This window comes from Garra rufa, chromosome 5 (genome assembly GCF_049309525.1).
Source record: "Garra rufa chromosome 5, GarRuf1.0, whole genome shotgun sequence".
In the NCBI taxonomy this organism is placed as follows: domain Eukaryota; kingdom Metazoa; phylum Chordata; class Actinopteri; order Cypriniformes; family Cyprinidae; genus Garra; species Garra rufa.
In genome coordinates, this window is record NC_133365.1 from 47281927 (window position 1) to 47354015 (window position 72089).

The following is a 72089-nucleotide window of genomic DNA, read 5'->3' on the forward strand; positions in this document are numbered from 1 at the left end:
CAACGCCCTTCAGCCGTGATTTATTCATGATACAGCACGGCCTCTCGTACCTTATTGCTTAAGTATCATATGTGTGCTGTTCATATTTAAAATATCAACAATACTGGCATATTGCGAAACCCCTTATTAACACGATAACAATATTAAATTATCTCAAATGTATAGTGCATATTGTATATTGCATATTGCAATATGATATTTATGCAAAATAAGAAAAATGTACACATCTTCATTCTGTCCAAAAGTTTAGACCTCTGACTCTTAATGCATCGTGTTCTGAAGCATCAGTAAGCATTTGACTTTTTAATGTGAGCGTTAAACTTCAACTGTATGTATGATTTGTTTCTTTCAAACTTCTCACTTTTCTCTTTCTTACAGACATACATTTGTTACCTTTACACCCTCGAGTACAATTACAATTACAGTCCATTACTGACCTTCTTTAATAGTTTTACTGATTATTTTATGCTGCAACAAATGATAAGTTGATGAAAACAATAGGAGGATGATAAACAAATCACACAATACTTGAGAATCTCTGGGAACACATTCACATCTCATGTTATTTTCTGCTACTAATGGAATTAATGACTTCCAACCTCTCACAATCTCGATTTTGAACAACCTAATTCTGATGTTTCATCTGTATTTGCATTCTTGATTACACTTAAAGGGAGATTAAAATGAATTTGTGTGATTAATATAATTCATGTGTTTTGAAACGGAATTAATTGTTCATCGAAAGAAAGAGACGTTCAAATACTGCCATGCTTATGCATTTAAAATCAACAGTAGCTAACATCTATGGATCACACTTATTATTTTTTTTCCTGAGCTGTCAGTGAGGCTTTTAGACCAAGTGACTCAGAGCTCCTTACATTGTTCACATTTAAAAAAAGGTCACAAAAAACAGATCTCTTTCTCTTTGGACAAGGCAAGATGGAGTCAACTAAATCTTAATTTAATCTAAATTGCAATATTTGTTAAAATAAGACCAGATCAATTATATCAATTCAACTATGCTATTAAAAATCTCTAATTAACAGAGCATCTTCAGTGCATGCTGTGAGGATTTTTCATTAATTTGTTCTAAGTTTAGACAGAATACTGAAGCTTTAAACTGGGGGAGAAAGTTTGGCTATCTAGTCATTTACAGCGACCTTGCGGACAGTGTTTCCTTAATCACAGAGACAAGTCTTCAGTTTTATCTGAACACTGAGGGTATTTATTTTCTCATTTCTCAGCATGTCTCCCTCGATTGTTTTATGACTTGCAGCAAACTCAACAGTTTTGCACCACAGGACGCAACTCCAGCTCCAACAGGCTGTTTTCAGGACCTTAATAGTTGGAAAAATTGAGACCCTGTGGGTGGCAACATATCTGTTTTACCCCCAGCTGAACTCTAGAGTTTAATTACAGAACATACAAAACTTTACAGTGTGCTCATTAAGTCTTTAAGCTCTATTTTCATGTATTTCAGTATTAATAGCAGTTCTGTGGTTAGATAATCAAGTTGTATTGTAATGTTTAATTGTTTTGATCTATGCCCCAAGTATAGATTTAGCACTCCCATTAAAAATCAGTTTAAAAGCAATGGAAACAGAAGAACAATTAGTGCTGTAAGGTCATGGATTTCTGTTTCATCTCTCTAGTCAACCTTCCCTTAGAATGCGGTTCTTTGTGTTACATATATTACTGTCTGTAAATGTCTGTCCCTGGAGTACAAGTACACAAGCACAAAAGAAAAAAATTTTCTCCAACACAATTTATACACAAACTATTCCACTTCAATTAACTCTGTAGGCGTTCATATTTAAGACAGCATTGTAGTGATATTCTTCAAGCATTTTATCTAGAAACCACTATTATATAACTAAAGTATAACTACTGAATTACTGAAATTATTTCAGTCCAAGCCAGCAAACGTACATACAGACACTATCCCATTTTTTTTCAATCCCCTTTTTAAATGGGACACTGAATGCAAAATTCACCTTTACATTGTGTTTGCATTTATAATGCATCTTAGCAGTGTGTGAACACAACCACCCTACAATGATAAAAATCAATTCACTCTTTTTTTTAAATCCCCCAAAACCCAAATAATCTCAATTATCAAGCCGTTTTAATTTTCTGAGCAGACCACAACCACTGACAGACTGTCCTGTGTTAGCACTTTTCTGCATTCAGCCAGTTGTATGCTGTTCACCATTTTCTCTGCACTCAAACAGCTTTTGATGGTAATGCTCCCCTGAATAAACAAAACAAAACTAAACAAACAAACAAAAAAAGACAGAATAGAGGGGCTGGGGGAAGAGTAGCTCATTATCATTTAAAGACACTTGTACCAAAATGGGTCGTTGTGAACAGAGCTGTTTTTGACAAGGTAAAAACTGTGTTGTTTTACATGGCCATTGAGGAGATTTAACCAAAATATGTTGCAGACATTTCAAGAAGACAAATTACAAATGTAGGATTTAAGCATTAAAGGGATAGTTCACCCAAAAATTTTAAATTTGATGTTTATCTGCTTACCCCCAGGGCATCCAAGATGTAGGTGACTTTGTTTCCTCAGCAGAACACAAACGAAGATTTTTAACAAAAACCAGTGCAGTCTGCCAGCCAAATAATAGAGGTGGATGGGCACCAAACCTTGCGTATACTACGTCAGAGCGCGTTCACATGTAACGAGCCGAAAGCTAAACTCGTGCTCAGGAGAGACGAACGTGGCTGTGTATCAAAGGTAAAAAATGATATAAATACTGTTCAGTTTCTCGCAAAAACCGATCGTTTCGTGTCTTAGGACATCAGTGTATCGTCACGAGCCGCAGGGTGTAATTTGGATTTGTCTGAGTATGTTTTTCTTTCCTCTAAAGATTTGGTAACCATTCACTGTCATTATATGACTGACAGACTGCAACGGTTTTTGTTAAAAATCTTCGTTTGTGTTCTGCTGAGGAAACAAAGTCACCTACATCTTGGATGCCCTGGGGGTAAGCAGATAAACATCACATTTTCATTTTTGGGTGAACTATCCCTTTAATGCTTGTTACGTTAAATAATTACAGATCCAGATCCAATGTCTAATGCAATATATATATTTTTTTGTGATCATCAATCAATCCTTAAAAATAAGCACAATAGTCTTCATGTCTTATCATTTATGATTATTAGCAAGCCTATGTTTATTTTGTCTATGATCTGTTTATTTTATTTAGTTTTTGTGTATACTTAATTTATATTTTATTTATTTGACTTTTTTACTTTCTTGTATCTGTTTACTCAAGTTCACTTGCACTTCTATTTTTTTATTTCTATTTTTACATATTTTACATATGTTTGTTGAATATGTTACAATTAATACACTTTCACACTTAAATACTGAAATAGTCATTTTATGTGCTCTCAGTAGTCCCTCACTCGTTTCTCTGACAGTTTTTTAGACTAGTGGGGCCCATTTGCATTATCTTGCCTAGGGCCCCACCAACCTACAGGCCGGCACTGCCTGGGGGTAAGCAAATAAACATCAAATTATCATTTTTGGGTGAACTATCCCTTTAAAAACCATTTGCCAAGCCCTACAGAGTGGTTTAGTGAATTAATGAATGATATAATTATACTAGATTATTATTAATATTTTTAATTTAAATATATGTATCTAATATAGAAAACTAAACTTTCTCCAGTATAAAATCATTTATATTCACAAACAAATTTCAATTCATCTTGAGTTTCTTGCTTGAAAATGGATGGATATTATATTATTAATTATATTATACAAATTTTATTTATAGGATTAAAGATAAAAAATGAAAGCACATTTGATCAATTCCAAACCACACCAGACTTAATAATTACTATTTATTTTGTATTTAATCATTTAAACTGTATATAATTTTCCATGAAGACTGGAAGTGAAAAACGTCTTATATTTAGGTGTGCGTAATCATTAGGCATGTTTGTGTGCACAGATAAAATGCTAAAAAAAAAAAAAAAATGAAAAGAGATTTAACTCAGATTGGAAAGTCAAAAAATTATTAAATGCCCATGAGAAATATTCAAAACAAATGCAGTACAGAAATGGCAAAGTTAGGGCATGACCATTAAACAGCAAAATCTAGCAGTAAGTTAATTTTTAGTCCATCTCCTATCCTGAAAAGTCTTGCAGAGATGGACTAAAAATGAACTACCAAAACTTACTGCCAGATTCATGAAGATACATTTTTGAAAGAGTGGTACAAAAGGATGTGGTGCTAGTCCTTCAAGAGTCACTCTCAGTGGTGCTAAAAAAAATTCTGACTGTGCTCACCCAATGAGCATTTTGCTGTCCAGTGGCCATTGCCTAACTTTGTTATTTCTGTATTGCATTTGTTTCTCATGGACATTTAATAATTGTTGACTTGGGCATTTAATAAGTCTCTCTTTTTTTTGGCTCATTTTAACTGCAAAAGAAAATACTATTATGCGCACTTGAATATAATACGTTTTTCACTTCCAGCCTTCATGGACAATTATATATCAATCAATCATAAATACAAGATTAATCGTAGTTATTAAGATTGATGTGGTTTGGAATTGGTAAAAATGTGCTTGGAAAAAATACGACCAGTATTTCAACAAGCGTAATAATTATGCACGCTCTATATATAAAAAAGCAAAACTTCCTTTTGCAAATGAATTTCATTTCATCTTATCTCTCTTGTTTCGGACTAAAACAAGACATGTTGGTGAAACCAAAACCTAAACCAACCTTGCACATTGAATAAACATGCCTACAATGCAAATTGTCTTTTTTCCTTACTATTGATATTTTTAAGCATAATCCACTCCAAAACGTGTACGATTTATGCATTTAAAAGAAGAATACATTTTTATAAAATATATAGTATTTTTATATTCCTCTAACAGATGACAAGTCGAAAGAATAGATGAATGGATTATATCATTATTGTTTGTTTATATATTCAAAGATTATTAAAAACTGTTTTTTATTAAAATATGTAATCTTATAGGAGCCTTGCAAGCTCTGACGATTTCTTCTGGAAATGTATATGTAGTCGTTCATGTGTTCATTGTATTTCCAAAGCAATTTTGTCTGTACAGTACATACATTTTCACAACAGCATGAATTGTTTTATATTCACTCTGCAAAAAAATCACAGAAATTCTGAGCAATGAACAGTCTCTTTAGCACGCATCAGATGCATCCTGTTGAAATTGACTGCACATTCCCATTAGCCTGATGCACTCTGGTGCCCAAATTCTTTGCATGACTTCATTTTACACTGAAAAGTCGTCTTTGTCTCCATTTTGACAATATTGATTTGATTTAGCTTTTCTGTGGTGTGTGTGTGATTTGTGTTCACCATCAGGTGCGTAGCAAGAGGGATCCGGGACAAGTATGGCGGACGAGCCAGCAGAAATGGAGGTGTCACAGGAGCTTTCCTCACTCTATTTGAACAGCAGCCTCCAGAATGATTACGCAAACAACAGTAACATCACCAACCACACCAGTGTCACCTACTACCCTTACTACCAGCACTCTCTAACTGTGGCTGCCGCCCTGACCATTGCCTACCTCTTCATTTTCCTGCTGTGCATGGTGGGAAATGGCTTGGTGTGTCTGATTGTGCTGGAGAACCGACGGATGAGAACAGTCACGAACCTCTTCATCCTCAACCTGGCCGTGAGCGACCTTCTGGTGGGCGTTTTCTGTATCCCGACAACCCTTGTGGACAACCTCATTACAGGTAACACACACAAGAAATAAAAATGAATGAGAGCGGGAAAAAAACATCATAATTCTGTCCTTTGCCTTGACCACTTCTTTAGCTATAAACCTTCTTTACTGCTCATGGCAAAAAGCACACCTTTTGCGCATCTCTTCACAGAGCAGGTCTCTCTTATTACTCCGTTGAACCTCTTATCCACTGCATTACGGAGGCTCGTACATCATTCCCACAGTTCTAAATCTAGTGCTAATACTCATGCAGCATTGACCTATTCTGACATTCACTGGCTGCAGCACAGATGTCAATTCTTATGTTTGCTCTTGCTATTGGACTTTGGCTCTATAGAACAAAAAGGCTCTAATCAAATGCCGGATTCGAGTCAGAACAGCAAAAGCTTTCATCTCAATGTGTTTTGCTGGTTGGCGCATGTCCTTCCTTGCACATTCTAAGCAACAGGATTCACTTTGTCACACAATGAGGACAAAAACATACTTCTAGGACTTTTGCAAAAACAGATTTGTCTGTGTGCACTAGCCTGTTTTCTGGATCAGAGCCGAGAACAGTTCACTCCTTGATAGTTCACTCAAAAATTTTACATTTTACTCATGTCGTTCCAAACAAGTCTTTCTTCTGCAGAACAAAAAAGAAGATATTTTGAACAGTGTTTCTGCCAACCTAATCTCATGACATCACCTGTGAGAACTTTTTCACAAGATGCAAAATACTATGTTCCATGACATATTCGATGAATTCGGAACAGATGAACATGCATATGGTATGTTTTATATGATGTTGGTTTTGTACGTGTCACAGCAGTTCTGACTTGAAATGTCCGTTGAGTGGCATTGTAACTATTCCTAAATTATGTTTTAAAAGAACATACCATCTGCACCACAAATAAACCTCACTGATAGTATGAAGAAAAGCGAATGTGACTTAAAAACGCAATTGCAAGCATGGCGTTTTAGCTTGTTTTTTGATCTCATACTTCGGCTTTCATTTTGAGTAATTTCTTTTTTACAGGATTCGTAATTCCCAAGGATTCTGCATTCTTAGTCCAATTCTGTGCCGGCTCAGCCACCAAGCAAGCTTGTTATGTCTGGAAAGCGTAACATATAGTGTTCATTTCTATTGGAAACTACAGTGATATGTACTTATCGGTACATATTTTGCGTCTTGCGGAAAAGTTCTCACAAATGCATTTATGTCTTGATTTCAAGCTTCAGCTGCCTCACAATGAAAATCAATGGGCTCCAAAAGAACACTGGACCTTAAGGTGTTTTGTTGTTGTTGTTGTTATTATTAACTAAAACCATAATAAAAATAAATTAATGCTAAATAGGAAAATCTAATTTAAAAAAAAAATGACAAAACCACTTAAAGGCTTTCGCCGCTAGTGGGGGCATATTCAAAATAAACAAAGAAACAAAGGCATAGTTTGATGACGTCGTAATTGAATGTGGAATTATGGGAGATGCTGTCATCATCTCCACAGCCATCAAGACTGAACCAAACTAACCTAAACCAAAAGGGGGAGACATGAAACAAACCAAATACACTAGAAACACAGGGGGAAAACACTAGGAAAACATGACAAAACAGGACACCAGGGGCCTCATTTATAAAACTTTCTTACGCACTGATTTGATCTTAGAGTGTTCGTACGATCAAATCCACGTCAAAGTACAGACTTATAAAAACCGTCTTTGACGTGGAAAAGTACTTATCTTCACGTCAGATTCCAGCTTGGCGTACGACCGTTTCCTTGTGGTAATGCCTGGTATTGCAGATAGTTCAGCCTCACTATAATTTGATTTCTTGCGCTCCTTTTTACTAAGTTCTTAGATAAAATCAAGGATGTTTTTTACGCAAGTCTTTATAAATGAGGCCCCAGGGGCGGAGTGGGGCACTAAAATCCACCGGGAAAATTCTGACCGCACCGGCCCCATCCCCCCCAATTAGCCCAAAATTTCCCAAATTATCTTAAGAAGTACTAAATACTTTTTAGTATATTAAGTATAAAATTAGTGTGTGAAAACAGAGTGAGTATTATTTAAGTGCATTATGGAAGTGCACATTTTTCCATTTGGGGTAGTTGCTGTTACACTGTCTTTGGTTTTATGTTGATTACATTACTCAACCACCGCTGAAGCACCTTCACTGCCATTTTGCATTTTTATAGAAATAAAAATAATTTACTGCAGTTGGAAAATGTAAGCTACAATTCTAAACTGAAAGCATCTGACAACAGGGTTACCATGTCTGTATGACATAACTAGCCCAATGGCCAGTCAAGAAGAACCCAGAATAGTGCACTGACCATATCCCAAATATCAAAACTTATATACTTAATTTCCATATCTAAAATACACATTTTACAGTTGTGCACATTGATCATAAACACAGCTCAAAGGCTTCCTACCAGTAGCACTCCCAAAACCTAATATCCAGCATCGTTTTATCATAGGTAGAACGCAAAATATTTAAATACAGGCATTTTATTGAAATTTAATTTCTGCAATATTTAAAACCTTTAAATAACTGGGGGAATGCAACCCATGGCAACAGTTTAAAAGTAGACCAATTCCATGAGGAAAAAATGCAGACTTGGCAACCCTGCATCCAACACGAGCTGCTGGAGTTAATGTCATTGCACACATCAGTACGAAATTTTCGTCCGAGATTTTTGCACGTTAAAAAAATAAATACAGGTGAGGTTATGTTAATCGAGTTTAGACACTGCCTCTGAAACTTTCGTCATAAAAAAAAAAATCGGATCATGTTTGATTTTCTGCGTTTTTTCGCATCCATAATAAGCATTTGATAGGAAAGGATGGCGAATATGAGAAAACTAAAAAAAAAACGCATGCGTAAATCGGACTCAGTGTGCAATGACCTTTAGATTTAACTGATCATGGGTCGAAGTAAGGAGAGATGACTGAAAAATAGACCAGGCTGGAGGATTTGCTGCTCAATCTTGTGCTCACTGACAAATATTTATAATGTGCTGCTCCCTTTACACAGAGTGCGCGTTATCGCAAAATCGAAAGTAAAAGTAAACAGCGCGAGCACTGCATATTGAAAGTGCGAAAATTATTTACAATATTACAATGTTTGCGGGTGCGGCCAGTAAAAAAAAAAAAATATGGTGCTCAACTAAATATCCTACAAATTTTGTGATTGGCTATGTAGTGTGGGGCTCGGGTGGGCCAAGCTTCTGATTGGGTGGGCCAGGCCCACCCTGGTCCCCCCGTGGAGCCGGGCCTGATTCACGGAGAATTTAGTAACGTCAATGATTCTAATAAGCTCATGCCGGTTGCGTTCGCCTCGCGCCCGCCCAATTTGTGATCCGCTGTGTAAATCCTTCGGCTGATTGGCCGATTGCCACTCCGCCCCTGCAGGACACCATACTGACAGTAGTATATTTTTAGTGTTTTCTTGGCTCACATAAAACTTCAATGCAGTTGAATGGACTGTGAATAAAATCACATCTGATTATCCAATGAAACGCAGCAGCGAGGAAATCATCAAGTCTTTTTTAAACTTGTGCAGTGTTTGCTGTTAGCAGTCTGGAGAGATTTTCATGCCTCTTGCCAATTGTACATAAACAGGGAAAATGCAATTACCACAATAGCATTTTGCACATTATACCCTATACATGACCTTTAGCTGGAGACGCAGTTCAACAAGCTGATTAAGTAAACAGGCAGTGACATCACACCAACATTCAAAACAAAAAATGCTTGGCCATCTACTGTATGCTGGTCTTTTCAACAGGCCATGTGCCCTTACACTCCCCAGTTTATTTTCTCTCTGTACAGTATTTTGGTGTCTTTAAAAGCATATAAATATTTTTATAAGATTTTTTTAAACAAAGCAGGTGGCGATGATGTAATCATCAACATTTCTATTCTGTGCGCTGGAACAGTTGCAGCAGATTTTGCCCTTTGAATCTCCTCTAGTGCAGTGACTCAGAAAATTGCACTTAGGACTGCAAGACTATACATTTGCTTAGTGTGGAGTAAAGTTAGTCTGCCTTTTTCTGTCTTTTTATAACAACCCATTTAGTTTCCACAAAATGTTCTTGTTAAAATGTACTCACATGTTTTCTGATGAAACTATACTGTTTAGCCTGCTGAACATATTTAGTATTGACGTCCCCAGGCTCTGTGTGGCATCCTGGTTTTTTGCATTGTTTTGTTTGCCTGCTGTGCTCGGGAGGCAAATATTCTTCTTCTTCATGCTGGTACATTGTTTATAATATCCAAATGTAGTACGTTCCTGAATACTTCCAACTGGTCTGTTCAGCAGACCATTGTCTATGGCAGCGCTGTATAACTGGCTGTTCATCTAAAAATCAACATTTCCTGTCTCTTTGTGGTCCGTCCAAATCAGATTAAATGAATTAAACTCAAATGGATACTTCATGTCCAATTAGATACATATTCGTTAAATACCCATATAATAAGCAGGATAATGCACAGCAGAGAGTCATTACCACAAAATTGGTCAGGATAATACAAAATCCCAGTCTTTCTCTCTGGGTTTATTTTTTTGCGATAATGACTGCTCATTGTCCTTTACATTTACTTCATCAGCCCTCTGTTAAAGCTACACCTGTGTGCTTTTCTAGAGAACTAGGAGCATCATCTTTGTACGTGACTCACCAAAGTGTCCATAGTGATAAGCTCACATGTAGCATCTCTAATTCCCTTAGAGATGGTCACTTCCTCCATGAGATATAAAAAATAGCACTATAGCTATAACATTTTTCCTGAGCATATAAACGAAATTCTTGAATATTACACAATTACTCCCTTGCATATTGTGAAAGCGCATTAGTATAGCGCTTCAGGATGTACAGATGCTCCAAAGATAAAAGCTCTTTTTCACTACTCTGACTTTCTTTTTCTAGCTACATTTATATGTATGCATTTAGCTGGGGCTTTTATCCAAAGCGACTTGCATTGCATTGCATTCAAGGTACAAGGTACTTATCAGTGAATCATAATTTCTGGTTGAAAACATTGTGCATGCCTATTGTATGGTGGAAGATGGGCACAAGTGTTTATGCTGGACTATGATTGCATCCTTCTTTTCTCATGAATTGCCTCCAGGGAGAACAGAACTTGCTGTATTGATCGCTTTCTTTATAAGCACAGAATAACCGTGGGCTACTGACATTTGTCACTGGCCTCTCTTTTTCTCTGTCCTGTCCAGATGTCTTGATGTCTCTTTCAAACCGCCCGTCCTGGCTGTCCAAAACCTGTACATTATGGTGCTCCAATATAGGCCCACACAGAATCTTTCAACACAGTTGGAAGGAGTTGATCAAAAGTGACAGTAAAGACGTTTACATTGTTACAATTTTTTTTTTTTTCAAATAATGCTCTTTTAAACTTTATATTCAACAAAGAATTAAAGAATAAAAACAATGGTAGCACTTTATTTTACAGTCTTCGTCTGCATGTACATACTATGTACTTTTTATAGTTACTAACCCTGAACCTACCCCTAAACTTAAAGGGATAGTTCACCCAAAAATGAAAAGTTGATGTTTATCTGCTTACCCCCAGGGCATCCAAGATGTAGGTGACTTTGTTTCCTCAGCAGAACACAAACAAAGATTTTTAACGAAAACCGGTGCAGTCTGCCAGCCTTATCATGGATGTAGATGGGCACCAGACCTTTAAAAGTAAACAAAAACATGCACAGACAAATCCAAATTAAACCCTGTGGCTCGTGACGATACACTGATGTCTTAAGACACGAAACGATCGGTTTTTGCAAGAAACTGAACAGTATTTATATCATTTTTTTACCTTTGATGCACAACCACATCCATCTGTCACGAGCAGATAAACATCACATTTTCATTTTTGGGTGAACTATCCCTTTAACCTCAACCCTTGTAGTTACCTTTTATTAATAGCATGGGTGTCACTAGACCCTTTTTACTAGGGCATGTGCAAATCTCAAATTTGAGTTATAATTTACTTTTATAATCCCGAAATAAAGACATTAATCTATATGCAACAACTGAATTAATGCTTCTAAAAGCAACTCAGTTGCTGAAGACAAACTGGCCCATGCACGCAGATATCAATGCCCATATAATTATATTATTTTACATCTTAAAAATTGGATGCATTAAATTATGAAAGCCCATTTCCACCACTAAATAAAAAATAACAACAGGTTATTGTGACATTTTCATCTCACAATTCTGACTTTTCTCATAATATAAACTTGCAATTGCAAGTTATAATGTCAGAATTATGAGATATAAAGTCAGAATTGTTGAATTATGTCTCGCAACTCACTTTATAACTTGCAATTGTGAGTTTATATCTCCCAATTCTGAAAAAAGTGAGAATTATCTCAGAATTGTGAGTTATAAAAAGTCAGAAATGCAAGATATAAGAAATTAATAAATGTAGACTTTTTCCTCATAAAAAATTAATTTCTCAGAATTGTAACTATATTTTTCAAAATTGCGAGTTGCGAGTCTTTTAATTCTGACTTTATAACTGGCAATTGTGAGTTTATATCTCAATTCTGAGAAAAAAAAGTCAGAATTGCAAGTTTGCATCACAATTCTGAGAAAAAAGTCACAATTCTGACGTTTTGTTTTTCATAGAATAGCGTGATATAAACTTGCAGTTGTGAGTTATAAAGTCAGAAATGCAAGAAATAAAGTCAGAATTGCGAGAAATAAAAACAGAATTGCTGCATTTATAAATTCAGACTTTTTCAAATGCAAATTTAAAATCTCACAGTTCTGACTTTCTCAAAATTAAAACTTTATTTTTCAGAAATGCGAGTTTGTCTTGCAGTTCTGACTTTATAACTTGCAATTATATACAGACACAATTGCAAGATATAAAGTCACAACTGACCTTTCACAAAAACTTTGCAACTTTATTTCTCAGAATTACAACTTTATATCTCACAATTCTGTCTTTGTAACTCACAATTGCGAGCTGAATTCAGAATTGCAAGTTTGTATCATGTAAAGTCAGAATTGTGAGTGAAAAGTTGCAATAACCTTTATTTTTATTCAGTGGTGGAAATGGGTTTCCATATTAAATTGATCTGACAAGGCATCTGTAAAAATAATGCTAATGGTATATAATGGTACAAAATAGTTCTCTTTCAATACATGCTGTTCTTTTAAACTTCATATTCATGAAAGATTCCTGGAAAAATAATATCAGCTTCCACAGCACAACTGTTTCAACTCTGACAATAAAACACTGCTTCTTGGGCACTAAATCAGCATATTAGACTGATTTCTGAAGGCTTGCATGACACTGTAGACTGGAATAACGACTGCTGAAAATTCAGATTTATCATCATAATGTACTAAAATACATTGAAATAGTAAATAATAGTTTTAAATTGAAATAATATCTCATAATGTTGCTGTTTTTTAATAAATAAACAGCACAGGTAAGCATTCTTTTAAAAACATGAAAAATGGACTATGACATCAGACATAATCACTGACACAGTGTTGGATAATGGTCATGTGTCCTTGTGTAATTCCCATGAGTTCAACTGATGGCAGCTCTATTATACCTTAGTAAATTCCCAGTAAAAAACATCTGAACAGTGATTGAGTGTCAGTTTAGTCCTGTTCCATCTGACAGCATAGAAATTTGCATCAGTGGTTGTATAGTTCCCAAAGAATGCTGAGAAACTGAAAGAAAATGAGGAGCTTGAATTATTGGATAAAGCGTCTGATGAATGCATTACTGCTACAATAACTGCTGTCCTGATTAAAATCATATAAATGATCTTTACACACATCATTCTGGAAAAAAAATACCATCTGAATAGTGCTAAAACGTTTGTTTACTCCTCTCCTGTCCTGGTCTGCGTAGAGGATATGCATTAGTAATTGTATAGTTCTCGGAACATTTATTTACATTGTTTTACTTTGTGTATCTCACCTTTCAAAGAATTGCCTTTCATTGCTTGCTTATAATGTACTGGAAAGAAACAAAGCCAGATCTGTCAATGCAACCTGATTACATTCATAGCCAATTGCATTGTAATATTATTTCTTCTACTGCACTGTATTATTATTACAGGGCATTTCACAGAGTGTCTGAGTCATTACCTTTATAAGTGAGTCACTGCCCATTGAGTTATTAGCAATAGAAGTGAAAAGATCTTTTAATGTTAGTGGAAATTCAGTATTGTAACACAATGTTAACAAAAAATGGGGGCTGCTGAACCTTTTGTCCTTGGCCTGGGCTGTTGTGAGATAAAAAAAAAGAAAGAAAAAAACTACATCTTTAGAAACCCTACAAAACTTTGCAAGCATCCTGTGTATGTAGAAAAGATTTAAAAGAATCTTCTTTAACTCCTCTTATATTACAGTTGCAGCACTGAGCTCAGACGTCCAGCTGATAAAACCTGAAGAATCTTTCACTCTCTCCGTGTTCAGCAATCTCTCACCTAAAAAATGTGTGTGTGTGTGTGTGTGTGTGTGTGTGTGTGTGTGTGTGTGTGTGTGTGTGTGTGTGTGTGTGTGTGTGTGTGTGTGTGTGTGTGTGTGTGTGTGTGTGTGTGTGTGTGTGTGTGTGTGTGTGTGTGTGTTTTGTGTAGCACAATTTACCTTGTCAATCATTTCATATTTTTTTTCTTTTCCTCCAAGGTTGGCCATTTACAAACACAGTCTGTAAGATGAGTGGTCTGGTGCAGGGCATGTCCGTGTCTGCCTCTGTGTTCACGCTGGTGGCTATCGCAGTGGACAGGTCAGTGGTGTCATCACATGGTTGAATCTCACAAAGCTTGTCAAGAACATTTCAAAATCAAATTCAAAGAAATATTTTTCTACATTTTTGTATTGTGACATCATTTTCATGACAATTGGGTACATTTTATTTTCTACATTTTACATAGAAAATATATATTATTTCGTTTATAACAATATGACATATTCACCAAGGCTGCAATTATTTAATTAAAATACAAAAAAAAAAAGCTGGTATATATATATATATATATTAGTGGTGGGCCGTTATCGGCGTTAACGTGCTGCGTTAACGTGAGACTCTTATCGGGCGATAAAAAAAATATCGCCGTTAATCTATTCTCAAAGTTGGGTTGGGAGCTGGGTCTAAACTACGCAAGATATGATGACTTTCACCTTGATATTTTAGCACGGATGACGTATACCTAGTCGAATTGCACTGTAGGAGGCGAGAACGAGTCTTCAACTTCTGTGAAATTACCACATCAAATGAGACGTGCAAACATGGATGCAGCTATGAAGCCGCTTCAGGGCAGGTGCGTTGCTAGACCCTTTTTACTGGGGCACGTGCCCCAGTGAAAATCTGCTGTGCCCCAGTAAAATCTCAAGTTTGAGTTATAATTTACTTTGATAATCCCGAAATAAAGACATTAAACTATATGCAACAACTGAATTGACGCTTCTAAAAGCAACGCAGTTTAATGGAAGACAATGCACGCAGAAATCCATGCCCGTGCGTGTCTGTGTATTAAACGGCACCGCGCACGTCGTGCAGCCTTTTGCGGAGAAGTACTTGGTTACACAAGTTTGTAGAGGTAATTGTGTTGTAAATGCAATTGTCAAGCAGTTTGTGATGCATTTTGGAAACAGGAGATGAGCGCCTGGTCTAATGCGCCACCTGGCCCGTTCTCGAAGACTTACTTTTAGTCATTATTTGGGTAGCACACATATTCTGAAAATGCCTTCATCAGAATTCAAATTAGCCATTTTAATCTAGATTAATCTAGATTAATTCCAAGATTTAATCTAGATTAATCTAGATTAAAAAAATTAATCTATGCCCACCCCTAATATATATACACACACACACACACACACACACACACACACACACACACACCTTTTTCCTGAACTTGAAAGTGTCACAGACTGGAATAATGCTTTACATTTCCAGTCTCTGGTGTTTTTAGTCAAATGAACATATTTTCCAAGTCGATAATATACCATTAAACCTATGAAAATGGTTTTAAAAAGCACGTCACCATAGTTTCATCACTACAGTGCCGTAATGACCGTATTTTTATGCATAAACGTACCTCTCATAGTTCAATGTGCAGGAAGATGACATGAAGCACTGAGATTAGCTGCATTAAAAACAGATGAGCGCACATATATCCATATATTTTGCCAATTTTATGTGTCTGACTTCCAGGTCTCATCCGCATACAGGTGTTTTTAACTGTACAAAACAGCTAGTTTTGCTGCTTAATATTGTAAATTTGATGTTTTGTCATTTTTTTATGAACAGTTTTGAATTATGAACAGTTGAATTATGAACAGTTTTAATGTTTGGTGCACGTTGTTATTCTTGTTATTTCCCTATAGCGGCTAATAAACTGGAAGTCTCACCCCTAGGTTTACTTCCACATCAAAGTAAAAAGGTGGATGCAGTTTCCAATTGGGGTGCATTTTGCAGGATTTTGTCCACAAAATAATAAGAGCACACATTATTTTATTATTTCACACAGAGTGTTTTAACTTAAGTTGTTTAAGCCAAGCTTGTTACATCCAGAATTGAAACATATGGAGTTTTTTGTCATTTTTTTATGAACAGTTTTGAATTATGAACAGTTGAATTATGAACAGTTTTAATGTTTGGTGCACGTTGTTATTCTTGTTATTTCCCTATAGCGGCTAATAAACTGGAAGTCTCACCCCTAGGTTTACTTCCACATCAAAGTAAAAAGGTGGATGCAGTTTCCAATTGGGGTGCATTTTGCAGGATTTTGTCCACAAAATAATAAGAGCACACATTATTTTATTATTTCACACAGAGTGTTTTAACTTAAGTTGTTTAAGCCAAGCTTGTTACATCCAGAATTGAAACATATGGAGTTTTTTGTCATTTTTTTATGAACAGTTTTGAATTATGAACAGTTGAATTATGAACAGTTTTAATGTTTGGTGCACGTTGTTATTCTTGTTATTTCCCTATAGCGGCTAATAAACTGGAAGTCTCACCCCTAGGTTTACTTCCACATCAAAGTAAAAAGGTGGATGCAGTTTCCAATTGGGGTGCATTTTGCAGGATTTTGTCCACAAAATAATAAGAGCACACATTATTTTATTATTTCACACAGAGTGTTTTAACTTAAGTTGTTTAAGCCAAGCTTGTTACATCCAGAATTGAAACATATGGAGCTGTAAAGTGTACGAAAAGGATTACACATGCTCACTGTTTTACAGCCTTTTCGAGTTTAAGTTCATCAGTTTCAGTTTAAATTCATTCAGTCAACAGATTTCTGTTGCACACTGCTGTGATATGTACTTATTGGTACGTATTTCATGTCTTGCAGAAAAGTTCCCACAGATGTGTTTTGGTTATGAGATCAGGTAGACAAAACAAGCACTTCATAGGAATTCCTTAAGCTTACTGCTGCTACTATTGCAGTCAACAACAGCACAGCTTACACCAATGCACATTTTTGTATTTAGTTATACTGAAAATGTCTGTTTAAATTCATTCAGTCTATCTTTTTTACAATGTTAACATGGATTTCTATGAAGACCAAACAGAGAGTACCCAAATGGAGTCCAAATGGAGAAAGTGAATTCTGAAATAGAGTGGACAAAAATACTTCATTAAGAATCACTATTGAAATTATTGAGAATTTAAAAAAAGAATACTAAAAAACGATGCATTAAAGTCATGTCAATATGAGGGTTTAAAAAACCTTAATGGTCCCAGAAAGCCCTACTTTTCTTTATTCAAAGTATCTGATGTCATCATCATCCAGTCTGTCTGGAATGACATAAAGAAACAGAACAAACTAAACAGACAGACTAAATCCAGAAGAACTGTGGTAACGTCTACAAGATGCTTCAAGAAACCTACCTGCAAAGCTATAGTACTGTTTTAGGCACTTGTGTGAAAATGCTGTAAAATTAGGATTTTAACTATCAACATTTGGTGTGACCATCCTTTGCATTTGAAGTAGCGTTTGCACTAGATGCACTTGTGCATAGTTTTTCAGGTAGCTTTGCAGGTAGGTTTCTTGAAGCATTTGGAAGGAACATTAGGAATCGCTATTGAAATGATTGAGAATTTTAAAACAAATCTAATAAAAAACAATGCATTTAGGTCAATTTAGGGGCTAATGTGGTTAATTGCCATAGTCACAATATAACAATGCATCTTAATGAATCTTAATGGTCCTAAAGCAGCCTTACTTTTCTTTATTCAAAGTATGAAATCTTATTTTTTTTCCTTCATTTGATTTTGAACTGAAATTTGACCTGGACATTGTGAGATTCACCCAGTAAGTGGTTCAGTGTTTTAAAAAAGGACCACTGATTTAATATAAAATCAAATCCTGTCTGAGAAAGAGTTTTTTTCTGTTCAGAATACAGTGGTGGCTAAAATGATTAGAACATTAGTTTTTCACCAGCTAGAAAATGGTTTTAAGTCAGTTATTTCTATGTTTTGCTGTAGTGTGTCAGTAGGAAATATCAGTTTACATTTTCAAACATTCATTTTGCCAAGATTCAGTCTGTCTGGAATCGCATTAAGAAACAGAACAAACTAAGACAGACTAAATGCAGAAGATCTGTGGCACATCTTTAAAATGCTTCAAGAAACCTATCTGCAAAGTTACCGCTCTGTTAAAGGTCTTAGGCACTTGTGTAAAACATTGTAAGATGAGGATGCTGTTAAAAAACAATGTCATAAATAGATTTTTTTTAATCAATTAACACCTCTTTACTAAATTAAATGAACATTTTGCGTCACCATCCTTTGCCTTTAAAGCAGCTTTTGCCCTAGGTGCACTTACGCATAGTTTTACAGGTAACTTTACAGATAGGTCTCTTAGTCTGTCTGTTTGTTTTGTTTTTTCATGTCATTCCAGACAGACTGAATGATGATGAGATCAGATGTCTCTGTGGAGCACTGGCTGTCAGACTCCTTGACTTAAAAAACATTTTTAGCTGGTGAAAATACTAGTATTCTAATCATTTTGGCCACCACTGTATAGGTTTGCATAAATGCATATAGTTTATCTATTTATGATAAAACAGAGTGAATAATAAAAAGGGGAGTGAGACAAAGACAACATTTATAATGTAAGAGAAAGAAAATAATTACAGGATTAACTCACACTGGTATATATAGTTTATGCCTGCTGGATTTCTGTGATGAGCTCTGTTCCAATCTCTTCCAGGTTCCGTTGCATTGTGTACCCCTTCCAACCCAAACTCACCCTGCTGGTTGCCAAGGTGACCATAGTGATGATCTGGGTGCTTGCGGTGGTGATTATGTGTCCGTCGGCTGTGACGTTAACTGTGGAGAGAGTGGAGCATCATTACATGGTCCACAATGAAGACTACAACCACACATACCCACTGTTCTCCTGCTTTGAGAACTGGGCCAGCCCACAGATGAGAAAAGTCTACACCACCGTCCTGTTCGCACACATTTACCTCATTCCTCTCACCCTGATCACGCTTATGTACGGACGAATCGGGATCAAACTCTACACCACCTCTGTGATCTCCGGGAACGATCAGCACGAAAGCGGACACACTCACGCCTCGCCTCCAGCCCCTGGAGCCCATCAAGAAGGCAGGCCCCTCATTTCCCAAAAGAAGATCAAAGTGATTAAGATGTTGAGCATCGTTGCTTTGTTATTTACACTCTCCTGGCTGCCTCTATGGACCCTGATGCTCCTCACGGACTACGGAGGTCTGAATGAAGACGAGCTGGAGTTGCTGAGCGGCTATGTGTTCCCCTTCGCTCACTGGTTGGCTTTTTCGAACTCGAGTGTCAACCCTATTATCTACGGATATTACAATGAGAACTTCAAGAGAGGCTTTCAGGCGGTGTGCAGGACTCATTCGTGCTGCTGCGTTGGAATGACGGTGAGGAGTGGAATGCGACAGAAAACTCAAGGAGACGTGAGGGATCCTGTGGTGAACACCAATCCTTTGAATTTCACCGCAAGGAACAGGGTGTACACCGACGGCGATATGAAGTCCTCCAGGTCATGTCTGGAATTGGAGAACAGGAGAACTGGCCGGCTTTGTAATAACTCGGTCTGCTCGAATGACACAGGATCCAGTGCGGGATCTGGGATAAAAGGGGTCACAAACCAAAAAATCTTTCAGATGGAGGAGCCAGAGAAAATAAGTCCCGTCAGGGTGGGTAAAAACCAAGCCTGGGATCAATAGATGGATTATTCATGCCATTAACTGACTCAGGTTGTGGGCAATTAAGACTTCGCAGATCTTTAACTTGCATTAGATTAATCAACTGACGATTAGATGAAGTCAGTCCTAAAGTCTTAATCTGTTCTGTGAAAACACTGGAACATAATTTCCCTCTCGAAGTCTGAACGAACTACTTTTTCTACAAAGATAACATTTTGGACTCAAAATTCCCAATTTTTGTTTGCAACAAAGTGCAATGGCCGACGTTAAAAGAGGCTAAAGTCATATAAAACAAAAAATTGTATAGAAAATCATTTGTTTACAGAGATTATCACCTGCATTAAACTTTTCATATTTAATTTGATAACATTTCAAATACACTCTCTAAACAAAAAGGTACAAAAGCTCTCACTTGGGTGTTAGCTTTTCAAAAGGTACAACGTTTTTACCTTATTTACGCCTAAATGGTACATAATAATATCTTATAGGTACATATTACTACCTAAAGTGTACATTATAGTACCAGATTGGTACAAATTACTTCAGAAAGCTTTTGTACCTTTTTTCTGAGAATTCATGTAAAAAAAATGGAAACACCCTTGCAGCCTAAACATTCAACCAAACAATCTGTGGGCTAATTGGTGAAGGACTCAGTTTTAAACATTTCTGATATTTGAATCGGAGTCCCTGAAATGACGTTTAAGCCAAACAGTTTTTCTCAGATCAGGAGACAAGCTGCGCTCACCAAATGGGCCGTGTTTGCGCAGTTGCACAAATGTTTGCCTGAAATGTGCATTTTTATATTGTGTATATTGTATTTGTATTTGTCCACTGTATGTGAATGAGCACCGGTGTGAAAACCAATAGAGTTAACCGTTTAGGGTGAATACCAAAGGGGACAGATGCTATTATATTATAGCTACTGTAGAGTGAACAGAACAGCAGTGCGGTGAAGATGCAAGGTATGAGTGCAATCTGTGATTATGACTCAAATGTTTATATTTTAGTGTTCACTGTGTGTCCTAATTGGTCCGCGCCAAGTGGCTTACAGTATGTAAGACCTGGCTTTTGCTTTAGTGTGTTTTGGTGTCTTATTCTATTCTTAATGCTGTAATAGCAAGATGAATGTACTGTAAATGGACTGTAAATCAGTGAATGTGAATGTGATCAGTTTGTTTCATTATCTCTCTAAAAAGTGTAAATGAATAGCCATTACGTCTAACTGTGTTCTTGGGCTTTGCACCAGCTCTTTGAGAATGGTTATACACAACAGCTCTTTGTCACACCACTGAAGACAAGCTTAATCCAACAAAGACCAGAACACTTGGCGCAAACATGAGAGACAAACTTATACACATGCAGTGATGAGAAGAAATTTAAGAATGGGATTACCTTCGGTTCATGAGTTTGAAATTAATTGGCCAAGCCCCACAGGAATTTGGACTGGGTTTTGAACTGGAATGACACAAAGAGGAATTTATTCTGCAAACTGCATAACCTAATAGGAACTGCATAAACACAACAAAGCAATTTTTTATTAATTATGCCTGTTTATCCCCAGATAAGTAGAATACTTTTTCTATACTTACAGATAAGGCATGTTTCTAAAAGTTCAATTAACACGGTCAATAAGATTGTATTTGTGAAATAAATTAATGTTTTTAATCAGCAAGGATGCATTAAATTGATTTAAAGTGACATCATTTTAAATAAACTTTCTAGTTATCAAAGAATTCTGAAAAGTATGAGGGTTCCACAAACAGTTTTCAGCGTTGATAATAAAAATAAATGTTTCTTAAGCAACGAATCAGCATATTAGAAAGCTTTCTGAAGGATTGTGTGAAAAATAGAGTAATAGCTGCTGAAATAAATTGCATTTTACAATATATTCAGATATCAAATTGTAATAAAATGTTACAATATTGCTATTTAAGTGCATTTTAATCAATTAAAGGCAGTCATTAGCATGGGAGATTAAAAAAATGTACTGTCCCCAATCAACAGAGCAAAAAACAAAAACAGCTCATTAACAATTTAAAGAAAGAACCCATTTGTAACATCTAAATTACATCTAACTGTTCCTTGCCTGTAAAATGTGAGTACTATACTACAGCACAGTCTAAATGATTGACTTTCTCATCATCTTATTTTTTTTTTTTCAACCAGTTGGGTTCACCTTGGGCCTTTTAGATCTTTAAATGGCATTTATTGATTTCATGACATGGAAAAACTGGTAGCTGTGCTGCAGCAATGCTGAAATGTCTTTTTTAGAAATTTCTAGAAAGTGGTCAGGTTTGATTGATTCATTCCTTTCGGGTGTCAGGACATTAATGACAAAAATTAAAAAAAAAAAAAAAAAAAACATTTAAAAACATTTGCATTGCTAATGAAGCACATAATTCATTACAAATCGAGCTTTTTTTCATCAGAAACAATCATAGTCAATGTGGGCAGCACTAATAAATTACTTATCATTTTAAAAAGCAATTACTTGAAAGACATACACGTTCGCCAGTACGCACAGCTAGCTTACCATTACAAACAAAAGGGTTTCTAAAATAATGACCAATTATAAAAGGACTCATGGCAAGAAATTAAATTAAATATTATCCATATTTTAACACATTTGTTTTATGGCTTTATTACATGTCCTCTGTGAGTTCTGACATCTCTTGTCACCTCTCTGCTGCCTTGTATCTAGAACATTACACCACATAATTTAATAATAATTACACATGACCACTTGTCTAAATACTAGACTAGGAAACCTAATTCCTTACAGTTGAACTCATTAAACTGATTTCCCATTACAAAGTCACTCATATACTAAGACAAACAGAATAAAGAAGAATTAAGGTTTACTGTACACTCACTGTCAGTGCACAGTCCCTGTGACATGTTTTATATAAATATAAAATATAGGGCTCTCTACAATAACAACAAACACTGCAAATTACTTTGAAGCAAATTGCTTTTACTATTGAGAACTTTCATAACCAGATGTTGATTTTACAATACATACATTATATGTGACACTGGACATTTAAGTTACAATAGCCAAAAATACATTGTATGGCTCCAAATGATCTATTTTTCTTTGATGGCAAAAATAATTAGGATATTAAGTAAAGAGAATGTTCCATGAAGATGTTTTGTAAATTTGCAAGCATAAATATATCAAAACTTAATTAGTATTATGTATAAAGAACTTCATTTGGACAAGGTGATTTTATATCAATATTTAGATTTTTTTTTTTTTTTTTGCGCCCTCAGATTCCATATTTCCAAATATTGTCTTATCCTAACAAACCATGCATCTATGGAAAGCTTATTTATTCAGCTTTCAGATGACATATACATCTCAGTTTCAAAAAATGTACCCTTAAGACTGTTAGTTATCACAACAAAAACGAACATTTTGCTGAACTACTGCTAATTATGCTCAGTTGAGATTAACTATTTGTCAATTTATTATCTTTAGTGTTTTTCTTTTTTGTTAACATATTAATAATTTATCAGTGTTTGACACTGACAAGTTTTTTTTTAAATAATATTACACTGTGGATGTGAGTTTCTCCACCTCGCTGAAAATAACATTTTTGTTTTGCTAGAGAACTCACAAACATTCCTTAACAGATTATCAGATGAAAAATCCAATTATGTTTTATCCAACTTTAGTTGTTTGTACTGTAGTCTGAACAAATGGACCAATATTATCACTAATTTCAAAATGAAATTGGGTGCAGTGACCAAAGCAATGTCATGTAGCTTTTCTTTTTCTACGGCTATTATTCCTGCAGTATGTAAGCATTACTTATGTATCCATCATTTCAGGATGACGTAACAAAGTACAAAAAATATTTTTTTTTATTGATAACTGCATTGTAACAGTTGATAACTGGATGCCAGGGTTGTTCATTGAGAAATAAATTGCAATCTAAAATCCATTTCACTTTCTGAATTAGATGGACTCAGGCCATCCAAGATGAGAACAAATTTGTTTCATTATAACAGATTTGGGGAAATTTAGCATTACATCACTTGCTCACCAATGGATCCTCTGCACTGAATGGGTGCCATCAGAATGAGAATCCAAACGGCTGGCTAAAAACATCACAACAGCCCATTAGTAATCCACATGACTCCAGGCAAGCAATTAACTTGTCGAGCAAAAACTACATCAAGAAGTTATTAACTTCAAAGTGAATTATTATATTGGATATTGGATATTGGTGGATTTTGATGGAGGACAATGGGAGATGGAATTTTTTTTTACTGGAGGAAGCGTTATTACACACGTTTCAGATTTGTATTTTGGCCAGAAGCAACAGTTTAAAGTTAAAATGTAACATTTGTAAATTTTAACTTTAAGCTTTGCACTATTGCATTAACTGATGGACTAGAGTCATGTGAACACTTGTCGTGATGTTTTTATCGGCTGTATGGACTCATGGCACCCATTTACTGCAGAGAATCCACTGGTGAGCAAGTGACGCAATGCTAAATTACTCACAATCTGTTCAGATGAAGAAACAAACATCTTATGTGACCTGAGGGTTTTTCAGCAAATGTTCAGTTTAAAAAAACCACAATTTAAAGGTTGCAAATCTGTGATTTGAATTTGAATATAAAGATTTAAATGAATTGAAAACGTACTCGGTTACTTTCGTAACCTCGGTTCCCTGAGATACGGGAACGAGTACTGCGTCGTAAAGACGCTTATGGGAAAAGCTCCTTTTCTCCTGAGACTGAAGCATTTCAATAACGCAGTGTAACTGCACGACCATTGGTTCGTGCAGTGTTAAAGATACGAACCAATGGCTCGGCAGCGGAGATGCACAAACCTATGGTGATGATTCGCGCCCGATCGCGCCAAAAGGGGCGGAGGATCTGGCTATATAAGCGAGCATTTCGCCATAGGGAACTCAGGTACTTCGACTGAAGCGACGACTGAGTCGTGCAGCTACCTAGCACGGCCAGCAACGCAGTACTCGTTCCCGTATCTCAGGGAACCGAGGTTACGAAAGTAACCGAGTACGTTCCCTTTCGATACTTTCACTCGTACTGCGTCGTAAAGACGCTTATGGGGAACCAGTACAATCCCGCCGTTGCTAAGGTAGAGGAACGACTGACATGACCCTAGCACTAAAGGACTAATAAGGGCCAATTTGTTCCATCAGATAGCCTGATAAACGTCCGTTCCAAGGAATAAGTACAACTTGGAGCTCCAAAGAGGCCAAGGTGCACTATACATAACATACTGGTAACAGACATACCACTATGCGGAAAGGACCCGAGTCTGTAAGACTGGAACGTTCAGATTATAGAATCTAGCAAATGTGGACGGTGAGGCCCAGCCTGCCGCCGCACAAATTTCTGCAATAGAAACCCCACTAGACCACGCCCAGGACGAGGCGATGCCCCTCGTCGAATGGGCCCTTACTCCCATGGGACATTGTAGGCCCAAAGAAGAGTAAGCCAGCGTGATGGCTTCCACAATCCATTTGGATAATCTCTGTTTTGTGACCGAAAACCCCTTGGTGCGGCCACCAAAACACACAAACAGCTGTTCTGACTGCCTAAAAGGAGCAGAACGCTCTATATAACATCTCAGAGCCCTGACGGGGCAGAGAGGGTTAAATCCCTGGTCTTGCTCCGTAGGAGGAAGAGCCAAAAGGGAAATAATTTGGTCTCTAAAAGGTGTAGAGAGACTTTTGGGAACATACCCACATCTTGGCTTCAGGATGACCTTAGAGTCATTTGGCCCGAATTCCAAGCAAACGGAGCTCACAGAGAGCGCCTGTAAATCACCCATGCGTTTGACTGATGCTAATGCCAATAGCAGGGCAGTCTTCAACGTCAGGGGGCGAAGGCCTATGGACTGAAGCGGTTCAAAGGGAGGGTCTTTCAAGGCCCTCAACACTGTGGGTAAGTCCCAAGACGGAACCGTGACGGGGCGAGGAGGATTAAGCCGCCTTGACCCCTTTAAAAAACGAACGACCAAGTCGTTCCTTCCCACAGATTGACCGTTTACAAGGTCATGGAATACCGCTATAGCTGCAACATAGACCTTGAGCGTGGAAGGGGATCTCCCCTTATCCAACAGCTCTTGCAAGAAGGACAATATCGCAGATATGTCACATGAAATTGGGTCCGCACCGCGGGTGGAACACCAGGCGGAAAAGACAGACCACTTAAGATCGTAGAGCCGCCTCGTAGAGGGTGCTCTAGCTTGTGAAATAGTACTCAAAACCGACTCAGGGAGACTTAAAGGCTCCCGTTTAGAGCCCAAACGTGCAGCGCCCACAATTCCGGTTGGGGGTGCCATATCGTTCTGTTCGCCTGTGTTAAGAGATCTCGTCTCAGTGGCACGGGCCATGGTGCTTTTGAGAGCAGCCCGGGAAGATCTGGAAACCAATGCTGGTTCTGCCAGAATGGAGCCACTAACAGGACTTTGAGTTTCTGTTCCCGCACTCGCCTGATGACCTGTGGTAGCAGAGCGATCGGAGGGAACGCGTATAACAGGAGATTGGGCCATTCTTGGGTCAATGCATCCTGTTCCTTCGAAAAATAAATTGGGCAGTGATGATTGTCTTTTGAGGCGAAAAGATCTACTCGCGCCTTGCCGAAGACAGCCCATATTTGCTGAACCGTATGAGGGTGAAGCATCCATTCGTCTGAGGAGACGTTGCTCCGAGACAACATGTCTGCTCCCTGGTTCAGTTTGCCTGGCACATGCGTCGCTCTCAGAGAGCGGAAGTGCAGCTGAGCCCATTTCAGGAGACGTTCTACCATCGTAAATAGACGTCTCGACGAGAGGCCCCCTTGGTGATTTATGAAGGACACCACTGTCATGCTGTCCGAACGGACCAAGACATGGTGTCCTTTCAGGGCAGGTAGAAGGGTGTGAAGGCCTAAACATACTGCTAGCATCTCCAAGCAGTTGATGTGAAGGCGACTCTCCGCTTTCGACCATAGGCCGAAAGCAGGCTGGCCGTCGCACAGCGCCCCCCAACCTAAGTTGGAGGCGTCTGTCGAGACTGCCTTCCTTCTGACCACCAAGTCTAGGGGAACGCCCTGTTCCATCCATTGAGCGCACCTCCAAGGAGCTAGGGCTGCTATGCAGGCCCGATCTACCTTGATGCGCTGGCGTCCTAAACGCCAGGCTTGAGGAGGAACCTTTGGTTTCAGCCAGAACTGCAGGGGGCGCATTTGAAGCAGACCCAACTGAAGTACTGGAGATGCTGAGGCCATAAGGCCGAGCATCTTCTGAAAAATCTTGAGTGGGCGAAGGGCTCCGATTTTGAAGGAAGCCGCGAGCCTGCGAATGGCTTGGGCTCTCTGCGGTGCAACTGCTGCCTTCATTTGACATGAGTCGAAAACTGCTCCCAGGAACGCAATGCGTTGGCTGGGAGACAGTACGCTCTTGGCAAAATTGACCTTGAGTCCTAGGCACTCTAAGTGGCTGAGGATTAAGGATCTGTGGTGCGTTAGCTCGTTCTCTGACTGGGCTAGAATGAGCCAGTCGTCTAGATAGTTCAGGACGCGGATTCCCATCTGTCTCAGAGGGGAAAGTGCTGCGTCCATGCACTTTGTAAACGTGCGAGGAGCTAACGACAGTCCGAACGGAAGGACTGTATATTGATATGCCACTCCCTCGAAGGCGAATCTCAAGAATTGCCTGTGATGGGGGGCGATCTGAATATGGAAGTATGCATCCTTCATATCCAGTGAACAAAACCAGTCCCCTTTGCGTATCTGCGAGAGGATCTGTTTTAGTGTAAGCATTCTGAACGGCCGTCTCATGAGGGCGCGATTCAGCTGTCTGAGATCGAGGATGGGTCGTAGACCGCCATCCTTCTTTGGAACGAGGAAGTAACGGCTGTAGAAACCTGACTCGCTCTGTGTTGGGGGGACCGTTTCCACGGCGCCCTTGGCCAACAGATTCTTTACCTCTAATCGCAAGACGTCTGCGTCTTTGCTGCGAACCGAGGTGGTGATTACACCATGAAAGCGAGGAGGTCTTCGAGCGAACTGGAGTACATAGCCTCGTTCTATTATACCCAAAACCCATTTTGACACTCCGGGGATGGCTTGCCATGCCACGGATCGTGTCGCCAGGGGCTGTAATGGTTCGCACAGCTGTATGCTGTCTGAAAGCATTGGAAGAGGAAATTTGCTCTTTTCTTGAAAATGTTTGTTTTTTATTTTTTCCGCTATCACAGCGGTTTGCTGTAAGGGCGCTGATACAAAGGGCCCGTGAGTTACAGCTAAATTGTTTACAAACATGTGTCCCTTTACACTCGGAACAGAACGGGGTGTCAAAGGGTTCAAAAGAGGCACTTTGGGGGCTGGTCCGGCTGCTGCGAGACTTGGCCCCTCCCTCTTCCTGCTGCTGGGATCAGGAAGACGCTGGCGGCGCCTGGTCCAACACCACTCTTGGCCGAGGTCCCTGGTGCTTAGGGGAGGGGAAGCGCTTGGCAGAGCGTGAACGAGGACGGAGCTCCGTCTGAGGAGCTGGTTGCGCAGCTGGAGGCGTGGCTTTTGCAGGCTGCTGAGTCGGCGCCGGCTTGGGGCGACTAGGAGCCGTTGCAGAGCTAGAGCGTTTAGGCAGAAAGTGTCGCATGGCTTGGGACGATTTCTGTGCTGCAGTGAAGCGCTCTGCGAAACCCTCCACAGCTGGACCAAACAGGCCGGTCGGCGAGATGGGGGAGTCAAGGAAAGCGACCTTATCCGCGTCCTTGATTTCCGTTAAATTGAGCCATAAGTGGCGCTCCAGCACCACCAAACTGGCCATCGATCGTCCGATTGCCTGAGCCGTCATCTTCGTGGCGCGTAACGCCAAATCCGTAGCGCTGCGGATTTCTCTGAGCGGAGAATCATCCAGGCCCAACTCGTCCAGCCCGCGGAGGAGTTTCGCTTGGTACACCTGGAGTGCCGCCATTGAGTGAAGCGCTGAAGCTGCCTGTCCAGCAGACGAGTACGCTCGTCCAGCGAGGGTAGAGGTCGTCCTGCAGGGCTTGGACGGGTGTGACGCCCTCGCCTTCCAGCCGATAGCGGTGGGCGGGCAAAGGTGCGCAGCAACAGACTCGTCCAGCGGGGGCAGCTTCTCGTAGCCTTTTTCCTCGGCGCCATCAACCGTAGTGAGGGCAGCAGAAGAGGAAGTATGAAGGCGGGCGGAGTATGGAGCACGCCAGGACTTGGAAATTTCGTCGTGGACTTCGGGGAAGAATGGTGCAGCTCGCTGACGAGGGGCTTGGCGGCGCCCCGGCAGAAACCATTCGTCCAACCGGCTCCTAGAGGGCTCCTCGGGAGGAGACCACTGTAAATCCAGCTCTTCGACAGCTTTAGATAGGATGCGGAAGAGTTCGGCATCCATACCGGCGCTGGCGGCACTGGGTTGCGTAGACGGCAAGGGGGCGGGGTCGTGAGAAGAGCCCGACAACTCCTCCGCGTCAGATGCGGCCAATGACATACTGTCATCCTCACATTCGCTTCCTCCAAATGAAACCAGATCGCTCGCAGCCGCGGAGGGACGCTGGTCAGGATGAAGGAAGAGAACTGGCGATTCCTCTCCATGGGGTGAGGGCGAGGCACGCGGGGTCTGAGCCGGCGTGAGCTCGTCTGTCACCACTCTCTGAGCTCTCTTGCCCCGCTGCTTCTTCCTAGCAGGCTCTTGCGAGGAAGGAAGCGGGAGGGCGCGAGAAGCGGCATCGCTTTCTGAAAAGAAAGCTAGCCGCGAGCGGAGGGAAGTGAGACTCATATTCCCGCAATGGGAACATTCCGTCTCAGTGAGTGCAGACTCGGCGTGGGCGTGACCCAGACACGAGACGCACTCAGCGTGAGAGTCAGCGGCGTGCAGAGGGGCTCTGCACGAGCGACAATAACGCCGTGGCATTTGAAACAACGCCTGAAATTTGCTCTTTGAAATTTGCTCTTTATAAATGTCGCCGGATAGCAGCAGGGGATCAGCTCCGTAGCGTCAATCCGCCGAGCAGTGAGAATCCGCTGCGAGGCTCGTCCACGGCGAAGAAGAGGCTTTCTTGAGCGAAGTCTGCGTAGTCAGTCTCTGCGAAGATCAGAAGTCGTCGCTGAAGAAGAAGGATCTGAGTTCCCTATGGCGAAATGCTCGCTTATATAGCCAGATCCTCCGCCCCTTTTGGCGCGATCGGGCGCGAATCATCACCATAGGTTTGTGCATCTCCGCTGCCGAGCCATTGGTTCGTTTCTTTAACACTGCACGAACCAATGGCCGTGCAGTTACACTGCGTTATTGAAATGCTTCAGTCTCAGGAGAAAAGGAGCTTTTCCCATAAGCGTCTTTACGACGCAGTACGAGTGAAAGTATCGAAAGGGAATCTATTTTTTGCTCAACCATGCTAATGTAGCATATATTATTGTGTAAAATGTTTATTGTGGAACAATGGCTAATGTTCCACTTACTTTTGTTAAAAACAGAAGGCGACATACATTGTTTACCATTCATTATTCAAAAAGACAAAAACAGCATTCTGTATTGAACAAAGCTGTGCTCTTTAGCACAACGTGAACAAGTATCATTTGTTCCTTGCAAAAGTGGTCAACATTAAATGCAAATGAAAAAAAAAATGCAAATATTGTTTATGTTAATTGCTATTCTATAATTTATTCGCTTGTGGCTAATTTGCCTGATGTTGTGCTGTAAAGCTAAAAATTGTCTAGTGGCTATTCAATCAGTTTTCTTTGTGAGCATTGACTGAGCCGAATTTCAGCTGTGCTGCACTAAAAATATGTGATCCTATTTGTTTAGTGTTTATATCATTCATTTGTGGTGGAAAGTGTCTGAATAGCAGCAAGGTCACTAAAGAGCTTTCACAGCATTATGTTTCAGTAAAAGCAAAACCATCTGCTTACATTTCAAGAGTACTTTACCATCTCGTGAGGATTCCGATTTAGAGAATTTGGCTATGAATGCTACGGTTTGACTCAGCTGATGAATTCAATTCAGTGTCTGAAAATGCTAAATTAAAGCTTAGTAACCCACAACCTGGCAATGTCACACTTTGACACAGTTCAGCATCAAGGTTTTGTGTTAGAGCCAAGTATGTTTCTTTTCATTTCTTTTCTATTGCTGCACTGTACAATTTGTCATGAAAAGTGTTCATTTGGTATTTGTAAGCCTACATTGTTCCTTGTTGCTTTGCCTCCTGGCATACTTTGAAAATAAAAAAGAGAATTTTGTCTCATAAACATCTGGAATTCATTTACTGCATATAATGAAAAACGTTAATTAAAAAGGCTTACTACTTAGCTTGCATTCACAGGAGCAAATGTGAAGAAAAACAAAAGTAGGCGAGGATGAGCAAAAATCCTTAAAGGAGAATTTATTTACCATTTCTCTTCAAATGTATTCTGTACATGCAGCGGGGCCCTGTTATGTCAGAGCCCCTTTGAATTACAGAGGCCCGTTTTCAGCGTTCTCATTTAGAGGGTTTCAAACGCCACATGCTGATAAATCAACCACTTCTACCTGACTTTCCCTTCAGTCTACAGCTAGTCTATTCATCACTCCAATCATTCTAAATGAACTATTATTAGTCAAACACTGAAGCTGTGAGCAGGAATGGTGATGACAGATCTGAAATTACTGATTTTAATCACTATGGACAATGAGAATACTGTAGCTGTAGTTTTTTTTTTTTTAGAAAGTTAAGAAAGTTAGTGGTCTGAAAGTAAAATATAGTACTGAATTAGATATAAAAAATAACGCATACACACAAATAAGAATATAAAAAAAATAAAAAATAACACCTCTATGTCTGTAGGATATATGCATCTATTACCTGCCTCAGGCCTCTAGAATCATTTATTTTCTTTTTCATATTACCTTCAGTATTAATTTGTTTTCAGGGGGGGTTGTTTTCAATTGGAAATCAAAGAAAACGATTTGTATGCTAATATAGCATACTTCTCCCTACACGGAACAATTAATGGATGTAAGCCTGTGGCTCTATGTGGACTTCCTGCTCTGAATGTTACACTAAAAGACATACAGACATGTCATCTCATTAAAGTGGACACTGTTCACCAGAGGTGTCCTGTTAAATCCTGGTGTTCTCACAGATGTCATGCTAGTCCAAAAATGAGCTGAAGGTTAATAGACAATGTGCTTCACAAGCTAACTTTCAAATCTACATTTTTCTTTTAGAAACTTTGTAACAATAGTAAAGAGGATCTATCTATGTATTCATGCTTTAAAGGGTTAATTCACTTCTTCAAAAACAAAAATGTAGATAATTTACTCACCCCCTTGTCATCCAAGATGTCCATGTCTTTCTTTCTTCAGTTGTAAATTTTCTCCATTTAGTGGTATTTTCTCAATTTAGTTCTCTCGAAGTTATGAACGAATATCATTCCAGTAATGTTAATAGAATGTTCATTCCAAAACATTCCAACATTCAAATGTAACATTCCCATAATGTTTGCAAATTGATCAAATGGAATGTTCATATAACTTACCAAACCACATTTTTAGAAACATTTAAATAATGTTTCTAAAAATGTTTTGGATGTTCAGAGAATAATCAGAAAAAGCTTCACGTTATTTCTTTAGACACATTATAGTTATTCTCCTAACTTGCAGTTATGCAACTACAGTTGAAGTCAAAAGTTTACACACACCTTGCAGAATCTGCTCAATTTTAATTATTTTACTAAAATAAGAGGGATCATTCAAAATGCATGTTACGTTTTATTTAGTACTGACCTGAATAAAATATTTGATATAGAAACAGTTGAGTTTATAAAAATTACCCCATTCAAAGGTTTACATATACTTCATTGTTAATAGTGTGTTGTTACCTGAATGATCCACAGCTGTTTTTTTTTTGTTTTTGTTTTTTTTGTGATAGTTGTTCATGAGTCCGTTGTCTGCTCTGAACAATGAAAAATCCTTCAGGTTTTTCAACATTATTGTGCATTTGAACCTTTTTCAACAAAGACTGACTGAGGACAACAGAGGAACTCATATGCAACTATTACAAAAGGTTCAAACACTCACTGATGCTTCTGAAGGAAACATGATGCAAAATAGTGAAAATCTTTGAATTTGAAGATCAGGGTAAATTTAACTTACTTTGTACTCTGGGAAACGTAAATATCTTCTGTAAAAATCACATCTTCATTCTGTTCAAAAGCATACACCCCTGTTTCTTAACATTGTATTTCCTTCTGAAGCATCAGTTTTCCTTCTGAAGCATCAGTCCCTCAGTTTTTCTCAGTGTGAGAAGATGGGTCTCAAAATCATACAGTCATTGTTGAAAAGGGTTCAAAAACACAAAATGCAGAAAAAGCAAAGAATTTGTGGGACCTGGAGGATTTTTCTGAAGAACAGCAGGCAGTTTAACTGTTTACAACAGTTTAAAAAACAAGGAGCTCATAAACAACTATCACTTAACACAACCAACACAACTGTGGTTCATTTCTGGTAACAGTATTAAAAATCAAGCATATGTAAACATTTGAACAGGGTCATTTTATAAATTCAAATATTATTTTGTCTTGTGGATATGTAAACGTCTTTTATGTGAAATATCTTATTCATGTCAGTAAAAAATAACATACATTTTGTATGATCCCTCTTAATTTGGTAAAATAATTAACATTTTGCAGATTCTGTAAGGTGTATGTAAATTTTTGACTAACTGCATGTTAACTAGCATTTTAGTAGACTGTTTACTTAATATCTGCTAACAATTTATTTTGCTGGTCCCACAAACAACCATTCTACTGACTATAAATATTTTACTTTGCAAGTACATGTCAACTTATTCCAACCCTAATCTAACAGTCTACTAATACAGTAATGAGCGTTGACACGTAGTTGCAAATTAATGAGTATAGTTGGCAGAATGTCTAAGGTGGACTATTGATTATATTTTTGTTAGCTGGGATATGATAATTTCTCACCCACTTCTTTGATAACAGGCTTTCTCCAAAGACAGAATTACATTAGGAGAGGTTCATAAAACATCAACATTTACCATAGCTTTAATCCAAAGTCAAGAGGTTGAAGATAGAGCAGAGATGACAATAGATTCACAAGGAATCAGGATTTAGTCAGTACAAAGTCAACTCGTACAAAAACATTTTGCACTACCCAACAAAATAAATCAACATTTTTCAGCTTATGTATAATATCCAGCCTGTTATTTTTCTGTGACTGAGCGGGCCAATCCTCTAAACATTGTAGGTGTGAAGATTTAAATGTAGGTGGTCACATGTTAATGTCATCTGTTACAAAATCACACATTTTGAAATGAGCAGCTTGATTTTAATAAATGGTGTTTTTAAAGATTTTTTCAAACTAGTGAATGAAAAAGAAAAGATTGCTTGATACATGTTCATGACAGCCAATTAATGCCTTTGAAAAGTCACATGAACCAAGATCTTACTGGGGTGTGGGGTCATAATGTACAATTTGACACAACAAGATATATTTGTAAAGGACAGAGGAAAAAATAATTAAATCACAGTGTGCAGCATGGTTAAAGGGACCATTTTTCATCATTTGCTCACCTTAAGATGTTCCAAACGTCAATGAGTTTCTTTTGTCTGCAGAACATTAAATAATGTTGGTAATCAAGCAGTTGCCAGTAGCCATTGACTTACACAGTATGATGACAAAACAGATTTTAATTGAACATTGAAGATTAGTTTAAAAAAAAAATCCAAAGCCATGAATTGACACAAATGATCTCAAATATATAATATTATTATTTGAAGTCAGTGTGATAAACCACTTTTCCATGAAACTCAAATATCTAGGGACAAACTGGTGTTTCCTGCTTTCTTTGATTTTTGTGTTTGTTGTATCTTCAAAAAGCTGTTTAAAAATTTTCAAAGTTAGGAGATCAATATATACAGTGGGTACGGAAAGTATTCAGGCCCCCTTAAATTTTTCACTCTTTGTTATTTTGGAGCCATTTGCTAAAATCATTTAAGTCATTTTTTTCCTCATTAATGTACACATAGCACCCCATATTGACAGAAAAACACAGAATTGTTGACATTTTTGCAGATTTATTAAAAAGGAAAAACTGAAATATCATATGGTCCTAAGTATTCAGACCCTTTGCTGTGACACTCATATATTTAACTCAGGTGCTGTCCATTTCTCCTGATCATCCTTGAGATGGTTCTACACCTTCATTTGAGTCCAGCTGTGTTTGATTATACTGATTGGACTTGATTAGGAAAGCCACACACCTGTCTATATAAGACCTTACAACTCACAGTGCATGTCAGAGCAAATGAGAATCATGAGGTCAAAGGAACTGCCTGAAGAGCTCAGAAACAGAATTATGGCAAGGCACAGATCTGGCCAAGGTTACAAAAAAAATTCTGCTGCACTTTAGGTTCCCAAGAGCACAGTGGCCTCCATAATCCTCAAATGGAAGACGTTTGGGACGACCAGAACCTTCCTAGAGCTGGCCGTCCGGCCAAACTGAGCTATCGGGGGAGAAGAGCCTTGGTGAGAGAGGTAAAGAAGAACCCAAAGATCACTGTGGCTGAGCTCCAGAGATGCAGTCGGGAGATGGGAGAAAATTGTAGAAAGTCAACAAATCACTGCAGCCCTCCACCAGTCGGGGCTTTATGGCAGAGTGGCCCGACGGAAGCCTCTCCTCAGTGCAAGACACATGAAAGCCCACCTGAAGGACTCCAAGATGCTGAGAAATAAGATTCTCTGGTCTGATGAGACGAAGATAGAACTTTTTGGCCTTAATTCTAAGCGGTATGTGTGGAGAAAACCAGGCACTGCTCATCACCTGTCCAATACAGTCCCAACAGTGAAGCATGGTGGTGGCAGCATCATGCTGTGGGGGTGTTTTTCAGCTGCAGGGACAGGACGACTGGTTGCAATCGAGGGAAAGATGAATGTGGCCAAGTACAGGGATATCCTGGACGAAAACCTTCTCCAGAGTGCTCAGGACCTCAGACTGGGCCGAAGGTTTACCTTCCAACAAGACAATGACCCTAAGCACACAGCTAAAAGAACGAAGGAGTGGCTTCACAACTCCGTGACTGTTCTTGAATGGCCCTGCCAGAGCCCTGACTTAAACCCAATTAAGCATCTCTGGAGAGACCTAAAAATGGCTGTCCACCAACATTTACCATCCAACCTGACAGAACTGGAGAGGATCTGCAAGGAGGAATGGCAGAGGATCCCCAAATCCAGGTGTGAAAAACTTGTTGCATCTTTCCCAAAAAGACTCATGCCTGTATTACTGTAGATCAAAAGGGTGCTTCTACTAAATACTGAGCAAAGGGTCTGAATACTTATGACCATGTGATATTTCAGTTTTTCTTTTTCAATAAATCTGCAAAAATGTCAACAATTCTGTGGTTTTCTGCCAATATGGAGTGCTGTGTGTACATTAATGAGGAAAAAAAAGAACTTAAATGATTTCAGCAAATGGCTGCAATATAACAAAGACTGAAACATTTAAGGGGGTCTAAATACTTTCCGTACCCACTGTAAACCTCTACACCAGCAGTAAAATGCACAAATAAACCACCAAACAAATGTCTGTGCTTCAAAGCAGCAAATTCTTAAAAATAATGTGAAAGAGTCAGTTCGAAGTGTTAGTCCATCTCATGTAATGATGGTTTAAAAGGAATCACGTTCAATAGATCAATGGAAATTTTTTTCTCTTTACCAGGGCCATTGAAAATCGAGGGTTTTGTCTGAAATTTTCCTTCCTTGATTCATAATCGCATGCAAAATGAATAGTTTGTAAAATACTATAATCCAGCACACTGCACATTAGCATTTGTCTCAAAGGACTGTCCAGTGTCCATTGGACATTATGCAATTCAAAGTCTAGCCTTTTACTGCCTTCAAACCAGTATCGTCTTTCCTTTTTGCCAATAGCCATACATACAACAATGTTCTTGTTTTTCCCCTCTAAAACGTCTAATGGCAGGGCTTTCAACCAGAGTCTGTAGGTGGTCCTGAGGGGCTATGAAGGTACTGGAGTATATGAACATGAATAGAAAAATGCATTTTTGAAAATGTAAAATTAAATTAATGGCAGTTATTATACATAGTTGAGAAAATCCAGCATTTTTATATCAGGGGCTCTGCAGGAAAAGGTTGCCCACCCCTGCTCTAATCTAATCTCTTTTTCAGAAAATAACCTGAAGACATATTGCAGAATTACAGACACATATTATCTGTAAGTCACCATGGCAATTTTAGTTACGTTTGAATGTTCTTTAACTTGGCAAATCTTAGGACTTAAGATAAGAAATTTCTTTCATACTGCCCCAGGTTCTTAATTAACCAGTCTTATCTTGTATAAAACTTTTTTTCCTACAGAATGAGTCTGAGAAGATTTTACAGAAACCGTCCACTAAATTGGTTTGTTTTTACAAAGTGATGAATTTCCATTACAAAAATGTTTAGTTTGACTGGATGCGATAAAATAAACTAGATTCAATTATTTTCTCATTTTTGATAGTTGATATGTCCATTTAAATGTCTATATCTTATAACAATGTATGACTATTTGTTTATTTAAACATGTTTTCACACATAGTTCTTCCCTGTTGTCTGAGATTTTACACACTAAAAAAAAAAGGTTCTTTTTTTGCATCAATGGTTCCATGATGAACCTTGAACATCCATGGAACCTTTCAAATCTAGAAAAGGTTCTATAGATTTTTAAGATGATCTTCAAAATGGTTCTTTTTAAGAAATGTTCACTAAAAGGTTCTTTGGGGAACCAAAAATGTTCTTCCATGGCATCACTGCAAAAACATCCTTTTGGAACCTCTTTTTAAGAACGTATATGCCAACCCATTACCCATGTTTTTCCAAACTTCTTCCAGTGAAAGTGCACTGGAATGGCAGTCAAACCCATGACTTCCCACCCGTGAACACGTACTACATCGATGTACTCCCAGTTCCACACTCTGACATCACATAGCCCGCAAAACGACAATGGCAGCCCCTGCGGATGTGGGGTTTATGCAAGAGGTACATGGTAAAAAATAGACTTTGAACAATATAACATTGCAATCAAATTAATAATAATAAATGCACTCAGGCAGTCTGGTGTGACTTGCCTGGAATGCTACAAAGTTGTGAGTTGTGGTTTGAAGTTGTGATTTACAGGCTCAAAAACCTGCCTGGAACACAGCAGTACATTTATACTACAGGGACATTGAATGCTTGAATCTGATTGGCTGACGAATGTTCTAATGGTGTGCACTATTTTAAGGGAAACACACAGCGAACGTAGTTCCAGGCAGCACTTGACCGCATTACATGTATATATCACTTCGCCACATGATTACAGAACCAAAACAGCAAAATAACCAAAACCTACAACGACACTGGGCAAACAAATAAATACAGTAAACAATAGGATAAAATCTACAGATTATTTCCACGTTTTTGCCACAATATTACATTGTATTATGTACGGAAAGCACATACTCTATTTCTCCCACTCTCTGTCACTTACAGATGCCCACACATACAGTTTGCACACACGTTAGCATATGCACTAATATGACGATTAACAACTTAAAAACTACATGACATTTCTTACAAGCAAGGTATAACAACAGCGTGGTAGTGAACATAATTAACTTTAAAGTTTCACTATTAGTATAGACGATGCTGCCCATCCCCTTTAGAGAGTTGAAATTTACAAGCTTAATATCTCTCTCTCCATCTCTCTTTCTGTCTGTCTGTCTGCCTGTCTAAACTTCATTATTAACTGCATTAGTTTGCTATCACTGGCTCAAGTGTCGTTAATAGGTCTAAAATGACATTTGGAATTGAATGAGCTGCGTAAGAAAATTATCCTACTCACAAGAGCGGTTTAAGGACAAAAACCGTACAAATGTCTTGAAATATATCATGTGATCAATGTCTTGGGGTGTGGTAGTATAAGTGGAATAACTGACTTTGGTCCATTGAATTCTACGAAAATAATGCACACCCTAGGTGTAACGGCCACAACACCACCTCGGGTGTGCATTATTTTCGTAGAATTCAACGACCTGTCGTCAATTTATTCCAACATATTCTTTTTGTGCGCTAAGAAAACAGAAATAACTGACTTTATTCACAGAAAAGGTATTCTTATAGCTTCATAAAATTAAGGTTGAACCACTAATGTCACATGGACTTTTCTATCTGAGCCTTGAATGTGGTACTGGCATTTAGAAAGCTCTCAGATTTCATCAAAAATATCTTAAAGGGATAGTTCGAGCATTTAAGACATGAAGTTGTATTCAATCCTTATCAGCACTATAGTGTATACACACTGACCCACACTGCGTTCACCTCCCTGGTCAGAGTTCTGGCCGCTGGAAGTTTTCAAGAAAGTAGTCACGGTTAGTTTCAGGACTCAAAACTCAAAACTGTGCGTTTTTACGTGAAAAAAATATATGCGTTTCAAAGCTTGATTAATTTACATCACAAAAAACACTCCTGACAAAAATCAAACCTCAGTTTTAATCGGCACTATATTCTTTCCGTTTCCATCAATCCGCGCTGCTGTCAGTTCGCACGTTCCGATCAGCTGTTGATAGCGCGACTCGCTGACAACATGTCTGACTACGAAACTTCTGATGATGAAACCAATTTTAGCACAATGTCAGACGGAACAGACGATATATATATTTTTATATCAGACCTCGTTTCACGTGATTTCCACAGGAGTCTAAACATCAGATTGTTTACTGTACAGTTTAGACATGGGATCTCCAGTCCTCATGAGCTACTGTCTTGCTGGTTTTAGTTTTTCTCTGATGCAACACACCTGACTCAAATCAACGGGTAATTAGCAGGCTTGTACAGAATGTCTCATTTGAGAAAGGTGTCCTGTCATAGGAAAACATCGAGCTGCAGGAATGTAGCTCACGATGACCGGAGTTGGAGATACCTGGTTTAGACCTACCTGTATGTGACTTCAAGCACACTTATAAACACGATGATACCGACACACGTTCCGCATAGTTACAGACAATAACAAATATAGCAAAGCATCATATTTTGTTGTTTTATATAGATTCAATTAAATTCATTAGTTATGACATTTGCCGATTTTCTCACCACATAGACAGTCGATTATTGTCGATGCTATCACTGTCCCGGTTAGAATATTCTCAGTGTAACATTAGCTTCAAAATAAACCTGTCGTATGCGACATAAAGTTAGTAAATAGAGCTTACCCGTGGTACTGGTACAGCAGAACTCTTTAAAATCCGTTTTTTTTTTTTTTTTCCTCCTTGGTTGGGGATGTAATCGTCTTCGCTGAAGTGAGCACTGCACACACGAAAATCCTTGATACTGGATATTTTAGCTCCCGCAGAGTAGCCGATGGCAACCAGCCAAACCTGTCTCATAACTATATCAGAAACAGGAAAACGATGGAATCTGAACGGCGATCCCTGCACATTCTTGTGGTCACAACCTGGGAATTTACAAGTTCGCACCATTGTTAATTTTCTACTTTTTACGTCGTTGTCATTCGAGTGTGTAATGGAACAGCTGATCGGAACGTGCGAACTGACAGCAGCGCGGATTGATGGAAACGGAAAGAATATAGTGCCGATTAAAACTGAGGTATGGTTTTTGTCAGGAGTGTTTTTTGTGATGTAAATTAATCAAGCTTTGAAACGCATATATTTTTTTCACGTAAAAACGCACAGTTTTGAGGCCCCGGAAACTAACCGTGACTACTTTCTTGAAAAACTTCCAGCGGCCAGAACTCTGACCAGGGAGGTGAACTCAGTGTGGGTCAGTGTGTATACACTATAGTGCTGATAAGGATTGAATACAACTTAATGTCTTAAATGCTCGAACTAACCCTTTTTAATTTGTGTTCCAAAGATGAGAGTCTTGCAGGTTTGACATGACATGAGGGTAAATAATTAATCACAGAATTTTCATTCTGCGTGAGCATTTTTGCGTGAGCTATGCGTTTAAGTTTCTTTCAGACCCCAAGCCAGAAGGTGGGGTGACAAGAAACTTAAACTCCATTAAGTGACAGGGAGAGAGGGGAACAACTTCACATTAAACTTACAAAACTTAATTTAAAGCTTGAAAATCAGCCTCATCTTGCAGACCCCATCTGCCTTATGGGAAACAAACAAACTGGCTTCAAGGCTTCTGGATGGTCTTCAGTAATCATGCCAGATACTCTCCTACCATGATTCACTTAGTATGTAGCTAAAAGTACAGTCTAGAAGCTTTTAGAAATAGCAACTCCTTTTGCTTTTTCTCCCTTGAGAACAGCAGGAACCGTGACAGTAGCCTGTAGTGTGCAGTGACAGTACAAACTTACATCTTTGGCTAACCCAAGAGTGCCAAGCCAGACATTTCCTAACCCTTAAATTGTTTGGGGGGGATAAAAAAAAAACACTCTTAAAAATGAAGTTTCCAAAAAGGGTTTTTCTCAGTAATGCCATAAAAGAACTTAGAACCATTTTTTTTCGTAGTTTGAAGAACAATTTAAAATCTAACTAACCCCTTTTCACTATAAAGATCCTTTTTATGCAATGAAAAGCTTCCATTGATGCTAAAGGTTATTCATGGGATTATAGATGTAAAGAGCCTTTATTTTTCAAATGGGAAGTAAATGGAAGCCAAGCTTGTTTTGGAGCTCGCTATTTTAAATCTAATGCGATTGTGAATCTTCTAAAGGTCATGCAATACAATAGCCTACCGATCCCAATGGAAGAGGCTCATCCATCAACATAAGAATTAATTTCTCTTAGCAACCAATAGAAAAATCAATAAATTCAGTTTACACAGAAATCAATACATTGACATTCATTGCATGCATATGAAATGGAAAAAAAAAAGGTTAAAGCCAGTTCAAAAGCTGGAGACCTAAAATATAGGATTAAAATTCAATTTATAACTGGAAACAAGCATTTAGGATTTAAGAAAAATGAAACAAAATTAAAAAAAAATGGTGACAAATTATGACATCTAATTTTTAGAACTTTTAGAAAATTGAAAAAAAAAAAAGCACAATGATTAACACGGCAAAGAAAACACAATGTCATATACGCAATATGTCATATATTGGCATGGTGCAATAACACCTCAAACATGAATGCAGAATTTTGAAGATATGGCAACAATCACTGCTAGAAAGCAAGAAAGAGATGAAGAGGCAGAGTGAGAGTGAGAGAGCGAGAGGGACAAATGAGTGCGCTAGAAGGTTAAAGAAAAGGATAAGTGAAAGGACAGAAGTGAACACATGTGTGCCCCAGGACAATAAGCGTGACACTCACTCCCGGCAGTGATTCATCTGTTAGACCCTCACCTCATCACCTTTGTTGTACCTGGATGGCACCCTGAAGGCTCTAGATTATAGAGTACAGCAGCCTCAATCACAATGGACCTGATAGCAAAACAGTCTCCTACAGAAACAACACAAATATGCCCATTAAGATGATTGCTCAAATCAAATGCAGACTGATTGGCTAATGACGAAAGGATGCTCTAGCATTAAATCATATACTCAGAAAGCCTCTCGAGTTATTTGAGATTCGTCTGAGGTTGTTTGTCTTCTGCCACAGCTCTCTGTTCATTGAATATTTTTCTTCTTGCGTGACATTTTGGTTAAAGGGAAAACAAAGCGCCGGTTAGTTTGACATTTATTATGTTCTAGCAGATCGCTTCGAAAAGCTGCAAAAAAAGGAATACTTTATATTTACTCACCCTCATGTTGTTCCAGACCTGTGTTTACAGTATTTTCTGTGAAACACTAAATGAGTTGTTAGACAATAGCCAAGCTGCTTTTTTCCATCTAGCAAAAGCACACAGTATAAAAATAAATCCATAAATATAGCAACTGCAGACCAACTGCAACGAGTAATTAAAGCCATATTATGATGATTTTAGACAAAATTGCTAAAAAAAAAATCATAAATGCAACCTCTAGTAATATGATTTAACGGATATCATTTTTGACCAATAGGTGGCACTGTTATTAAAATGACTTGGTGTATTCTGTGTGAGGTGACAAGAGCACACAGAAATTGTGGTGTTAACACTGTATGTCAAAGCTTTGCAAAGTTTGTTACATTGCTATACAAAAATGGTTTTGTCTATCAACACGAAATCCATAACTTTTTTTCAGCACAGACGAACAAAATTAGATGAACAGTCATGGAGGAGTTCAAAAAAGTAGTTTTTTAACATAAATAAAAATGGCTGACAGGACGTTCAGCCAAAAATGGGATAATTATGTTGTTGGCATGAGCCAAGGAATACACAACACAAACTGTTTTCACAGACACGAAATCCATAATTTTTACCAGCATGGTCTAAAAGTCAAATTTGGTGAAACTCAGACCAACAGTCTAGGAGGAGTTCGAAAAAGTATGTTTTAACATAAATCAAAATGGTGGACACCAGAAGTTCAGCCAAATATGAGATAATTAGTATGTTGTCAGCATGACCCAAGGAATATTTTGAGACCAGTTCCATTATAGTAAGTTAATGCAATTAAAAGTTATTAGTATTTTTGGAACTTTCATAATTAATGCTTAATGAATGGTTTATCACTCTTGACCAATAGGTGGCGCTGTTACCAAACTAATGTGGCATGATTAATATGAGGTGACAATGGCACATACAAAGTTTGGTGTAAATATGTCAGAGCTTTGCAGAGATACAGCCTCAGATGCAGTTTGGCATCTTTCCAGCAAATTCATTGTCATGACGATATGCCAATGCGTTTGTTCGTAAAATATAGCATTTTACGATAAAATTCTAAATGGCTGACACCCAAAATGGCTGACACAGGAAAATTGGGTATGCTCCACTGAATCTTAACAGACCAATTTTGTGATTTTTGACCAAACCATTCAGAAGTTATACGCAAAAAAAAAAAAAAAAAAACTAGGTGGCACAGTGCAGAAACTGTGCAGGTAACTTTGGGTTATGGTTGTTACAAGACACACCAAGTTTGGTCTCAATACTCAAAACTGTTGTGCAGATACAGCCTCATATCCAATTTTGCATGCTTTTCGTCAAATTCGTTTAATTCGTTTGGCCAGCATGGTCTAAAGATGATATGTGCTAATTTTAGTAAAAATCAGACAAACCATCTAGGAAGAGTTTAAAAAAGTAGATTTTACAAACTATTAAAAATAGTGAAAAAACTAAACCTTAAGGTTGAGACTGTATGTGTGCAAAATTTCATAACTTTCCTGCAAGCGGTTCTATGGGCTGCCATAAGCTCAAGAGTGGAAGAAGAATAAGAAGAACGCCAATGGATACAATAGGTGCCTTCGCACTTTCAGTGCTTGGCCCCTAATTTTAAATTTGTATTTGAAGGGGTAGTTCACCTAAATATATATATAAAAAAATACTCAATTACTTAATTACGCACCCTCATGTTGTTCCAAACCTGTAAGACCTTTGTTCATCTTCGTAACACAAGTTAAGATATTTTTGATGAAATCTGAGAGTTTTCTGACCCTGCATAGACAGCAGTGCAACTACCATGTTTAAGCCCCAAAAAGGTAGCAAGGACATTGTTAAAATCCCTATCATAAAATTTATGCTGAATTTTTACAAAGCTACGCAAACACTTGGTGTCCAAAAAGAACATTTAATTTAATGTCATTTCTTTTAATTATTTGTGAATTTTACCAGCAATTTCTGATTTTTCACCCCTATTTTATGTGTGAATGACGATTAATACTGCCAAATCCTAAGAAGCAGACCCTAAATCTCACACATCATTCATTGCACCAGGACAATTCTGTGACAAATCTATTGCAATGTGGGAAGTTTGAAAACATACCAAAATGAGATTGAGGAATATGGAGAACATTATATTTCAAAAATCTCTTAAATTACAGCTGCTTCTAAACACAAAGCCACAATAAATTGTATGACTGCAGAAGACTTGCAATAGCCTACAGCACACAAGTCAGTTCTTTTTTATAAAGAGTATAAATCACCATCGGTTTTCTATGTAAATGGAAAACAGAAGCTCATTTTGCCTAAAATCTTGATGAAAAATGTCTTCTGTTCTCAGTATACAGCAGCAAAAAAAGAAAGAAAACTGCTTAGAATTACAACATTGCATGAAATTACAAAGAGCTGTCAAATTGCCTCATAATGAAATGCGTGGAAAATTAAAACATTCCTTCTTTGCCAACTCTTATTTATAATGAACATTATGTTAATATTATCAATAATCAGCATAAGAATTATGTTGTGACGCCGACAGTGCACTATAAATGAAGTTTTTGTCTAACAAAAAAAAGAGTCGGCTCACATTCGCCTAAACGAGTCGTCAGCAATTCGAATCTTTTTTCTGTAACGGCCACACGTCACGAGCTACACATTTGCGTAATGTCCGCCCACGTTCAATTTCGCGAACAACTTGCCCGCCCACAAACAGTAGGCCTACCATTTTCACGTGGATTAACGTTACATCATGTCAAGAAGACGCCCTGCGCTGTGAGAGTGAATTTGTTTTATATGCCCTTCCGAAAGATGAAACTACCAAGAATGAGTGGTTAACATTAATTTTTTCAACACCTCAGCAGTCCAATGCCAATCTTGTGTTGTGTTCGCGTCATTTTACTGATGACTGTTTTTCCAATCTTGGGGAGTAACGTTACAACGCGAGATTCACCAAACGCTTGGTTTTAAAAAATGGATCAGTGCCCAGTTTATTTGGACCGGCTTGCTCCTCTGAACTTCTACCTGTAAGTATGATTAATAATTAATGATTGTATTTTCTAGCGATCGTTCAAAATACGTCTTTGTGTACGTTATGGTGTGTAACAACCCCGCTCATGTCTTGGTAAGCGGCTAACTTGCGTTTCTGTAGTTCTGTTGTTCAGCTGTGAGTGCAATGTAGTCTAAAAATTGTGATTGATGCAGCTTGACTGTCTGTCTGCCTTATTAGTTTAAGTAATGATAATGATAAACGATGGCTTAACGCAGTGTTATGGGTTGTACGTTACAGTGTTGAAGTTCACAACATAGAGGTGTGCCCGGTTCGCTTACAAAAGCAAATTGCAAGCACTTTCCACAGTTATAATATGACACCCACTGAGAAACGTCCTGCTCCAGTCATGCTTGCAAAACAGTTTCTTGTCGATGTGCCACTTCAACCGTTTCATCGTCAGACTCCGGCTCGAATTGATAGGGTAAAATCGAGGCTATCTTTTCTATGCATTAACAAGTCTCCACAGCTGTCATTCAGTTATGCCAATGGGCGTTTCGTTTTGCGCTGAAGCGGTAGACCAATCCAAAAGGACTGCACCATCTGACCAATCACAGCGGTGAGGGCTCACTGAAAGGAGGGGTTTAGAGAGACTGATTCTTCGAACTGCTTCACAAGAGTCGTTTACGAATCATTTAGAAACGGGGTAAAATTAAATCTAATTTTTGAGAAAACTAAAGTGTTTTTTGAACTTGCATACATGTAAACCTGTTTTAAGAGACTATTACAACAATATTAACTACCTTAAACATGGCATAATAGGGGCACTTTAAGAAAGCATGTTTCACATTATATACATATTCATGTATATGCTCAATGTTCAGCACAAAATGATCATGTTTATGAGAGCGCTCAGATGTTGCCTGATGGGTATTGCATGTACTTGAGACTCTAGAGATACTGTAGATGGATAAATGCTTATACCATTGTCTCTACTCTCATCTTCCCGTTGCTTCTCCAATATAACAGTACAAGTAAAACCAGATAAAAACTGCAACAGCACATTTTCTTCTCAGAAAGCAACTAGACTGAGATATGAGCCATATTTTTTTAGCACGAATGGATTTAGAAAGAGACTGCTCACTCAAAATGAAAATGCTTTCATAAATTACTCAACCTTGTGTCATTCCAAGCATGCATGACATTTTTCTTCTGTAAAAAATGAAAGAATGTATTTAAAGAGGGTTTTTTTCAATACAATGAAATGGACCTCAAAGTTGATTATTGAATGGCCGAAAACAGCCTTCAGAAATTCTTTTGTGGACTTCCACGGAAGAAAGAAAGTAATACACTTTGAAATGACTGACATTGTTTACACAGGATATTGACGAAGGATATATTGAGTCAGGATAAACTCATGGATGTCTTTATTTAATACCCAGTCTCCATCCTGTCCATACTTGCTTTCTTCACATACAAAACACACACACACACACACACACACACACACACACACACACACACACACACACACATACACACCATTAAAGAATCTATGTGTATGTCTCAGGCAATTAGTGAGCTCTCTTACTCTCTCTTCACATTTTCACATCATTTCTCCTAGCGTCTGTCTCCATCTGTGTTTCTCCATCCATCTTCTTTCTAATTTTCACCTCTTGGTTTTGCAGTTTTATCAGTTTCTCATTCCACACTACTGCAAAAAAAGTTTTCAAGATGTATCTTTTAAATGTCCTCATCTAGTGACTTCTATCACAGGAAGGTATTACAATGTGGCACAAAACATGCATTCGTTTTTGTGCTTCTTGTGACAGGAATGAAAATGTCACAAAGACTTTTTAACAGCTTTTGAAAGCCGCGTTATTTGTTGTGGAAGTGCCAGTTTGCTATAATGTCACAAAAAACATAATGCCTGCATCAACTGAACAGAATGTTGCTGTTATTATTATTCATATAAATTGCCTCAAAGTGATGCACTTGGCTGTGGCCTCAGGGCACGATAAACAATGAATATTAGTTTTCAGAATGTGACCCCAGAAAAGCTGTAACAAATGTCAATCATCAGGTAATGGTGTTTCAGTGTGTATTGTGTCTAATAGACTCTTAAATATTTTCACCAATAGACAGTCTAGTAGTTATTTGATTTCACCTATATATGAGAGTGTAACCAACTGATCCACAATCATCAGGAATTGGTTTTAAAAGATTAGTTCACTTCCAGAACAAAAATGTACCAATAATTTACTCACCCCCTTGTCATCCAAGATGTTCGGGTCTTCCTTCAGTCGTAAAAAACGGAGGAAAACATTTCAGGAATTTTGGACTTCAATGGTGCCCGCAATTTTGAACTTCCAAAATGCAGTTTAAATGCAGCTTCAAAGGGATATAGCAGAATGACAGGTAATTTTCTTAAATAAATTATTATTTATATACTTTTCATAACCACAAATGCTCATCTTGTCTAGCTCTGCGATGCACATGCATACTCTGTGCACTCCAATTTAATACAGTTAGGGTATGTCAAAAAACTCCCATCTCATTTTATCAACTCTAAAAGCATTCTGCATCACTGTTTTACTTTTTTGTAAAGGGCATTTATTTTTATTAAAAAGGGCATTAATAAGGGCATAAATATTATTTTATTTACGAAAGTACTAGATAAGAACCTTATTCCTCGTCTGAGATTATTTAGAGTCATTTGAAGCTGCATTTAAACTGCATTTTGGAAGTTCAAACTCACGGGCACCATTGAAGTCCACTATATGTAGAAAAATTCTGAAACGTTTTCCTCAAAAAACTATTTCTTTACGACTGAAGAAAGAAAGACATAAACCTTTTGGATGACAAGGGGGTGAATTAAAGTATCTGTAAATCTTTGTTCTGGAAGTAAACTAATCTTTTAAAGGGATAGTTCACCCAAAAATGAAAATTTGATGTTTATCTGCTTACCCCCAATGCATCCAAGATGTAGGTTACTTTGTTTCCTCAGAAAAACACAAACGAAGATTTTTAACGAAAACCGGTGCAGTCTGCCAGCCTTATCATGGACATGGATGGGCACCAAACCTTTAAAAGTAAACAAAAACATGCACAGACAAATCCAAATTACACCCTGCGGCTCGTGACGATACATTGATGTCCTAAGACATGAAACGATCGGTTTTTCTGAGAAACTGAACAGTATTTATATCATTTTTTACCTTTGATACACAGCCACGTCCATCTGCAATGTGCACGAGTTTGGCATCAGTCACGTCACATGAGCACGCGCTCTGACGTAGAATACGCAAACGCCGTAAGCGATCTGTCGCATGTATACGACATTCATTGTTTACACAGAGCACAGAGATTGTGGGTATAGCGGCTATTCAAAATGGTAATTACTTGCGTGTATCCTGATTGTTTAAACCGATTTAAAGCTAAAAGATTACATTAGTTTGCGCAAACTCATCCGGGACTTTTCACTGATTTCCCCTTACGGCGTTTGCGTATTCTACGCCAGAGCGCGTGCTCATGTGACGTGACTGATGCCAAACTCGTGCACATGACAGATGGACGTGGCTGTGTATCAAAGGTAAAAAATGATATAAATACTGTTCAGTTTCTCACAAAAATCGATCGTTTCGTGTCTTAAGACATCAATGTATCATCACGAGCCACAGGGTGTGATTTGGATTTGTCTGTGCATGTTTTTGTTTACTTTTAAAGGTTTGGTGCCCATCCATGTCCATGATAAGGCTGGCAGACTGCACCGGTTTTCGTTAAAAATCTTCGTTTGTGTTTTTCTGAGGAAACAAAGTAACCTACATCTTGGATGCATTGGGGATAAGCAGATAAACATCAAATTTTCATTTTTGGGTGAACTATCCCTTTAAGTGATTTGCTACCATAACATAAAGCTTATCCTTTTTGATTAATTTAATTACAGTGCTGTGAGATGTTTTCAGTTCTTGACACTCTTGAACTTTAATTAGTAACTGTTTTAAACAGGCATTGACAATAAGGGTAAATATAAGTGGACTTGTGAAGTTGGATATTTTTTACTTTGTCTTCTGTTCAACACAACAGAAGACATTTTGAAGAATGATGGTAATCAAACAGTTGCTGATAACAATTAGTTTCCACAATATGGAACAACGTACTGTGGAAGTCAATGGCTACCTGCAACTGTTTGGTTACAAATATTCTCCAATGTATTTTTTTTTTGTTGTTGTTGTTGTTCAGCAGTAGAAAGTAACCCAGTAAGGTTGAGTAAATGATAGAAAAATGTTCATTTAGATGAACTATCCATTTAAGCTCAGATTTTTAATGGACAAGATACAAAGTGAAGTCATATGGACGTAATCATGCTTTATGTATCCAATAATGATATTTCAGTGCATGAAAAATGCATAAAACACAGTGGAAAGATCAATGACAGCCTTTTATATTCTCATCATCCAAATTCCCCTGGTGTCCACAAGAATTGTCGATCAGACAAAGGCATATGCTTCAAAACACATTCTGAAAATGAAGGGATTGGCGCAATACAGGCAGGTTAAGCCAAATGATCAACGCATACCTTTCTTAAATTGGTAGCCATGGATACAGATTGTGCTGTTTATATCTGACACCCTTCCATAAAATACACATAGACAAAAAAAGATTGCTTCCAGTACTGTTGCTTTGAAGTGGCAGATAATCAACTGGCTAGCTCTCATCTTAAAGAGATCTACTAAAGACCTTGACACATCTCGTCCTTCAGCTGTCTGTTCCAGTGAGCAATAATAATATTGTTGTACAGCGGCATTTTGTTCTTACATCAGCTTTCACTAGTTTACTTGCTTACTAACAATGTCCAATAGATGTACACAACAGGATTTTGTCATTTTTGCCAGTTTGAGCATTTTCATAGCATTTTATTCTTTTATTGTAATTATCAGGGAATGCATGAACAGACATAAATGTGCACCTTGAATGCAATGCAAGTTGCTTTGGATGAAAACATCTGCCAAATGTAAACGTAAATAAAAAAAAAGGTTTTAGAATGGATTTGCACATTTAAAAGAATGAAAGTCTAGGCCTGGAATAGAGGTAAAATCCATATGCAACATGCATTTGAAAAGTAGTAAATTACAAAATACTAGAAAATTTCCAATTCCATTTTATGTGACCTCCGTGTTACATTGGGGTATCTATAATAAACTACACATTTATTATATTCATTTATTACACTGGCAATTGATGAACAAGTGCATGATGCACAATGCAATTTTGCAAGAACAAATCTCCTGAAGCAGCCTGGTGTTACTTAATGCTATCCTCAAGTGCACAGTGGTAAATAGTTCAAGGCTTTTGCCTTTCCGGGATCAAATCAGTAACTTTCATATTTCCAGCCTATTAAACCGCTCAGCCACAGCCACACTGACCAGTATTTAAAAATGAAAGTGAATGGCAAGTCTTTTACCTTTCACTTAATAAAGAAGTTTTCTTTTTCTTGGAGGTGTTGGGGTTGGGAATGCTACTCTTGAGCCCCAGCCTCATGGACAGAGATTTCAGTAAGCGCCCATGATTAAATGATGAAAGAATTATCATATTATGGAGGCAAGTCACTCTGTTTTTGAACCAAATGAATCTTGATGAATACAAGGATTCAAGATATGGGCAAGTGCGTCATTGATGTTTTGATCTCACTCAATTCTCAGCTCTGAGATGTGGGTCATACTGCATTCGATCTGAGATGAAAGTTTGAACTCTGAATGTGCTCTGCACCAATCCTCATTTATCCAATCCAAAGCACAATCCATGCTTGACTGTTATAAGGTGTTTTTCTGCAGTTTTTCGTCATCATTCTAGTAAAAAATAACCAAGATTTAAAGGGTTAGTTCACCCAAAAATGAAAATTCTGTCATTAATCAGTTAGACATTTGTTCGTCTTCAGAACACAAATTAAGATATTTTTGAGATATTTTCCGAGAGCTCTCTGACCCTCCATAGAAGAGTCTCACCATGTTCTAGGTCCAGAAAGGTTCCAAGAATGTACCTGATGTAGAACACACACGCACGCACGCACGCACACACACACACACACACACACACACACACACACACACACACACACACACACACACACACACACACACACACACACACACACACACACTGTGCTTTGTTTACGTTCAGAGAAAAGCACACACATATGTCATAGTACTCTCTAGCATGACACAAAGGAGAAGAATTGTTGAATGAAGTTGTTATTTGAGTTTTCTTGACGTCACATGGACTATTTTGTCACATGGATTATGTTCTTGGTACCTTCCTGGACCCTGAACCCTTGAGAGCTCTCGGATTTCAACAAAAATATCTTAATCTGTTTTCCAAAGACAAATGAAGGTCTTATAAATTTGGGACGACATGAGGGTGAGTAATGATTGTCAGAATTTTCATCTTTGGGTGAACTATTCCTTTAACATCAAACAAATGTAAATAATAATAATAATAATAATAATAATAAAAAATAATAAATTGCATTACACTTTTTGAATTTTAGCCAGTGTGCATGTTTGGGCATAAAAAAACATCTACGATCCATAATAAAAAATGCGTTTTTCAAACCACCAAGCATGAGAGCATGTTCTAGTGCACCCCCAAAACAAAATAAAGTCTTGGTAAAAGAGCATAATCAGACCCCTTTAACCACCTCTTAATTAGTGTTTTAAAAATAATACTTCAAGATCTTATTTTGTACGTTGCATTAATTAATCATTTTAACTTTAACTCAGCCTGCTAATTCAGATGTTACCACATGAAGCAAATATTTTTCGCTTAGCTAACAGAAGATTTTTACTGTGTAGGCAGGGGACTGTAGTCCCAGTGAGAAAGCCAAAGGTGAAAGTGTCAATGAAAAACTCCCTACGTTTTTACACATTTATATAGTCAATCCACGTAGCTGGGAAGTTTCATTCCCCACAGCATATAGTGCAAAAAGAGAAGTGTCTGTTATATAATAGCTTTATTTTCATATAACCTCCACTTTTACTTGAACAGTGCACACAAAGGACCTTGCACCGCTGTCAGCAAAAGGCAACGATGCGCAAGTCACACCAAGACACCGTGTTCTTACACATTCCTCTGATTACGCAAACAGATGAGCTTTCATCTCGTTCAGAAAGGCATTCATCAAGAATGTTGATAAGCACATTGCAGAAAGAGAGCGAGTAATTATCAAAAGGACAACTCGCAGTTGGGGAAAGGAGAGCTAAGATTGTCTACATACCAAACCCAGTAATGTTGAAATAGAAGGTTACCAAAGCACATCTTTCCTAGTCATTAACCTCTCCTAATGATTAATCTACATGGCTGCATTTCTCACTCCTGGAGATGGCTCAATCAGCCAATAAAGAAGGAAGAATGAACCTCTCACTTGCACTTTAACAGACTGCGTCAGCAGGTATACATTAATTAAAGTCTGCTCATGGCAACCTATCGCGCTTAATAAAATCACATTGTGAACAATAATGTAATATGAAGCACACAGAGCCCACAGATCAGCTACACCAAGGGAGAGAAATATTGACCAATCAGACGTCTTTCGGAATGCTACCTGACTGATATCTGACAAATTTATTGATTTCAAGATTTGTTCTAAGACAGCCTAAACCTACAGAAGGGCATCAGAAAGCATGTTTCTCAAATTACCTGTATCCTATTTCCTGTATGGACCCAAAAAACAGGTAAGCAGCTCTGCCACTGCAATCACATCATGATGCATGTAAATACAAGAGTTCCACATAATGTATTTATTTACATTAACCCATGTCTTAAAGTCACACTTCACCCAAAAAATGTCATTTCAAACCTTTTTACTTTTACTTTCTTTGTTTCTTATGTGAAACACAAAGGAAGAAAAATATAAAAAATATTGAAAATTGTAAGTACCAACACATTTTTGTGACCATTGATCAATGCTCCCCTAGTGAAAAATAAATATACCAAAATGTATTTAAAATACAGTTATTTCATCCTAAGTTATTACTAATCTGGTACACTCTAAGTCTATTAATTTGAATAAATAATTTTGTACGTAATGCACATTATTGTGTGGAAAGTCCAACTAAAGATACTCAGGCGTATTTGATTGTGCTAAAATGGAGCTAAGTATACTTTTAGGTACCTTTTAAATACTGTGCATTTAAAGACTGATATTATTTGAAGATCATACAATCCTCATCAATAGTGACATTAAAACATATTTTAGGATTAATATTAAAAAATGTACATTGTGCACAAGTAGTACTTCAAATAAAGCTTAATTACAATTTTTATATCAGTAAGTCTTGAGCGATGTCATTAAATACATTAATAGATTTGAACATGACATAACATAAAATAACATATAACAACTAAAGTTTATAAGAATGCACACAGGAAGTAGAACTAATTATTGAATTATTTTGTGCACACAATTAATTTAAAACAAGGGAACATATTATATCTAATGCACAAATTGCTTCAAAATTAGGTAATGAATTTATAAATTGTGCCAGATTTACTTTTTTCCTGAATGTATTATGTGGGGCTCGATACAATTCTGCTGTAAAGCAGTTCTAAAAAAAAAAAAAAAAAGACAATCCACCTTATTCTTCAATGGAGATATAAGCCTATGGAGGAGACTTCTGGTTCATTAGCCGCTACAGGGAAATAACAAGAAGAATAACAACATGCAGTAAACGGTAAAGCTGTTTGCCCTACAAACCAGTGAGCTCATAATTAAGATAATACATTTAAATAATATGGCAAGACACACCAATTTCCAATATCAAGTAGCAAAAAAGCTAGTTTGTACAGCCAAAAACAGCTGTTCGTGGATAAGACCAAAAGCCAGACCCATAAAATTCACAAATGGCCATGCCCGCTCTTATGGGAAAAATAAGGTGAATATTAAAGTAAATTTTTCAGTCATAGTCAGTACATTGTTGATTCAGTTATGTTATCACCCAGCTCAGGTCAGTTCTCATCTAATAGTTTCTGTGCAGTCAAGTCAACAATATTGGCAAAAATGAAGTGTCCCTAACTAAGCAAGCCAACCAGGCTTAATTTGGGGCCAGTTCTCCTCAAGCCAGATGAAACCAACATGGTGTGGCTTAAAGGGGTTAGTTCACCTAGGGCTGCACGATAAATGGCATACGATTGTCATGCGTATCTCAACAATAAAGCCAGTTCTGTGATTAGAAGTAAATCTCCATCACGCGCATTCAGACGGCACGCCATTTACAACAGAGCTGTAGATTACTGACAAGCTACGCAATATCAAGTTCATAATCGCCATCTGAACGCACATGATTTACTACTGATCACAGAACCAGCTTTACTGATGAGATGTGCATGACAATCGCATGCCATTTCTCATGCAGCCCTAAATGAAAATTAGCCCACATGTTAGTTACCCTCCAAGCATCCAGGTAAATATGACTTGCTTTTTTCAGACGAATCCAATCGTTTGTTATATTATTTATATTAAAATGATCCTGGCACTTCCAAGCTTAAGAACTGGTGGGTGTTTCTCTTCATCAGTCCAAAACAAGTCAATTAAGTGCCTCACCCGGCTCTGGGGGTGAATAAAGGCCTCCTGTAGCAAATCGATGCATTTTTGTAAGAAAAATATCCATATTTAAAACAGAAGCATCACTTTTAATCTAGCCTGTGGAAGCAGCTCCAGGCGGGCAGAAGTGACGAACGTGCCGTGGAGACACCAAACAAAACAATGGTCAAGAATTAGAAGTTCAAAATGAGGATTTGTTAAGGAAAATGTTGGAGGATTTCGATATAAACCAAGAGGAGACTGGTTTTCCTTTGCTAAAATAAGGAAACTTTCCTTCATTTGCTCCTGTAAACAAACGTTGGTTATTATGAGACTCATCAGTGCATGTGCAGCGCTGATATCCGAAGTCATCCGCCTGGAGCTGCTTTCAGGTACGACAAGTTGGCACAAGCTAGATTAATGAATATTATGTTTTAAATATTTATTTATTTATTTATTTATTTTTAATGCATCAATTCGCTACTGTAGGCCTTTATTCACCCCCCATAGTCGTGTGTATTAGACTTGTTTTGGACTGATGAAGAGAAACACCCAACTATGCCATTGGAAAGCTTGGAAGTGCCAGGATATTTTTTAATATAATGCTGATTAGATTTGTCTGAAAGAAGGAAGACATATACACCTGGGATGCCTGGAGGGTGAGTAAATTGTGGGATCATTTTTATTTTCGGTGATTTAACCCTTTAATTCCAGGCTGCAACCCAAGTCAGATTGTGGACTAAGAACAGCCATCCAGTTCCTCCCGCTTGAACATTGAATCACATGGTGAAGCAGTCAAAGCTGGACACAGGGTCTGTGCAAAGGACCCGTCTGGTTCTTTTGGTCTTTGCTGTGGATTTGTGCCGACGGCCATCTAGTTGACGAGGTCTAAGCATGGGAACTGTCTCTAGTGTTCATCTAGTTGTCATGGTCTCCACTGACAGACTAGATCTATTTGTGACTACAGTGACCATCTGATCTGGATATGGATATCCAGGTGTCTAATATAACCTGTAAGAATAAATATGCACCCTTTAGGGTAAATAAGGTACAAAAGTGTATATGTTTTCAAATGGTACCACCCCAGTAACAGCTTTTGCACCTTTTTTTTCTTTTTCTTTTTTTTTTTTTTTACAAAGAATGTATGGAGAAATAAAAAAAAATAAAAAATAAAACTTTTTTCACAATATGTGTTCCACAGAAAGAAAGTCATGGAATGGCATGAGGATGAGTAAATAATGACATTTTTGAGTGAAATATCTCTGTACATTTATGGGAGGGGGCTACATTGTCATCTTTGAATATTTAATTTTGCTAACAATTTCATTCCAGTCAGTGAATGAACACACTCATAACACAGTTCTAATTAAATATTAGGATGAAAGGAAGCATCTTGGGGATTGATAAATAATTTGTCTCTTTTCAGCCAGACTTGTTGCTATCAGAACAGTAATGTAATGCCTTAAAGCTTTTAATCACAGGCTGATCATCATAACCTGTTTTGATTATAAAATTCTTTTTTTTTTTTTAAGATTAATATAGAAAATGTAATTAGTAATACAATGTTCTGAACTTCAGCGGCTCCAAAATTTAGAAAAATAGTGGGAGTAGAATAAAAAAAAAAACTGCAATAAATAGCAAATCATCGAGCAATAAAGATAAATAGCAGCTGCAAATGTAGCTGATTTTAGAACTAAGTTCTGAGCTTTTTTGCAATTACTTTTAACCATCTCTGTTTTAGGGGATGTCCTGTACTTGTACAATCGTTTTAATGTTTGGGGGTCAGCATTTTTATTTTTGAAAGAAATAAATAATTTTTTCTTTCTTTCTATTTTTTCAGAATTTACGAATTAAATGAATCGAAAGTGACAGAACATTTTACTTTGAATTCCAAATAAATGCTGTTCCAGTGAACCTTTTGTTAATCAAATAATATAGTTTCAACAAAAACCATTAAGCAGTACAACTGTCTTCAACATTAACAAGATAAGAAATGTTTATAATAAGAAATTGTTTCTTGAGAAACAAATCAGGTTTTTAGAATAATTTCTGAAGGATCATCTGACTGAAGTAATGAGACCAGAATTTAATCAAATAAATGCAGCCTTGTTGTATGTAAGACTTCTTTCAATGTTTTATAACATTGAAAAAATTGCACTGATCCTAAACTTTTCAACAGCAGTCACCCTAAAAAAAAATAAAAATAAAATAAAAACGAATAAACTTTTATTTATACCGAAGGACTTTCTCCTCTCCCTGAAATGTTTTACCAATAGATGTTCCTATGATCTCAATCCCAGCTGGCCTTCATTTACCATTTTGGAGATTTACAGTTGGCAATGTGCTGGTTTACTTAATGAAATATCTTCTCCCTGACCCAACCTTGGATTGCAGAGATGAAAGAAGCTTTGAGCACAATATTTACCTTTCCTAGAAATTCCTGTCCTGACCACAGACGAGTCTGGAGGAGTACTGGTAGGAGATGGATGCATTTGGTGTGGCTGCACTCTTTTGAGTTGTTCACTGGTCCTCTGAAACAGAAGCATCACACAGAACAGAAAACACTGCGAGTCACAGGAGGTCACGGTTTCTCTGGCATATGCAGTTGCAGTTTCTCATACAGAGCTATGTGAAAAGGTGTTTGAACCTCAGATGTGAAGGTGGAGAAGCAATTTTGGGCTCGGAATGTGTGATTTCACATTGTCACTGTGTTGCTGAAAAATAAAATGAAGCAAACGGATATATAATCACTCACAATGTGGCTGGTTAGCATATTTTTGGAGAGTTCTCGAATTCATTCTCCAGTGTGATGTACTGTCTGAAGTCTGAAGCTCCACTGCAATTTCTCACATTTTCTAGAAACAAAGAATATAAATGAGAGCATAAATCACTGGTCTCCTGGGTTGTGTGATAAAATAAGCTGACAAATGCAATAAAATAGGCTTCACCGTGAGCACAATGTAATCTCTTATCGGCCTTGAAAGAGGTACAAAATCTCTCATATGGCAATTTATGTCAGCTCAAATAAGATTTAATGATGCTTTTGTCAACTGAAACTGAGATATTGTAACCCTAAATAACAAATAGAAAAAGCATCTGTATTCTCTGCTCTAACACCTTGATATACCCTAGAGAACTAATTATGATTACTTTTTTCAACTAGAAAAAGTCATCTTTGTCACTTTGACAAACTCACCCTTGACATTTAAACATAGCATTATGTATAATTGACAATGATATTGTTCAGAAGTTTTCAGAATGTCTTTAAAGACATTCATCAGGTTTTTATCCTTAAAACTCTGTTGTGAGTAGAATTAGGGCTATAAAATCACACATTCAACGTGAGACACGCACATTTCAACCAGTTCTTACACACCACACCTCGTATTTCTTACGCTGAGAAGTAAGGAATAACTTGTTCCGCTTTATACAATCAATAAAGGAGGCACAGGCATATATGGAGGGAAGTTCTATGCCAAGTTCATAGCCGTTTCGAGTTATACATGGTTAAATGAGCAATATCACACAAGCAGAGGTGAGATATGGCTGTATATTCGAAAACGTCACTTTAGAACTACTAATGAAGAAATGTTGAGTTGTTTCATTAAAAGCTCACTGTATTATGTGTAGTAAAGTTTTATGAGAGAGATTGACTGAGCAAGTGTGATTGCATACATCAGATACAGCATTCATTCGTCAGCTCAATCTCATATTTACAAGAAAATAATAGTTTGAATGTCCACTGAGGAAAGCGTTAACGTTAATAATATCCTTTCATCTATCAAGGGTGATTTCTGGTGACAGCGCTGCTCGGTGCATTTGTTAGCCGCATCAAGCTGTTGTTGAAAGTAAAAACTTCCGTTTATAACAGCGTTTATTTTTTTTATATAAAAGTCTTTACTGCTTACTCATAATAACAGTCTCTTGTCGCCATCTAATGGCGGAACAATGTAACTAAAATTGTCATCACGAACACACACATTGTTTCCTAATACCAAATACTACTAAACTTTATATAAAATATTATTTATTGAATAGTAATATTTCATAAACTACAACCACCATCATAATAGTTGCTAGGCAATTCAGTCAAAAGTACACTAGCGCTCTGATACGGCTTTGAATTTACACGCATTGAGAAAAAAAATTGATCCTCTGCTTATTTTGTACGTTTGCTCACTGACAAAGAAATTACCAGTTTATAATTTTAATGGTAGGTTTATAAGAACAGTGAGAGACAGAATAACAACAACAACAAAAAATCCAGAAAAAAACGCATTTCAAAAAAGTTATTTCAGTGAAATAAGTAAAAACACGACTTAGTACTTGGTGGCAAAACCCTTGGCAATCATAGAGGTCAGTTGTTTCTTCTAGTTGGCCACCAGGTTTGCACACATCTCAGGATGAATGTTGTCCCACTTTTCTCTCCAAGTCATTAAGGTTTCGAGGCTGATGTTTGGCAACCTTCAGCTCCCTCCACAGATTTTTATGGTATTAAGGTCTAGAGACTGGCTAGGCCACTCTGGGACCTTCTTCTTGAGTCACTCCTTTGTTGCCATCATATCGATCTTATCTGACCACCATTAGTTCGTAAATGAAGAGGCATCATATCATTCACAAGTGCAGTATGGAGAACCTCAAAGCTCAGTACTAGGGCCATTACTTTTTACGCTTTACATGTTACCCTTGGGAGATATCATTAGGAAACATGGTGTTAGCTTTCATTGTTACGCTGATGATACTCAGCTCTATATTTCTTTGTGGCCCGGCGAGACCAATTTGAAAAACTAACAGAATACATAGCTGATATAAAAAAATTGGATGGTGAGTAATTTCTTACTGCTAAATTCTGAAAAAACAGAAGTGTTAATTTTGGACCTAAAACCTCCACATGTAATAACCTAAAACACTGTCTAATACTTGATGGCTGCTCTGTCAATTCTTTGTCATCAGGAACCTAGGTGTGCTATTCTATAGCAATCTTTCCTTCGAAAGCTAAATTTCTAGCACTTGCAAAACCAAATTTTTCCATCTCAAAAACATATCGAAATTACGACCTATGCTGTCAATGTTGAATGCCGAAACATTAATTCATGCATTGGTCCTTGAAGCATATTATCACACCGGTGTGAATCCAACATTCAGCACATCACGTGATCAACTGCTGAATTAAAATCTGCTTTGGCCCTTTGGCTGAGTGCTTGTAATATTATCACAACTATTCGGAGTATTTAATCATATAATGCTTACTTTAGGTTTTAGATATTTAAACACACATTCATACTAGCAAAACCATACATTTATAGTTTGTAAAATACACGCTGATGTATATGGAAGCGGCAATAATGATCCTTACAAATATAATCTGATAACATATTTTATTGAAATCATATACAGATTGTGCAGGTAACTATAAAATTTACTCTGCCCTTCTCCTAGCTCACCAGAGACTTACTTTAATGTCTTTTGGGAGGAGAGAATGAATTTGTGTGTTGTAAATCCCACAGCCCAGTGGTGGTGCCCATTACCAGGAATAGATCAACTAACACAGTCATTATAAAAGTGTTTCAACTTTTAAATACATTTACTTGCACATATTTCTTAATATTGTGAGCATGTTTGTGAATATTAATAATAAAAAGGGAAAAACTAAATAAAAGCGATCCATGTGTCTTAAAGCTCTATTGTGGCTGCGCTGTCACATGACAAACAGTAAGGCGATACATTCTAAATTAACGTTCGCCTAAAAAAAAACTGCGGGGTCAGCTAGAATATTTTAAACTCATCTAATCTCAGATTGTGACCTGTATAAAAGACACCTGGAAGCCAGAAATCTTGCTGATTGATATGGGATCAAATACTTATTTCACTCATTAAAATGCAAATCAATTTATAACTTCTTTGAAATGCATTTTTCTGGATTTTTTTTGTTGTTGTTGTTGTTTCTCTCACAAAATCAGCAGGGGATCAAATAATTTTTTCTCACTGTATGTCTCATAAAGCAGAGCACTCTGGCTATCATTTCAGTAATGTTTAGCAATGCACACATTAATCATTGCATTTATCGGTTTCAAAGGTAAAAAAAAAAAAATCTAGGGAAAACTAAAAGAGTATTCTTTTATTCTGGATAGCCAGCCCCCCAAAAAGGTAGGCAGATCAGAGATGGAGACAGTGGTGGAGGAAACAGCAAGGGAGACAGTAGGGGCGAAAGTAGAAAGTAGACCACAGAGGAGACAGTGGATGAGTCAGGGAGGAAGAAAACATTAAGTGGACCAGGCACACACACACACACACACACACACACACACACACACACACGTTGGGTTTACATGTTTTATGGGGACATTCCATAGGCGTAATGGTTTTTATACTGTACAAACCGTACTTTCTATCGCCCTACACCTACCCTACACCTAAACCTAAACCTAGCCCTCACAGGAGATTGTGCATGATTTATAAGCCTGTTTCCTCATGGGGACCTGAGAAATGTATCTATCCTTGTAGGGACATTTGGTCCCCATAACGTGATGAATACCAGGTACACACACACACACACACACACACACACACACACACACAGCTTGACATACATGCTCCGGGCAAGCTATGCAGTACTGTATGTGTACAGTATGTACATTGAGCATTGCTTTTCTATTGGCTTGTTTGGGGCCTTACAGATGTAATCTCACTCCAAACTTACGATAAATCCTAACACATCTCATCCAACACCTCTGTTGCTAATTGCAAAATGTCATTTTAGACCTAGCAACGGAGGCTTGAGCCACTGAGAGCAGACTAATGCAGTTAATAATGAAGTCAATAATGAAGTCAATAGACAGACAGAGAAAGAGAGAGCGAGATTAAGCATGTGAACATCCTCTGTGCGCCTCTCAACAGTGTTCTAGAGTACGGTTTTATTAATAGCAAAACTGCAAGTTCACCATCTTTGAGAACAGTGCTGTTATTAGTAAGAATTGACATGAAAATGGTGATAAACTATTTTACAGATACAATTGACAGAGCAGCAGCACTAAAAACATGTTTCTGTCCAAGTGTGTGTGTGTACTATGTGTGTGCGTTCGTATGGGAGATGAGTAGAAATAGAGCAAGCAGGAGAAATAGAGTATGCTTTCTGTACATAAGAAAACAGAATGTGGCAAAAAAATGGAAATAATTTGTAGTTTTTATCCTATTGTGTTCTATATTTATTTGCTTGGTCAGTATCCTTGTGGGTTTTGGTTCTTTTGCTGTTGTATGCTATAAGGACCTTTGAAAAAATTATTTGGATATGTGATATGGACATGTAATGTGGTCAAGACCTGCCTAGAAACTACTTTTTACATGCATTTCACTGAAAACAATTGCACACTTTAAAATGTTTGTCAGCCAATCAGATTCAAGCATTCAACAGCACTGTAGTATAAACAGGTCTAATGCTGCGTTCCAGGCAACCCGTTACTCGTGTTTTTCCAAACTTCTACCCGTGAAAGTGCACCCGAACGGCAGTCAAACCCGTGACTTCCCACTCATGAACTCGTACTAGATTGATGTACTCCCAGTTCCGATCTCTGACATAACATAGCCCGCGAAACGACTATGACAGCACCTACGGGTGCGGTGTTTATGCAAGTGGTACACAGTGAAAAAAATAGCCTTTAGGACAATATAACGTTGCAAACAAATGAATAATAATGTAATAACAATTAATGTGCTCAGGCAGTTTAGAGTGACTTGCCTGGAATGCTACAAGTCATAAGTCGTGATTTGAAGTCGTGATTTACCAGCTCAAAAACCTGCCTGGAACGCAGCATAATGTACGTAATAGATACAACCCTTCACAACCAGCTTGATTGGCACTATGATTGGTCAGATCACCTGTCAAAGTCATTTTGTCTGACAAACAAATCAGACAGGAGAGCAGATTAACTTCGGTGGACTTAAACATGAAAAATTGTATATTGACGTCTTTCCATGGTTGAAACGTTATGCTCATTCACGCTCCCCTCACCCCTACCTTTACAGAACTACGGAAGCCAATACAGGATTAAAATCTCGCCGTTTTGACAGCAACGAATAGTGAGATTTTTTTTTAAACTTTTAAAATTTAAGGAATTATATTTACTTGATCATTCAATAAAACGATGTTATTGTGAATATTACTGTTACAATTGTACTGCTCATCACTGTGTCAGTGTTTTTTTTTTGTTTTTTGTTTTTTCGCAAGAACAACAGTGAAACGCGATCTGTAGAGCAGTTTGTTCGTTTAGGGCTACTGTAGAAACATAACGTTGTGTTATGCATATAACTACTGTTCCCAGAAGGAGGGAAACGAGGTACAACACATTACTATGGGATATCGCGCTCCTGCGCCGTCTGCTGAAGACACTTATAAACAAGCCTGAAAGGCAATTGACACATGACGACGTGGGCGGGGCCGCCTGCCCACAGCATATAAATGCAGTCGTATGTGTCATTACCTTTGTTCAGTCTAGCTCTTCACCGAGCCTCCGACTGCGCGGGGCCCTGGTGTGTTGTACCTCGTTTTCCCTCCTTCTGGGAACAGTAGTTATATGTATAACACAACGTTCCCATTCAGTCGGTTCACTCGGTACAACACATTACTATGGGACATATAATCACGCCCCGTAAAGTCACCGAACCAAACATAAGGGACCAGTACCGCCACATAACCCATGCTTTTCATGGGAGCGACGGGCCCTGGTCTGCAACCCCTGCTGTAAGCACGGACCGGGCCACTGTTGCTGCAGTGACGTCCAGTCGGTAGAACCGAACAAACGTGTGCAGTGACGCCCAACTAGCTGCTGCACAAACGTCCTCTACAGACACTCCTTTGAATAACGCCCATGACGTAGCCACGCCCCTTGTCGAGTGTGTACACACCCCCGTAGGTAAGGGTAAACCTCTGCTTCTGTATGCAATAGAAATCGCCTCCACAATCCAATGTGAGAGGCACTGCTTAGACAGCGGTCTCCCCCGAACCGGGTTGGCAAAACACACAAACAGCTGATCAGCAGAACGCACAGCCCGTGTCTGCTCCACATATGTCCGTAGAGCCCGCACAGGGCATAACGCATGAGATGTTTAACAGAGCAGGCAGCTCAAATGGGAGTGCATTTAATTTCCCTGACGAGACTTTAGGTGTATATGCCACGTTCGGATGCAACACCACCCTAGATCCATCCAACGCAAACTGGATGCATGTGGGATGCACTGACAGCGCATGCAGATCCCCCACGCATTTCGCTGACGCTAGCACCAGCAGCAGAGCCATCTTATACGATAGCATCCTCAGATCTAGGGAATCTAGCGGCTCAAAAGGAGGTTTACACATGGCCTCCAGAACGAGAGCCAAATCCCATGAAGACACCATTGACTTTGCAACGGGCCTCAGACGCCGTGCCCCTTTAAGAAATCGAACGGCCAGCGGATGCGCACTTGGCGCCGCACCATTTATGCCCTCATGACAGGCCGATGTGGCCGCTAGATACACTTTCAGCGTGGAGTGTGCGCGGCCCCCTTCAAACAACTCCTGCAGAAAAATGAAAATCTCAGCAATTGGGCACTGAAACAGTGATAGGAATTTACGGCCACACCATTCTTCAAAAATAGGCCACTTCAGCGCGTAAAGCCCTCTTGTCGATGGCGCCCTAGCACTCTGGATCGTGGCCACCACGTTGATAGGAAATCCCGCTGCCATCAGCTTCTCCCTCTCAGCGGGTAAGCCCACAGAGCCCAAAGCCTTGGCTGAGGATTCAGAATCTGCCCCCTGCTTGTGACAACATGTCGTTCCGCAGGGGGAGGCACCACGGAGTACCCGACAGCAACGTCATGATCCCCACGTACCACGTCTTTGCTGGCCAGCAAGGTGCGACCAGAATTAGAGACAGACCCTCCTGACGCACCCGATCTAGAGTGAGCTGTATCAGATCCACCGGTGGGAACGCATACAGCAGGGTCCTGGGCCATACAATGTGACAGGGCGTCTACACCCAACGGCGCGCTCCTGTCTGTGATCGAGAAAAACAGCGGGCAGTGTGTGTTTTCTGCTGACACAAACAGATCCACTGCAGCTCTGCCGAACCGTTCCCAGATCTGTGTTACTATACGTGGGTGCAAGCGCCATTCCCTGGCTTGCGGACCGCCCCTGGACAGCATGTCCGCCCCACCATTCAGATGGTCTGGGACGTGTACCACCCTGAGCGACGCTAAATATTCGCTGCTCCATATCAGAAGCTTCCGTGCGATTTGCAACAGGGGAAGAGAGCGTGTACTTCCCTGCCTGTTTATATACGACACTACAGTCATGTTGTCGGTCCTGATTAGCACATGTCTGCCTCGTAAGCGCTGGGAAAAATGTTCTAGTGCCAGATAAACCGCCTGCAGCTCCAAATAATTTATATGACGCTGCCTCAGATCCTCTGACCACACCCCTCTTGCAGGGCTTCCCTGGCACAGGGCTCCCCATCCCTGTAGTGACGCATCCGTTGACACCACTATACATGACGTAACTCTGCCTAGGGGAATCCCCTTCGACAACAAGGCAGGGTTTCTCCAGGGAGTCAGAACCTGAAGGCACGTCGACGTAATTTTCACCTGGCTGTTTAGATGCCGTGCAGCATTCAGATTCGTGCTCAGTGCCCATCTCTGGAACGCACGCATAAAGAGGAGTCCCAGCTGGACGACTGCTATCATCGAGGCCATGAGCCCCAGCAGTCTTAACACTAGACGGAAACAGATCCGCTTGCCCAACTGAAAATGGGCCAGACAGCTGCAAAAGTCCTCCTCCCTTCGTACCGGCAGCATAGCTGTGTTCTGTACGGAATCTATCTCTAAACCGAGATATGAAATCTGCTGACTCGGATCCAAGGAGCTCTTTTTTAGATTTATTAAAAATCCCAGAGCCCATAAATGAGACACAAGTATTTGTGTCTGTAACATCGCCTGCTCTCTGCTGTCTGCGGCCAGGAGTAGGTCGTCCAAATAGGCGAACACTCTCATGCCCTGACGTCGTAACGGCGCCAGCGCTGCCTCCACGCACTTCGTAAAGACCCGTGGGGCCAGGGATAATCCGAAGGGCAGGACCTGAAATTCATATGCCGTCCCCTCGAAGGAGAACCTCAGAAACTTTCTGTGCCCCGGGTGGATTGTGACGTGGAAATATGCATCGGTCAAATCCACTGATACCAACCAATCTCGGGGACGCAGAGGGCACAGAAGCTGGCGCACTGTGAGCATCTTGAATTTGAAGTGTCTGAGGTGTTTGTTCAACCGGCGTAGATCCAGTATAGGTCGAACAGGGGTTTTACAGCCGTTACTTCTTTGGGAGGAGGAAGTAAAGGCTGTAAAACCCAGGCAGATGGCTTGATATGTCTGTAGTAAAGACATAGAGCTTAGTGCTCTAGCCGCGCAGGCTTGATCGCCGTAGATCCTGCCCAGCTGTTTAAAGAAGAACCTGCAAGGGGCCGTCAGGAGCGTGGGGGTACCCGCGATGCCGCTGTTCTGCGTGGGCACCAGGTATGTGGCCAGAGAATGCTCCATCGGGGGAGCTGACAACAGCCCTGCTTCTCCCGCCCCCTCGAGGTCCGTGAACCTGCCTGCGCCCGGCACTGGAGGAGGAGGTGACATGGGTTTTGGCCATGAAGATGTGAGCTCCGCTACACAATCTGGATACAGCGGCAGGCGGATCCTCACCACTGTCTGCACAGGAGAAAGGTAAAACCCCCCGAAGCGCGAGCTCTTCTGTACCGGAGGCGGGGCCGGCCAATCCACAGACAATTTCTCAGCCGGTCTTTGGTAGAGACTCACGAAGGGATGCTCACCGGGTTCGCTACTCCCCGCCGCCTTGGAGAGCGAGGGGGAAGCTGTTATTTGTCCTGCCTGAAACGCGTCATCAGAGAACTCTTCGCCCGCATCCAGCGAGACAGAGTCATCATCCCGACCGCCAAATTCCTGACCGAACTCATGAGCCATCAGAGGGATACCTCCGATCTCCTCGGCCTCCACACGATCGCCCCAGTCCCCCACGGCCTCCCCAAAAACAGCCAGCGCCGCCTCTGGATCAGCCTCTGAGGATAGAAGCGGACCGTGACTGGCCACTGTCCCACCAAGCACACTCTCCACCAACGCCACATGCCGATTAAGCGTGGAACGCCGGAGCCGTCGGCAGTGTGCACATGCCCCAGGGTTGGAGAGAGCCATCCTGGCGTGGACAATCCCCAGACATACCGGGCAGTGCTTGTGGGAATCCTTTCCGGACAGTGAGTACCCACATTTCATGGGACAGGTGCGAGAATCTTTATTGTGTTGTGACATAACTACTCGAGAAAGAGCTATCTAGCCAGTGTTAGCATACAGTAGCTAAACGCGAGCTTAATAACTCTTTTCTTCGTTTGCCTGTTTCTTACTTAGCCTCAACAAGGATCACCACAGTGGGTTTTCTCTCGTGAATGTGGTGTGATGTGTCCTAGCAGCACGGTGAAGAGCTGAAGAACAAAGGTAATGACACATACGACTGCATTTATATGCTGTGGGCAGGCGGCCCCGCCCACATCGTCATGTGTCAATTGCCTTTCAGGCGTGTTTATAAGTGTCTTCAGCAGACGGCGCAGGAGCGCAATATCCCATAGTGTGTTGTACCGAGTGAACGACTGAATGGGAACGGCGACCTGCATGTGAGGGGACCCGCGGGGCATTCACTAAATTCCAGGGGTTTCATTACCACGACGTAAAATGGGCGCCCCTTTCAAAAAAAATTAAAAATTAAGAGAGGTCACCGATCATGCGCAGTAAAGTGAATCAGGATTTTTTTTTTTTTTTGCGCGAGCATTTCAAAACCTAGGATCAGCTCTGATGGATAATGAAGGACAAAACAGTCACACAGGTTAATTTTATGTTTTAAAATCTTACATTTAAATGATTTCCGAAAACAAATAAACAGCCGTTACAGAAATGTAAAACATGCAGTAACAGTCAATAGCTCTATTTACCAAAATGAATCATGGTTTACTACATGAAGGGTATCTGGCACGAAACCCCTGCGATCACAGACACATATTTCTAGATACTGTATATGAATATAAATATGAAGGGTATTTGGCACGAAACCCCTGCGATCACAGACACGTATTTCAAGACACATATGAATATAAATATGAAGGGTATCTGGCACGAAACCCCTGCGATCATGGAGGTATCTGAAGCAAATTGCTTTTCCCAAACTGCGCATGATCGGTGACCTATGTATACAGTGATCCGTCACAACACAATAAAGAGCCACAAAGTGGTATTTATTGTTTGAATTTCTTAAAAAAAAAAAGTCAACATTTTAAAGCTGTTTTTTTGCAAAGGGTCAATTGCAGGTGTGTGTTCTGAACAGTTGCTAGGCAGCTGATAGCATGTTCTGAGTGGTTACTATGGTGTTGCTAGGGAATTCCATTGCTGAAGTGTTAAGTGCAGAGGCATACTCTGAAAATTAAACTGCAGAGGGTTTGCTAGGGAATTGGTATGCTCTAAATGGTTGCAAAGCAGTTAATTAAAGGAAATGAAAATGGCTAAAATGTACTCATCCTCAGGCCATCCAAAAAGTAGAAGAGTTTGTTTTTTCATCATAAAAGATTTGGAGTAATTTAGCATTGCATCCACTTGCTCATGAATGCATCCTCTGCAGTGAATGGGTGCCATCAATGCATACCGCTCCAGTGCATCAATTAACGTCCTGTGAAGTGAAAAGACATTTTTAATTTCTGGCTAAAATAAGAGTTCATATGCTTGCACCAGTGAAATATGCACTGATCAGGCACAGTTTACAAGCAAAAACAGCTCTAAAAAAATATGTCAGTGAATTTTGATGTGACAGACCAACAAGCAAAGCATTATTATTGGGGATGCACCGATCCGTATCGGCCGATCACTTGCGTGTTTTGTCAGTAAAGCCGGTTCTGTAATCAGCGGTAAATGTCATCAGGTGCGTGATTTCACGTTGAGCCGTATATACTACACACAGCCGTTGTTCACTGACGAGCTGCGCACATTCACACTGATAATGAACATGGATATGCGCAGCTCGTCGGTAAACAACGGCTGTGTGTAGTATATACGGCTCAACGTGAAATCAAGCACCTGATGGCATTTACCGCTGATTACAGAACCGGCTTTACTGACAAAACGCGCAAGCATGATCGGCCGATTCGTATCGGTGCATCCCTAATTATTATTATAGGTTATGGGCCAGAAGCGATGGTTTAAAGTTATAGATAAAATTCATATGGATTACTTGTGTGCACTTATTACAGTTAAAGCAACAATCAATTGGAAGCCACAGCATCTTCAAAGATTTAGCATCAAATCAAAACAAATGTATCAGCAAAAAGCAAGAGCCAGGAATCTTGTTTTCAGACAAGGTGTTCACTGAAGACTTAATGCGATTATTACCCACTGGGATAAGGACAAACGTGGTGCTTATGCCTTGTTTACCCAGTGCCTCCAGCAATGTAAGTCATTAGTTAGATGACACAGGAGTTGTCAGCATGCACTACTTTGGATAATTAATAGATTGCAAGGGTGATGACACCAGCCAGATGTCTGATTGTGAGAAAAGGTCTGTTGACCATTCTTTGCTGTAATTATCCTCAAGCTACAATAAAGTGTGATTGCTTTTCACTTATCTATCATTATAGAATGCACATTTACAGTGTGCAAATTAATGTCAGAAGGTGTTTTCATGCATTGGCACAGCATTAAAATAAACAAAAAAAAAAAAGCGTTAAATAATAGCAGACAGCACTGAGAATGATAAAATGTCCTTCTGGGCATTGTTCCATGTTTGTCCCTGTGCCTTTAGCTTACTTGATAAATTATCTGTCACACAAAATAAGACATATAGGTCCATTCAGCAATATTGCAAAACCTTGAAATGACAAACTATGTTTCACAATCATTGAAAATGTTTTTTCTGTTTATCTGCAGATAAAACATTGAGGTTTATTTGATAAAAGGGCTTATTTTCTTATTTACTTTTTCAGAGCGACATCATAGAGGAACCATTTTTTTTCTTTGTGTGAAGAACATTTTTTTTTATAATCTAAAGAATCTATTTCCAGTGTAAACAACTTTTTGTTCAATGGAAATGTCCCATGGCTGCTAAAGGCTTCATCTTCAGAATTTGTTGAACATTTAAAAGGAGTTTGTTCATCTGAGAAATTGCTATGTATTTTTAGCTAATAGCGGCAATTTCTAGAATTCTGAATCTTTTATATCATTAAGACGTTTGCATCAATTTTTATAATTGTATTGATAAGCAATTTAGATTTTTAGAACCCTTAACCTACCCCCAAACCTAAAACTAAACATTTTATAGCGAATATAAAAATTTGTTATCAGCTGCATGTTTCTAATAAACTATAATCCATCATTAAAATCTATAATCTAAAATCTCTAACATCTATATTATTGCCTTTTCCAGTGAAAAAGTGGTTTTACCTACCCCCTAACCTAAACATTTAATAGCCAATATAAAAATATATAAAACATAATAGTCTGAAATATGCAGGGAAGTGACCATTTTAGTAACAATATAGCAATAAAAAGGTTTTTTTTTTTTTTTTTAGTTGCTAATCCCACTCCTACCTCCAACCATAACTACTTCTGTACAGCATAAAGAAAAGCATTACAGAATAAGTAATCACAATAATTTATTTATTGCAAAAATATCAAAAGCAGAACCAAAAGCAGTTCGAATGACAATGCTTTGAAAGTTGCAGTCCTTTTTTATAGCGGAATACAGTAGGTCTGTTTGATTCCAAAAATTTTGGAATCAAGTCAGATTACAATTCCTGATTCTTGAATCGTTGGAATTTGATTCCAAGAATCGATTCTTTACTGTTGTTTTCAATTCTTTTTCGATTTTTGTTCACTGAAACAAAATAACCAGAGCATTATCAACAACATTGATATACAGTAAGGTTTATGTGTCAATCAGGCACTGATCTGCATTTCCTTTCAGAATTATCATTAACTGATAGAAAGGTTAAAAAAATAGCATTTTATTTAAGATGGAAATAGGATCAAGACCCTCAAACACGTCATGATCTATTCTGTCGTGCAGCACTCAAAATGTGTCAGTTCCACTGTAAAATAACCTCTGAATCAGTTTTTGAACTGGTTCATTAAAAACAAATCAGATTTCTAATAAAGATTAGCGAGCAAGAGCCAAATGGAATGGGTGGTTCTCAAACGGAAGGCTGCATCCTCAAACTCAGACGAGCTCAGAATCAACGATCAGCGATGGTTAATAACGTAGCACCTGATATATGCAGTTGTTGTAGAAGGCAGCCTTTCATTTGAGAGGCACCCATAGATATGTTTTGATGAACTGAAAACGACTCTAAATGAGTTGATTCCCCTTGATAGGACACTTGATTCCTTATTTGTGGTCCTAGAATACAGTTGGTTTGTGTGAGGTGCAGAGCAGAATTTAAGTTGAAGGCGTGTTCTATTCCGTAAAGACACACATTCCTCATTTAAACACACAGCAAGTCAAAATTTACTGCCGTAAACCTGTCGTAAATCTTCTTGAAGCGTCAATTTTTTAATTTATAATAAGTGTTGCGTTATATTGCTTTTTGTGTGTGTGTGTGTTTGTATTTTACGGTTCTATTGTCAGTCACCGCATGTGAGAGAAAACAGTTTTTTGTCCAATGGCAAACAAAGTAAATATTACATGATAAGTAATGGTTAAACAATTGCAGAAATCCTATTCATTTTAAGGGTTTAAAGTGTAGTTTTGTTTAACATCAAGTATTTTTCGAAACGAGTTGGCAGCAGAAATCACACAGAACTAAATGTGATTATTTCATATTAAGTACAAT

General features: G+C 38.6%; 1 protein-coding gene across 1 annotated transcript; it reads left to right on the forward strand.

Moving 5' to 3' along the window:
• Positions 1 to 5401: 5401 nt before the first annotated feature.
• npffr1l2 (neuropeptide FF receptor 1 like 2) lies at positions 5402 to 20179 on the forward strand. Its single transcript, XM_073840811.1, has 3 exons — positions 5402 to 5750; positions 14398 to 14497; positions 18936 to 20179. The coding sequence occupies exons 1-3, from the start codon at positions 5402 to 5404 to the stop codon at positions 19939 to 19941; spliced, it is 1455 nt and encodes a 484-aa protein (XP_073696912.1). The 3' UTR covers positions 19942 to 20179.
• The last annotated feature ends 51910 nt before the right edge of the window (positions 20180 to 72089 follow it).

Bases quoted from the DNA above. Each gene is read 5' to 3' on its own strand.
- npffr1l2 (XM_073840811.1), top strand. From the start codon at position 5,402: ATGGCGGACGAGCCAGCAGAAATGGAGGTGTCACAGGAGCTTTCCTCA. The intron at 5,751-14,397 runs GTAACACACACA...TTTTCCTCCAAG, and splicing joins TGTGGACAACCTCATTACAG to GTTGGCCATTTACAAACACA. The intron at 14,498-18,935 runs GTCAGTGGTGTC...AATCTCTTCCAG, and splicing joins GTGGCTATCGCAGTGGACAG to GTTCCGTTGCATTGTGTACC.